General features: G+C 45.4%; 1 protein-coding gene across 3 annotated transcripts; it reads right to left on the bottom strand.

The window, feature by feature from the left end:
* Window positions 1-20,775: 20,775 nt before the first annotated feature.
* On the bottom strand, window positions 20,776-35,281 carry NR1D1 (nuclear receptor subfamily 1 group D member 1). Of its 3 annotated transcripts, none has more exons than XM_056548596.1 (8): window positions 34,795-35,281; window positions 27,512-27,793; window positions 27,317-27,405; window positions 26,133-26,277; window positions 24,902-25,317; window positions 24,600-24,785; window positions 23,550-23,760; window positions 20,776-21,982 (listed from the first exon to the last, which is right to left on the bottom strand). In XM_056548596.1, the coding sequence occupies exons 1-8, from the start codon at window positions 34,826-34,828 to the stop codon at window positions 21,783-21,785; spliced, it is 1,563 nt and encodes a 520-aa protein (XP_056404571.1). In that variant the 5' UTR covers window positions 34,829-35,281; the 3' UTR covers window positions 20,776-21,782. The 3 variants fall into 3 exon arrangements, with proteins under 3 accessions (XP_056404571.1, XP_056404572.1, XP_056404570.1); XM_056548597.1 differs by lacking the exon at window positions 34,795-35,281 and adding an exon at window positions 32,687-32,726; XM_056548595.1 differs by lacking the exon at window positions 34,795-35,281 and adding an exon at window positions 32,458-32,546.
* Window positions 35,282-72,089: the final 36,808 nt, after the last annotated feature.

The following is a 72,089-nucleotide window of genomic DNA, read 5'->3' as shown; positions in this document are numbered from 1 at the left end:
TAACATAAGAGTGTACATTAGGTCCAGAGAGATGCTGTTTTTTTTAGGCTGCATGCACACCACGTTTTTGCAATACAGTTCCCATATCAGGTTTTTGATGAAAAACTGATTCCTCAAAGCCTGACTAAACTGTATCAAAATGTGTACAAATGTTAACCCTTATAGTTAACAGTAAAAAAAAAAAACGTATACGGTTTAAAAAATGATGTCCGGTTGCATCCGTTTTTTAAGAAAAAAAAGTATACTTTTTTTAACTTTTCACTCCATTATGAATAAAGCAGGAAAAGAAAATTGTGCAAAGTCAAAAACCGTATGGTGAAAACTGGAAGGAACCGTATGCACATACAGTTCTGTACGGTCCCCATTGACTCCCATGTTTAAAAAAAAAAACGTATACGGTTTATTACAGTTTTTCACCTGGACCAAAAACCGTGGTAGGCTACGGTTAAGGGTACGGGAAAAAAACTGACAAAACCGTACAGGATGCAAAACGGACACAACCTGATGCATCTTTTGGCATACGGTTTTCAATACGGTTCCCTACGGTTTTCACATAGAAAACGTATACGGGAACTGTATTGCAAAAACGTGGGCACCCACTTACGTAGCCAACTTTACCTGTCCTCTTAGGAAATGAGTCTCTTCTGGTGTGTAGTACCATACTTTATCACTAGGTGGCACTATAGTTGTGTGCAGAGTGGCACTTGTCCACATATCACTAGAGCAGTGTTTCCCAATCAGTGCATCTCCAGCTGTTGCAAAACTAAAACACCCAGCATACCCGGACAGCCGAAGGCTTTCCGGGCATGCTGGGAGTTGTAGTTTTGCAACAGTTGGAGGCGCACTGGTTGGGAAACACTGCACTAGAGCCACTGCTCTTAAAAGGGTACTCCACACCAGACATCTTATCCCCTATACAAAGGATATGGAATAAGGTGTCTGATTGCGGGGGTCCCACCGCCATGCCCCCTCCCACAGACATGAATGGAGGGGGCGTGGCATGACGTCCAAACCCAGCGTTCTGAAAATAACAGCTGCAAGACTCCCGGGATCAGACATCTTACCCCCTATCCTTTGGCTAGGGGATAAGATATCTAGGGGTGGAGCGCCCCTTTAAAGGGGTACTCCGGTGAAAAACTTTTTTTTTTTTCTTTTTTTTTTTAAATCAACTGGTGCCAGAAAGTTAAACAGATTTGTAAATTACTTCTATTAAAAAATCTTAATCCTTCCTGTACTTATTAGCTGCTGAATACTACAGTGGAAATTCTTTTCCGTTTGAAACACAGAGCTCTCTGCTGACATCATGAGCACAGTCCTCTCTGCTGACATCTCTGTCCATTTTAGGAACTGCCAGCAAAAATGGAAATCCGCATAGCAAACATATGCTGTTCTGCGCAGTTCCTAAAATGGACAGAGATGTCAGCAGAGAGCACTGTGCTCATGATGTCAGCAGACAGCTCTGTGTTTCAAAAAGAATTTCCGCTGTAGTATTCAGCAGCTAATAAGTACAGGAAGGATTAAGATTTTTTAATAGAAGTAATTTACAAATCTGTTTAACTTTCTGGCACCAGTTGATTTAAAAAAAAAAAAAAAAAAAAGTTTTTCACCAGAGTACCCCTTCAAGCATTACTTTGTCTATTGAATTACTAGGCGTTGTCCATTTGCACCTAAGTTCAATGGGGGAGACTTATCAAAACATGTGCAGAGGAAGAGTGGTGCAGTTGCCCATAGCAACCAATCAGATCGCTTCTTTCATTTTTAAAGAGAAAAATGAAAGTAGCGACCTGATTGGTTGCTATGGACAACTGCGCCTCTCTTCCTCTACACAGATTTTGATAAGTCTCCCCCATGCAACCAAACCTTTTCCCAGCAATGAGTCTTTTATTTCTAGTGCTGACCTATGTCAGTCTTTTTACCATGTTTACACAGGACAGAAACACTGCGTTTTTTTTTTTGTTTTTTGCCCAGATTTTTCGTCAGTGACAAATATGTACTACATTGTGCAGACTTTCCTGAAAAGATTTTTTTTAAAAAAAAGAATTTTTTTTGTATAAATGGGTATACTGCAGAGTTATAATACTAAAATAATAATAATAATTATTATCTTCCCCATTCAGATTAATAGTGTATTCATTTTGCTGGTACTGAGATACACCAGCCCAAAAATCGGGATAAAAACACGGCAGTGTGAAATAATTCCACCAGAAATTCCGATGTAATTTATTGCCTATTGATTTCAATGGGATTCCGCAGTCCCATACAGTCAGCGGATCATGTTTGCGGAATTCCGAGGGAGAATCCTACTGAAGTCATTGGGCCTTGAATTTTTGCAGAATACTATGTTTTGAGAACACAGACATTCCTGCGCAAATTCTGCCAGAATTCCGGAAGGAATTTCACAATTTAGTTTAGAAAGCTTTTCTTAACGGAATTTGTGCGGAATTGCAGAAATTCCACTGTCTGAACATAGCCTTATACTAATTTAAAGGGGTACTCCGCTTCTCAGCGTGTGAAACTAAATGTTCCAAATGCTTATAGCCGGCGCTTGGAGCTCGTGATGTCATAGAACTGCTGCCGTCACGCCCCGCCCCGCCCCGTCCCCTCAATGCAAGTCTATGGGAGGGGGCATGATAGCCGTGACGCCCCCTCCCATAGACTTGCATTGAGGGGGCAGGGCGTGACATCATGAAGGGCAGGGCTATGACGTCACGAGCTCCCGGCGCCGGCTCTAAGCGTTCGGAACATTTTGTTCCAAACGCTGAGCAGCGGAGTACCTCTTTAATGCCTATTAATTTGAATGGGATTTAGCTTTCCCAATCCAAAGAAATTTAATATCAGTCTATTATTTTGCATCATTCCATGGCGGAATCCCATTGCAATCAAAGGGGCTTGAATTTCGGCTGAATTTTGTGTTCTGAGAACACAAATTGTGCCGGAATTCCATCATGTGACCATACTCTTACATGTAAGTGCAGAATGCCAGATTGCAGAGTAGCCCTATAAATAAATGATCCCGTCATCACTTTCAAGTAATCAGGTGGTCCCCACAGGTTCTCCCTGCCCCACCAGCCTTCCATCAAGGCCAGTAAGGTGGGGAGAAGCTGTCAGAGCCAACCTTGTTGACATGTTCGAGCAGCATTAAAGTGATGACATTGATGTAGTATTTTAAAGGAGTAATGTGGCAAAAAACTTTTAACTCTCACTCTACCGGTGATAGGCTTAGCTCCTTACATAACAGTGCACTCAGCCTATCACTGGCCGAGGCGGGACATCGCTGCGACCGGCGATACACTGACCGCAGTGTGATTATCCGAGGATAAGAAGCAGGGAGCCGAGCAGCACCAGAGGAATGGGACGCTGATACCGGGGGAATGTAGGGAGGTGAGTTAAAGTTTTTTTTTGTTTTTGCAGCCTGTAGTTAAAGTTTTTTGCTGCATTTCTCCTTTAACCCCTTAAGGACCAAGCGTTTTTCTGTTTTTGCACTTTGGTTTTTTCCTCCTTACCTTTTAAAAATCATAACCCTTTCAATTTCGCACCTAAAAATCCATATGAGGGCTTATTTTTTGTGCCACCAATTCTACTTTGTAATGACATCAGTCATTTTACCCAAAAGTTGACGGCAAAATGGAAAAAAAATCATTGTGCGACAAAATTGAAGCAAAAACACCATTTTGTAAATTTTGGGGGGCTTCTGTTTCTACCCCGTACATTTTTCGGTAAAAATTACACTTTATTCCGTAGGTCCATACGATTAAAATGATACCCTACTTATATAGGTTTGATTTTGTAATACTTTTGATTAAAAAAAAACATAACTACATGCACGAAAATTTATACATTTAAAATTGTCCTCTTCTGACCCCTATAACTTTTAAATTTTTCCGTATACAGGTGTCACAATCACACCCTATCGGTCCAGCCAAGACATTAGAGAGAGTGTGATGGTGCAAGGGTTAAAGCCGCCAGACCTCTGGGCATCCACTACTAGTCCCAGCAAGTCACCAAATTAACCCTTAGATAAACGTGTTTCCACCAGAGCTGCCTTCAGAAAGGTGAGCTCATATATCTAGAGATCAAAGACCAGAGCTGATAATTGAACATTTAATCTGATAAAAGGTATCACAGTGCTGACTATATAAAAATACTGAAACAAATGACTTACAGGTACAAAAATATATAAAAGAGTTTAGCAAGACAAGTTCAGAAAACAAAAGATGAAGTTCTTACAGCATAATGATATAGCAGTCCAGCTGTTCTTAGGATGGTCTTGTCAGCTTGTTGCACAGCATTGAACAACCTGAGTCTAGCATTGTTAAATATGATATATCTGCCTTTTTGGAGGGAGACTCCATTCCCCTCTCCCCTCTGATCCCACCAGGGGGGCATCTCTTTTCCTGGCCCTCTTATCTTGTTGATTATATGATGGGACCAGAGTGTCCCTTACATCCTGTTGCTTCAAAAGAGCCTCTGACTTCAAAGGAGATACAAACAAACAACCAGACCCCCAATAAAATGCAATACACAAAAGGACACACCGTCTGAATGACCTCTCACCCATGTCCTGGACAATCCATCACACACAGTCATAACTTATAATACACATATAGGATTTTAATAATCAGGCCTTGGGCCTGACACCGCCCCCTTAAGATGGAGACAGAGAGATCTCGCCGCTCCAGGCTGATAGATCTGTCTCCATTAACCGTCTATTTCTCCCTGACGCGATAATCCATCTGCATTTTGATGCAGGCTTCCTTTCCTGTGTTGGACAGTGAAATTATATTGTTGGAGGATAAGACTCCAGCGAAGCAGTTTGCCATTGTTACCTGACACTCTGTCCAACCAATGTAGAGGGTTGTGATCAGTTATGACAGTAAAATCCCTGCCGTACAGGTATGACTGTAATTTTTGCAAAGCCCAGACCGCAGCTAGACATTCCTTCTCTATGACCGCATAGGCCACTTCTCTAGGCAATAGCTTCCTACTCAGGTAGAGTATGGGGTGTTCTTCTCCATTGGAGTTTACTTGGCTAAGAACAGCCCCCAGACCAAAATTGGAAGCATCTGTATGTACCACAAACCTCCTACTGAAATCAGGGGCCTGGAGGACCGGTGAGTTGGACAATGCAGTCTTGAGGGCAATGAAGGACTTATCACAAACCTCAGTCCAGGTAATTTGCTTGGACACCTTCTTTTTTGTCAAGTCTGTGAGAGGTTTTGGCCAGGCCATAATAGACTTCACCTTACTGGGCTCAGGGCATAGGGACCCTCCTCCTACTCTATGCCCTCAGATACTGCACTTCTGTCATGCCAACTTGACACTTTTCTGGTTTTATGGTAAGCCCTGCCTCAGCTATTTGCTTCACCACCTTGCCCAGGTGACTCAGGTGCTCCTCCCAGGTCTTGATGAATATGGCAATATCATCTAAGTATGCCACAGCGTTTTCCCTGTGGCCCTCTAGCAGCTGATCAACCAGTCGTTGGAAAGTGGCTGGGGCATTTTTCATCCAAAAGGGCATGACACAGCACTCAAACAACCCAAAGGGAGTGAGAAAGGCTGACCGCCCCTGGGGTCATAGGGATCTGCCAGTACCCTCGGCTTAAATCCATGATAGTCACATATTGGGAACCTGCTAGCTGATCAAGTAGTTCATCTATTCTGGGCATGGGGTAAGCATCAAATGTAGTCACGGCATTTAACCTTCGGTAGTCCACACAGAACCTAGTGGATTTGTCTTTTTTGGGCACCAGCACTACTGGGGAGGCCCAAGGGCTTTTTGACTTCTTAATTACCCCTAACTTCAACATGTCCTCAATCTCCTTGTGTATATGGGACTTTACCTCTGGGGATACCCGGTAGGCTACCTGTCTTAGCGGTGGCTGGTCCCCCGTATCAACATGATGGGTGGCTAGAGTAGTTCGCCCTGGCTTCCCAGTAAAGGTGGCACTGAAGGGGCCTAGTACCTGACTTTGCCTCCTCCTTTCCTCTGAGAGCTGTAGATTGATCTCCACATCCTGAAGGGATCCCTGGCTCTTAGCTTCCTCCACTAAGTCCAGTAGGGGATCACTACCCAGCCCTTCCTCTGGTGCACTGCATACACTGAGTACCACCTCCTCAGGGTCGTAGTATGCCTTTAGCATATTAATGTGGTACTGTCTCTGCCTCTGACCTTTCTCATCAAGGGCAACTACATATGTGGTGGGTTCTTGGCGCTGCAGAATGGGGAAGGGACCCTCCCAGGCAGCCTGCAACTTATTCTGCCTGATGGGGTTCAGAACCATTACCTTCTGTCCCACTTCATAGACCCGGTCCCTTGCATTGCTATCATACCAGTACTTCTGCCTGGACTGTGCTGCTATGAGGTTGTCCTGTACCAGCCCAGTCAATGCCTGCACCCTGTCCCTGAATCTCAGAATATACTCCACCACAGAAGTCTCAGGGGCATGTAGCCCCCCTTCCCATTCTACCCTAACTAAATCTCGGGGCCCCGCACTTTGTGACCATATAATAACTCAAAGGGCGGGAAACCTGTAGACTCTTGGGGTACCTCCCTGTAAGCAAATAACAGATGGGGTAAATACTTCTCCCGGTCCCTGCCCTCCGATTCTACAAATGTTTTCAGCATTTGTTTCAAGGTGCCATTGAACCTCTCACAAAGACCATTTGTTTGGGGGGTGGTATGGGCTTGCTACCAAGTGCTGTACATTCACCTTCTTACAGAGACTTTGCATGAGATTGGACATGAACTGTGTGCCCTGATCAGTGAGCATTTCTCTGGGGAACCCTACCCTGCAGAAAATACTGATCAGAGCATCTGCCACCTTATCTGCTCGGACGGAGGATAAGGCAACAGCCGCAGGGTACCTGGTTGCATAATCTACAACAGTAAGAATAAACTGTTTCCCTGTGCTGCTGGGTATAGCCAGAGGCCCCACAATATCCACTGCCACTCGTTCAAAATGTACAGATATAACTGGTAGGGGCACTAGGGGAACACGAGTAACATCCCCAGGCTTACCCACCCTTTGGCAGACATGACAGGATCTACAGTAATTTGCAAGAGCAGTACCCATACCTGGCCAATAGAAATTGTGTGCCAACCTGGACTTTTTCTTGGCCACTCCCAAATGTCCTGCCAGGGGGGTTTCATGGGCTAACCTCAGAAGCTCTTTTCTGTACTGCCTAGGAACCACTAACTGCATTTCTCTCTCCTGGGCCCCTAGCATGCCTTTGGAAAGGGACTCCCAGTACAAGATATCATTTTCCCAATATACCCGATGCCCATCTGTGTCAACACCTGTATGTTCAGCACGTTGTCTCAGCCCTTCAAGGGAAGGGTTACTGCGCAGAGCTTCCCGGAAATGCGCATTTCCCTCCCCCATCTCGTGGTATCAGGGAGCACATTTCCCCCAGGTGAACTAGCATCTCCACCTTCCTCTGCTGTGGCTTGCATGTCACACAGCTTGCCCCTTGCATCACCATCCTCCATTCTTTTTAAAGCTGCAGCCCTGGCACGCTGCTGATGCGTTACCACTGCCACCATTGGTATGCCTCCCTGGGGTTTACCTTCCTCCCCCTCAGTTCCAGACATAACAATACAGGCATCATACACAGGGCTATCACTCCTTCCCTCCTCCTCCTTAGGCTCACAGAATTGGGACATATCACTCACTGCTGGTCCCTCATCCTTACATGTCACCAGGGGCACACCAACCCCCATTTTACAATACACCCCATTTCACTTTTGGAAAACATTACTGGTTCAGTCACAGGTAAACAATTATCCATCCCCTGCACTCCCTCCCAGTTACCACATTTCGCAGTATCTCCCAAAGTCTCGCACAGTACCTCATAATGAACAGGGCTCTCTCCTAGCCCATCCGGTGTGCAGGTAGTGTCCTCTGGAGCATAATGACAGAGCATCCGACCCAAATCCTTCCCCAGCAGAACATTAACAGGGATGTCCTCAGAGACCCCCACCTCCCGCAAACCTTTGCCTATACCCCAATCCAGGTACACACGGGCCATGGGCACAGCAGGCCGCACACCTCCAATTCCTTTTAAGGCCATGGTTCTTCCAGGGATGATGTCCTCTGTATCCACCACTTCAGGCCGCACCAAGGTAAATTATACAAAAAAAGAAGAACTCAAACGGAGAGCAATTGCTACTGAAAAATATACAAATTTTTATTTATATATCCAAAAGGTTAAAAAACGTCACACACTTGTGACAAAATACAATAAAGTTAAGATACCAGATGTGTATGTATAAAGCAATACAAAATGAGATGTATCAGATACAACCAAAAAACGTAGGTGGATCAGGTATAGCAATCATTGCAATCACAATAGATCTGTATATAGTGAGGTTAAAGAATGATATAATATGGCTCTTATTCAACAAGGAGTAAACAGGGGTCAAGAGGCCCCGATATATGTATGTGAGGGCCACCTGCTCTATCACATAACTAGTAGTATGAATATGCCCAAAGTAAATAATTGATGAATAAATGATCCTCACTTACCCATAATGGATACCTGTTGCCACCGTCCCAACGTACGTTTCGTCACCCGACTTTCTCAAGGTAAAGTAGGCTCCAGAATCTCGCAAACCCACTGTCACCCGGTCACCCACAGTTACACTTTGCAGGTTATCCGCTCCTTTCTCCACCGCTCCGGACACCAGAAGAACGGCTATGTGTCCTCCAACTACTGGTGGAGAATTCTTTTTGTTGGGGCAAGTGGCACTCAGGTGCCCAATATTGTTGCATCTGTAACATCGGCGGGTGTCCCCCTGACCCAATATGGCTCCTGTTGCTTTTGGGAATAATGGCAAGAATTTTCTGGCTGGCCTGGTTGTGCTTTGTGGTTGTGTGGCTCCCCTCCAGGTACTTGCTCCGGCTTGTGCAGATCTACGCTTTGCTGCTGGCACCCGGTTGTTGGCAAAGTGATCTCCTAGTTCTGCTGCTTCCATGGCTGTCTTGGGCTTGCGGTCCAAAATCCACTCTCTGGCTTCAAAGCTCCATGTTTGGAGAAACTGATCCAGGACCATCAAGTCCTCCAGGGCCTCATAGGTAGTGACTTGTAGGCCCCCAGTCCATTGCCTGAATGCAGTCCTTAGCTGACCTGCATGTTGAGTGCAGCTTTCTGTGGCGCTTTGTTGCAAAGTCCTAAATCTTTTCCGATAAGTCTCTGAAAACTTTTTAGCAGGGCAGATTTTATTGCCTCATAGTCCTGGTCACTCTCAGAGGAAAGAGAAGCAAACACATCCAGATCTTTCCCTCGCAACCGTGGGGTTAGATATCGTCCCCACTGTTCCTTATGTAGATGGAACTGCCAGCAAACCTTTTCAAATCCCCTCAGGAACACATCCAGATCACCATCTTTCTCCAACATGAGGAAATGTTCCAAGCGGGGTTTGTGGTCTCCTTGATCCTGCACATCACTCCTTGCGGAAGAAGCATCCCCTCTATTTCTGCGGCTCGTGCCTGGGCCTCTCTTTCTGCGGCTCGTGCCTGAGCCTCTCTCTCTGAAGTTTGGTACTGGAGAAGCAGTTGGAGTTTCATATTGGCATCCACATTCCCAAGGTGTTGTTAGGCAGTCCGCATATAAGAGTCCAAGGCCTCATGTGGAGTACTGTCCTGATGGGGAGTAATGTTGTATTCCCCAGGAGATATCAGTCCTTGGATGGCAGTTCCAGCTGTAGGACTTTGTCTCATGTCACTCAGCTCTTCTGCACGGGCATCATACTCCACAAGACCAACAATTAGTTGTTCCTTGTTCTTTCCTGCAGTAGGGATGTTCTTTTCTTGGCACATTAGCTCCAGTGCAGGCTTGGACTGCTTGCGATATGCCTCCCTATTTCCGAGATGAGACAGAGGAGGTAAAACAGGAGATGGGGAGGACAGAACTGTCTTGCACTCTTTTTATATATCATTTAAACCAGCACTGAGCTCTGTCTTTGGAATTTACACACAAGAATATGTATGCAATTTATTTTTAGTGCTAAGATTTCCCTACAGGTAAAATCCAGCAAGCACTAAAAATCTCTAAATATATCCCGACGCTGCCACCAGTTGTCACGATCACACCCTATTGGTCCAGCCAAGACATTAGAGAGAGTGTGATGGTGCAAGGGTTAAAGCCGCCAGACCTATGGGCATCCACTACTAGTCCCAGCAAGTCACCAAATTAACCCTTAGATAAACGTGTTTCCACCAGAGCTGCCTTCAGAAAGATGAGCTCATATATCTAGGGATCAAAGACCAGAGCTGATTAATTAAACATTTAACCTGATAAAAGGTATCACAGTGCTGACTATATAAAAATACAGAAACAAATGACATACATGTACAAAAATATATAAAAGAGTTTAGCAAGACAATTTCAGAAAACAAAAGATGAAGTTCTTACAGCATAATGATATAGCAGTCCATGAGAGTGAGTTCCAGCTGTTCTTAGGATGGTCTTGTCAGCTTGTTGCACAGCATTTAAAACCCTGAGTCTAGCATTGTTAAATATGATATACCTGCCTTTTTGGAGGCAGACTCCATTCCCCCCTCCCCTCTGATCCCACCAGGGGGGCATCTCTGTTCCTGGACCTCTTATCTGATTGATTATATGATGGGACCAGAGTGTCCCTTACATCCTGCTGCTTCAAAAGAGCCTCTGACTTCAAAAGAGATACAAGCAAATAGCCAGACCCCCAATAAAATGCAATACACAAAAGGACACACCGTCTGAATGACCTCTCACCCATGTCCTGGACAATCCATCACACACAGTCATAACTTATAATACACATATAGGATTTTAATAATCAGGCCTTGGGCCTGACAGCAGGGCAGTATGAGGGCAAATTTTTTGCGCCGTGATCTGAAGTTTTAATCGGTACCATTTTTGTTTTGATCGGACTTTTTGATCGCTTTTTATTCCTTTTTTATGGTATGAAAAGTGACCAAAAATACGCTATTTTGGACCTTGGAATTTTTTTACGCGTACGCCATTGACCGTGTGGTTTCATTTACGATATATTTTTATAATTTGTATATTATTATATGGAATTTTGGAAAAGGGGGATGATTTAAACTTTTTATAAGGAAGGGCTTAATGTGTGTGTTTTAACTTTTTTGAAACTTTTTTTTACACTTTTAGTCCCCTTAGGGGACTTTTAGGAGGAATCATTTGATTCCTCATGCAGATCAGTGGGATTACATACAATCCCATTGATCTGTGTGCCCTGCCAGGCTCTATCATTCTGAGCGCCGGAGCAGCCGCAGCAGGGGAGGTAAGCCCTCAGACTACCTCAGTAGTGGATCGCGCAACCCATCCCCCCACACCCCGCACGCTAGCGTGCTGCGGGGGGACGATCCACCCCACTGGACCATGAGGGACTGGATACAGGCACCTTTAGACACTGCTGTCAACTTTGACAGCGGCGTTCTAAAGGGTTAATAGCCGCCCGCGGCGATCGCGGCATATCAGCTATTAACGCCGGCCCCCAGTTACAGGAATCAGCTGGGGGCCGGCCAGTATGACGCGGGCCTGAGTCGGGAGCCCGCGTTATACCCCGTCAACCGCCATTGGATGAGCATAGACGTCCATGGTCGTTATCGGGTTAAACAGAGAAATACGCAGGGGGAACATGGCCTAAGTTACTCTCAGTGGACTTTGGGGGAGATTTATCAAAATGTGTGCAGAGGAAAAGTTGACCAGTTGCCCATAGCAACCAATCAGATCGCTTATCCATTTTTTTTAAAGGCCTCTGAAAAATGAAAGAAGCGATCTGATTGGTTGCTATGGGCAACTGGTGAACCTTTCCTCAGCACAGGTTTTGATGAATCTCTCCCATTGTGTACAAGAACAGGCAAATTCCTGGGTCTTTTTTAAGTCAGGTTTGGCTATATATTCTGATTGTACGATTACATCCTAAATGACTGACTTTCTGTTTTAGGGACTATTAACACATACAGTATCCTGTGCAGATTTTATGCTGTGTTCAGTCATTTAGTTTACATTACAATTTGCAGTATAAAATCTGCTGCTTCATATCCTGTGCATCAAATATGTGCAGGATACTGAACATGTGAATAAATCCATAGGGCAGGGACATACGGGCACATCCGCAGAGTATTTCACCCTGCAGAGAGACTGCAGAGCGAGGTCCTGGCTGAGGCCAGGTAGCTTTGTGTATCCATTCGTAGGGGCAGATTTCTTTGGTGGGAAATCCGCCAATACAATCGGACACAGCCGGTAGCTCGCTCTGCAGTCAGATAGTGACTCAGGTTGGCTCATTTTTGCACCGCATCAGTTTTATTGCCGGATTTAAACCAGTGGCATACCACGGTGTTCAGTCTGGCAAGAAAACCAGATACAGTGCACTTACCCCCACCTATTTTTGTTTTGGCAGGCAGCCATACCTGTTCCTACGTTTCTTAAAGGGGTACTTAAAGGGCTACAGATCTGTAATTTACTTCTATTCAATAATCTTAATCCTTCCAGTATTTATCAGCTGCTACATGCTCAATAGGAAGTTGTGTGGTTCTTTTCTGTCTGACCACAGTGCTCTCTGCTGACACCTCTGTTCATGTCAGAAACTGCTCAGAGAAGGAGCAGGAACCTCTCTTGCTCTTGACAGTTTCTGACATGGACAGAGGTGTCAACTTTATCCAAAAGCTTGTTCACTTAATACAAAAGTGCAGTATACAAGACATGAACATCATATTCACCCCCATGGAATAATATTGCAGATAGTATGCTCAGTGCGGCGTCTTCAGAACATTTTCATCCCTTTCTGGAGCAGTCCGTTCCTGGCCGCTGAGAGCCTTCCTGAGGGCTGAATAGAAGCGCTCGATGGCGTGCAAGCAGCAGTCGGGACGTTTCAGGAGTTGCCTCTCTTTCTCCCTTTCGGCTCCTCCCGCCCACTGGAAGTGAGGTAATCAGTTCTGTCACAAAGCAGTAGGAGAATCCAACAAAGAAATATGTCCGAAGGACCCTAGAAAAGAATCCCGGATAAAAACCCAATAATCAGAAAAGATTATCCGGACAAAAAAGAAGAAATGGGTAGGTGCGGTGTCCCCCAATGAAGGCTACGAGAAAGAGATTTTACGGTGAGTACAAAAAGATCTCCTTTTCTCGGTCGCTCTTCATTGAGGGACACCTTACAGATGGGACGTACCAAAGCAGTCCCCCTAGGGAGGGAAAAAACAACCAACAGCAAAAGGGGAATCAGCCCAGAGACTGAACCCACTCGACCGTAAGGCCTGCGGACGAGATTCCGGGCAGAGACAACCGAGGCCCACAAACTGAGCTCCCGGGAGAACCCCCGTCCATGGAGAAGGACTAGGAAGCCAAGGAAGAGACGGTCCTATGTAAAGACTCCAAAGCTACGGTCCAGAAATGGAGACAAGAAAAGGTCGACTAGGAGGCCAGATGGGCAGGAACCATCCCGGGAGGAGGTAGGAAACAACTCAAAGGAACATAGAACCAGTGAGGGCTAGTCTGGCTGGAAACAAAAATGGAAAAGGGCACAAACAAGAGAACCCCTGGTGGAAAAAACACCAGGAAAAGCAGCGTACTCCTTAACAGAAGGAGAGTACGGAAGGTGGAGACCAGAAAAACACTGGAAAGAAGGATGGAGACTGGCTGTGGAGAGGCCTGGTGCAGAAAATCGATGCCCAGAACAGCTGCAGACCAAAAAACCTCCATCCCAGGGGCCCGCCAAAAGCACCTGGGAGGCGAATAAGCTTGAGTAGAGTAATACTAATGACCAAAACTCCCATTGCCCCAGAAGTACATTGACCCACGAAGGAGGAGACGGAAGGAATAAGGCCAAAAAGGGAGTAGAATGCCCTGAAAAGGGGCATCCCAGAAAACACCAGAGCGTCCGACATGGGAACTGGAGGTACCCGGGTCCCCTGGAAGATGTACACCTGTAGAGTAAGTAAACCCAACGTCCACAAAAAGTGTGGTACAGGAAGACCGCCCCACAAACGGAACCGCGGAGAAGTTGGGGCAGGAGAGCTAACCTGCCCGAGACCACAACCATCACTAAGGCCCAAAGAACCAGAAGGGCCGACCTAGAAAAGAAGACAAGCCACAACATACTAGGATAGTGTCCAAGACACGGAGACTAACCAGACATGAACCCCAGCGGTCTGAGACGACCGAAGCAACATCCCGTCAGGATGGAAACGGAGGGGGAAACAAAAGGGAAGGTTATTCCAGATGACTGTAGTGTCAGTGTAACGCAACTGCAACCGACAAGAAAGGAGAAACAAACCCCTCAAGGGAGACTGCACTGAGGGAGGAGGAGAGCAATGGCAGGACCCAAACAACAGATGGTGCTAGACCGGCTGTCGCCAAGCCATACATGAATGCATAAACTCCTCCAACAGAGGAGAGTGCCAAGTCTGTATGAACAGCAGTAGATAACCAAGAAACAGGAAGAGAGCCAATCTGCAAAAGTGCGCAGCTAAGCTGTTGATCTCAGCAAAAAAAAAAAAAGGGCCCAGCCAGGTACCCACCTATATAGAGGAGGGGAAAACAAGGGGTGGATGCTATGAAACCCAAGCCCAGACCATGCCAAGCTCCCTGATCCCCGTACCCCCTGTGGAAGGGGGATGATCAAAATGCGCCAGGCACTATAGGAGCAGTGAAATGCCACGCGAAGGTAAGGGGGCAAAGGACTGGGTGGACGTAGTCCCCAGGAACCCTGCAACAACATATCAAGAAATGGAGGAGCTTATTTGAGTCCTGACTACGAATAGAAGGAAGAAGCACACCCACACCCAAAGCATTGAGAGGAACGCCTCAACGTGGTGTAACCCTGGACCAGAAGGGCGTCAATGGAGCCATTCTAGTAATTTCCTAAGGCAACCAAGCCGGTGTCTGAACCACCCTGTACAGGAACCCAGGACAGATACCTGGAGGCATGGGGGGCTGAGCCGACTGTGTCGCCCCATCATGCCCCATGCCAGAGCAGAGGAGTTCGACCACCTAAACCTGTGGAAACAAGATCACAGGAAGGCCCGAGGCACACCCCACAGGAGAAAAAGGGAAGGTGGACTCTACTAGGGATCGACCGATTATCGGTATGGTCGATATTATCGGCCGATAATCACGATTTTGGGCATTATCGATATTGGCAATTACCTTGCCGATAAGCCGATAATGCCCCGCCCTCCGCACCGTGGCCGGCCTCCCCGACCCGCCGCACAGCGACCGCCCCCCGACCCACGTTGCACCCCCCACCGCAACGCCCCGGCCCCATTGCCTCCCCCATCCCCAGTTTTATAATTACCTGTTCCCAGGGCCCAAGCTACTTTTTGCTCCTGCTGCGTCCGGTGTTACGCTGTGCGCAATGACGAGTGACGTGCGCGACATGACGTGACGTCACCGTCAGTGCACACAGTGACAGCTCAGGAGGACGCCACCGGAGCCAGATGTGGAGTGAACCCCGGGAACAGGTAATTATAAAACGGGGATGGGGGAGGCAATGGGGCCGGTGCGGTGCGGGGGGTCGGTCGCGGTGCGGGGGGTCGGTCGCAGTGCGGTGGTGGGGGGAGTGGTGGCGGTGGTGGGGGGAGTGGTGGCGGTGATAGGTCTCTGGACCCCCGGACAGGCAGGGGGAGAGAAGCGGGTGGCGGCGGCGGCCTATGGCACCGCAAAAGCCACTGCAGTGAATTGATTTAAAGCGCCCGCTTTAAATCAATGATCTGCAGCAGTGTCGCGGGGGGATAAATAGCCGATAACTTATACCGGAATATCGGTATATGTTATCGGCTATCAGCCCTAACCTCCACCGACGTGGTAACAGAGGGGTAACAAGACTGCAGAGGCAAAAGAAACCGCAGACATTCAAAAGCCCAGCAGCATGGTATCACAACCATGCCCCTAGCAGACCTACGGTGATCCTTAGAAAGGGGAACATAGAGTGCTGCTCTTTCTGTGAAAGCCATGGAACCTGCAGGAAACACCCACACCCCAGCTCCAAATTGCGCCACACACCAGGAATGCTGTCGCAGACGCAAGGGATGAAGGATGTATGTGGAGCAGGAAACATGCAGACAGTCTGACAGAGACGCTCTTTGGAACTTCACCTGGAAAATCAGTCATCAGACTTTAAGCACGGGAGCTGCAAGAATGGGGAAGGTGACCTGGCGGAGTAGAAAACCATGCAGACACAGTCTGGCTGTCTGGCATAGGGACCATGGCCACACCAGGTGCTGTAGACAGAATCACACACAGAAAGTGGGTTACCACCCTTCAGCCTAGAGAGCGGCAGGCATGTAGGGAGGAACCTGGTAAAGGAGGGAACCCCGGGAACCAGTATGTGGTGTATTGTATAGGGCCCCTGGTGCAACATGGGGAGACTCACTCATGACTACACCTTGGCAGTGGATAACCTGAACTACTGTCCACGGTGTGAGAAGTGTATGGTAGTGGACTCGACATAGTAGTAGAAGACAATGCAGACAATCGTCGGGCTGACTGGTATAGGATTCCTAAATGCTCAGGGACACTCCATCGAACCCCCCTACAGAAAATGGGGTATTGGAGTACGACGGAACTAACGAGTGACCTGGTGGGGTAAGAGACCCAGCAGACGAAAGTCTGGTTGACTCATCAGTCCCGAGTACCTGCAGGGACCCTCAACCAGAGTCCTTATATCAGCAGAGAGGTACGTGAGATCTGACCAAGCCTGCGGCAGCCGAGAGATGGGAGGCTGACAGCGATGGAGACCGTGCAGACAACAGTCTGGCTGAGCAAGTACATTTCCAGTCACTGTATAAAAGGTGACAGCCAGATAGGCAATCACTGTGCCCCACTGCCGCATGTGGAGGGGAGGCCTAGGAGCCATAGATAGCCTCCCCTGGTCTCCCCGGGGATACTAAGGAGCTGCAGAAAGGATCCCTGCCCCCGATTAGGGAGCATAGGACACGTCTTCGTACACCTCGCACAGCAGTGGTGTACTGGAACTCCAGCCTCAGATACATCAGCAGGCGGTGGAGGAAACCATGCAGACCACTGTCTGGCTTACTGGTATGGGTCCATAGTAGACAATGGGCCACTCTGTCGGACACCTTGCATCAGCAGTGAGGTACCGGAGTGCCAAACGTGAATGCGGGCCACCGTACAGGGTGACTGAAGGAATAAAGCGGCCCCCCGATTCCATCCCTAGAAAAGGGACCCTGCAGGTATTAAACTGATAAAAACAGATGTGACAGGCCAAGGCTGTAATAGCGCTTGGTTGACACAAGGGGGAGCTCAAGAAGCAATGAAAAATCCAGGGTGCAATACAATTGATGGCCACAAGAGGGCGTCAAAACACCACCAAATGGTCTGAGTGACCAGTGGTGACATTTATTTTTTACTTTTACAGACAGCACAGCCCACCGAGAAGGAAGGGCGTGCTGGAAGAACACTGCCCCCGGAGTCGGCCTCAGACTAGGAGAAGCACGGGGGGACTTGTGCACGATCTGCGAACATTACAAGAAGGGGGCTGGGGAACTGGCTGAAAGATGCGGACGGTTCCTCCCCCACCAGGGGCATGGGGAGCAGTAAGCATGCTGGTGTCTGAGGTTAGTCGGCCACGTGGGACCGGAGACCCGCTGCCTTCAGCTTTAAGTCTCCGGTCAGCCCGTAAAGAACGTGACCCGGACATTGCGCCTGGCCGCAGCAGATAGAAGTAAGCGGGCAGATGCGCCCGCATTGAGAAGGCGTACAGCTACGTGGGACCGGGGACCCGCTGCCTGCAGCTGTAGGTCTCCGATCAGCCTAAGAAATAACGTGGCCAGGACACTGTGCCGCACAAGGTGGTAAGTGGGCAGCCACAGGCTGTCCCAGAGACTGATACTGGGGTAGTGGCATAGAGTCTCCAGCCAGTAGTGAAGATAACGTGGCCAGGGCACTGTGCCTGGCCAAAATACATGTGGGCTGAAAATGTCTGGCCCGAAGAGGGGGGTGGGAAAGTTCACTGGACTGTACCCTCCAGAATGGCGAAAGAGGTCTGCCCCAACACAGCCACGTGTAATGGCGGCTGAGGAGCTGGGCACATGAGAGGAAGGGGACCCCTGGATGAGCAAGAGGGAGGGAGAGGGGAGGAAGGGGTTGTATTACATACACACCTTAAAGGCTTCAACTAGCTTATGGCCACGCTGCATCATACCAGGCTAAGATGGTGGGGTGAGCAGGGGGCAAGATGGCGGGGCGAGCAGGGGCAGACCCAGGGTACAACCTTCAGGCGCTGGCCATTGGCAATAAGGGGTTGACGGCCCATACTGTTATGTTCCGTGCCCCTTTGTCGCATATGGGGGAACAGGTAGCACCATGCTCCTGAACCCCAACCTGAAAAAGGTAAACAAAATGGAGATAAAAACCGAACTAAACAGCCCTTACTAGAAAATAAAAAAAAAGACCAGGTCTGGAGAGCACCAGACTTGTCTTGCCTCCTACTGACACTAGCTAAGGCTGGGTCCACACTACGTTTTGTCCCATACGGGAGCGCATACGGCAGGAGGGAGCTAAAAGCTCGCGCTCCCGTATGTAACCGTATGCGCTCCCGTATGCCATTCACTTCAATGAGCCGACCGGAGTGAAACGTTCGGTCCGGTCGGCTCATTTTTGCGCCGTATGCGCTTTTACAACCGGACCTAAAACTGTGGTCAACCACGGTTTTAGGTCCGGTTGTAAAAGCGCATACGGCGCAAAAATGAGCCGACCGGACCGAACGTTTCACTCCGGTCGGCTCATTGAAATGAATGACATACGGGAGCGCATACGGTTACATACGGGAGCGCGAGCTTTTAGCTCCCTCCTGCCGTATGCGCTCCCGTATGGGACAAAACGTAGTGTGGACCCAGCCTTAAACTGATTACCTTCCAGTGGGCGGGTATATCCTGCTAGGGAGGAGACTACTTTTTTTTTTTCCTAGTGTCAGCGCCTCCTAGAGGCAAGAGCATATACCCATCAGTATAGATGTCCCCCAATGAAGAGCGACCGAGAAACGTTTTTTTCCCCACCGGTGTACCCCGTTAAGAGTTTTAACAGAATCAATTTACAAATCTATAATCTGGCACCAGTTGGTAGAGATGAGCGAACTTACAGTAAATTCAATTCGTCACGAACTTCTCGGCTCGGCAGTTGATGACTTTTCCTGCATAAATTAGTTCAGCTTTCCGGTGAGCTGGAAAAGGTGGATACAGTCCTAGGAGACTCTTTCCTAGGAATGTATCCACCTTTTCCAGCCCAGTGGAGCACCTGAATGCTGAACTAATTTACGCAGGAAAAGTCATCAACTGCCGAGCCGAGAAGCTTGTGACAAATCGAATTTACTGTAAGTTCGCTCATCTCTACCAGTTGGATTGAAAACAGTGTTTCCCTCTGGAGTACCCATTAAAAGTGCTCTGTGTTCAGATAGGTCTTTGCAATTTAATGGTAGTCAATAATGACCCAAAGGTAGGTGCCTAACAGGGGGAAAGAAAATTGTCCCCGGAATGAATGGTGCAGCAAGTGCTCCTTTCATTTTCTCTGGGGAAAGAATAGAGCCCTGGCATTACCATTTATTCGGAGAAACCTGCAGATGAATCCTTAGTGATCAGTTTATTATGTCCTATCCTGTGGAGAAGGAATAACTTCTTTATAGGGAAATACCACTTTATGGTTCCTTTAAATGATGCAGCCAGCGGTTTTCATATCAGAGTTCCGTTACCGCATTGATTACAAAATATCCTGGATCATCATCAGTCAGCAAATCCAGAATACGAAGCTGTCAATTTGTATTTTAGATTAGGTCAGTCAGTGACATTTGGTCAAAACAACCAAAGTTGTGCAACCTCAGTTTCCCCTTTACAGGTTTGTCATAGGAAGCATGTACCGTATTTTTCGCCATATAAGACGCACTTATTTTTCCCAAAACTGAGGGGGGGAGTTAGTGCGTCTTATAAGGCGAATACACACCTATCGCGGCGGTCCCTGCGGCCATCAACGGCCGATCGGACCGCCGCGTCTGAAGCGAAAATAACACTAACCCGGCTGTTAAGTCGGGCTGTTCGGGACCGCCGCGGTGAAATCGCGGTGTCCCGAACAGCTTACAGGACACCGGGAAGGACCTTACCTGCCTCCTCTGTGCCGGGATCCCCTGCATTGCCGGCGCACTCCTTCGTCGTCATCATGTCGTCACGCACGCCGTCACGTCATCCAATAGGAGCGGCGTGCGGAGCAGCGTCATGGCGGCGACGGAGAGCGAGGATACCGGCAGCAGAGATGTTCCGGAGCGACGGGGACACCCCTGGGACGCGGCGACAGCGACTTAGGGCGACATCCAGGGCAGCCGTCCAGAGCGGCGGGGACACGTAAGTATTACCTCCTATACCAGTGGTCTTCAACCTGTGGACCTCCAGATGTTGCAAAACTACAACTCCCAGCATGCCCAGACAGCATGCTGGGAGTTGTAGTTTTGCAACATCTGAAGGTCCGCAGGTTGAAGATCACTGTCCTAAACTTTACATTGTATTTGGTTCAGAATCTTTATTTTCTAGATTTTTATCCTATAAAATTAGGTGTGTGTCTTATATGCCAGAGCGTCTTATATGACGAAAAATACGGTAACTTTTTTTGCCCCACAGAATCCAACGGATGGTGGTTGTGCAGTGATAACACTCTGCCGCCATCTTCATTACAATCTATTCAAGTGTCCGGATACATTCTCTGGTCTTCAGAAATTCCACATTATAGTGCAGGATCCCGCCTCGCAGAAACAGATTTACCCCGTAGACCGTTTAAACATTTTATTTACAGATCTATCTCTTCATATATAAATAGTTACAAAATATAAATACAACATATACTGTATGTACACAGACATTTTGCATATATGTACCGTACACTTAGACATGCAACAGGACAAACGCCGACGTGTTTCGGATCTCGCATGGCAAACATCCAAAACATGTCGGCGTTTGTCCCGTTACCTGTCTTGTGTCCTCTGATCCTTCAATAAAGCAACCTGATTTTACTGCACCTTGCGCTGGACATCCCTTTCTACATAGCCGTATCCGGTCCGGGGACGCTGCAGGCCAGTCCGGGCGCAGGTGTTTAGAGTACAGGAGAGAGAGCTGTTTGCAGTTTGTGTTTTGTACACGCACACAGAGCACTGCTCCAGTAAGGGTCACTGTAGACCATGTGATCGCGATGTACAGAGCGCTCCTATACACTTGAACCTTACAGGCGTACGCACAGCTGTATTGTTCGTCACATCCTTATATTTTGACTTGATAGGATTGACCCTCTTTGGGGCCCTAAAGCTGTGAGTACATCCTGACCTCTTGAACAGTACCATAGAGTTTATACCAGAGTTGTACACGGCATGTTCCTGTCTGATATCCATGATTGATAGAGGGTGCAACACACGGGTGAAGGGTGTCAAAATATTTATATTTTTCACAACTTCTGATATACACACAGATATTTACACAATGGTTGACACTGTATGACAGTTAACATATGTACATATGTATAAATATACATGGCACTGCAGGTCTCTCGTCTCTTAAGAAGTGCCTCATACCCAATTCTGGGCATGCCAGTGGTCATGCCTGTGACTATCCAATGCCATCAGTCAGTCACAGAGGTTGACATCATAGACAGTGGGTATTCCCACGACACCCATTGCTCCCTCAGCACGATGGATGTCATCAGTTCTTCTCCAGGAAGTGACTCTGTGATGGGAGTCCATAATGCAACCAGAAGAAGCTTTTTAGGTCGACGGCCATGCATCAAGTTCAGTGTGTGTCGACACGGAATGACAGAAGTTTTTCCGAGTGCATGCTGTTCAGGGTCCGCAGGTCTGGCAGCCTCAGTAGTAGTTTTGTGAATCGGGAAATGTCATTTGGACTGTTTTTTAAAATGAGAGAGCGAAGAGCGCGAATCAGGGTCTCCTGCAGCTGCTCAACCAGTGAAGCGTTCTCCATACCAGATCGATCTGCGACAGAAGAAAAAGTATTAAAAAAAGTGATCCAGAAAAGTGAAGTGAACAACGACAACAATAGTCTAATCGTGGGTAGAAAAGATCTTCCATATACAAGAATTCACCTCGGCACTGCTGGCACGCTATAGCTTGGACAATCTCTTCAACTCCTTAGGCTATAAATACCATGAAGACCATTCCGGTGCTCACATGGAGAACATCAGGCATAGATTCAACCATAAAGAAGCAAGAATGGAGCACTCACCCAGTCTGTAGATTGTTCTTTATTGACTGAATGCGGTAAACATGCAGGGGAGCGGAAAGGAGCGGTGGTGGGGGCGTTGGAGTGGATGGGCGATTGTCCGTATCGTGCATTGAGCGCTTTCTTCAAGGGGCCTGACGAAGTGCTCCGTGCGCGATACAGACTGCCCCCCCCCCCCCCCTCACCGCTCTTGTCCGCTTCCCTGCATGTTTACCACATTCATTTAATAAAGAAGACTCTTTGAAGCTACAGACCAGGTGAGTGCTCCATTCTTGCCACTTTACGGTTGAATGGATATAAAAGAGGTTCTGGCCTAATAGCAGAAGACAACTCTACACTAGAGGGGAGATTTATCAAAACCTGTCCAGAGGGAAAAGTTGCCCATAGCAACCAATCAGATTGATTCTTTCATTTTGTAGAGGCCTTGTTAAAAATGAATGAGACTCCAAAGAGATAATCTACACTGAAGAGAAATGAGTCATTAAAAGGGGTACTCCGGTGGAAAACTTTTTTTTATTTTTTTAAATCAACTGGTGCCAGAAAGTTAAACAGATTTGTAAATTACTTCTATTAAAAAATCTTAATCCTTCCAGTACTTATTAGCTGCTGAATACTACATAGGAAATTCTTTTTTCTTTATGGAACACAGACATCATGACCACAGTGCTCTCTGCTGACATCTCTGTCCATTTTAAGAACTGTTCAGAGTAGGAGAAAATCCCCATAGCAAACACTCTGGTCATGATGTCAGCAGAGAGCACAGTGTTCCAAAACGAAAATAATTTCGTTTTGGAACTGGAAAGTACTGGAAGGATTAAGATTTTTTTAATAGAAGTGAATTTACAAATCTGTTTAACTTTCTGGCACCAGTTGATTTAAAAAATAAATAAATAAAAATTTCCACCAGAGTACCCCTTTAAACTGCCACTCAATAACTAATAAAGACATTTATTACTAAGACTAAAATCCAAGAAAAAAAAAAAATACAATATACAGAACATATATAGATATATTGGCTCTGCTTCATTCCTATATATTTTCTGTATATTGTATTTTAGTCTTATTAATAAATCATGTTTTTATTGGTTATTGAGGGTCCGTTTCAGGACTAATTTCTCTTCATAATAGGACCACAAGTATTGACTGGACAGCTGGACCTATAGCCCAAACTGAATCATCCTGCATAATAGGATTTCCCCCGGGAACCAAACGTGCCATTATACGGAAAGGGATTTTATATAACAGTGTTCACACAAGGTGCTAGACATTTTTATTCTTGCACATTTATTTCATCCATCTGAGCCACTGTCTAGTACTGACCTGCAGACACGAGGACAAGTGCAGTGAAGATCCCCAGTTCCTCCTGGCTAAGGTTAAGAGATGCCAACTTTTCGCTGAAATCGAACATAGAGCTAAGAAGCTCGCCCATCCCCATCGCTTGGAGCTCCGGCAGAGAATAGGTTGCTCCACTAAGAAAACGCAGGGACCGTTCCCGCACATCAAACAAGGAGGCAAATCGTACCATGAGGACCTGCAAGAAGAACAGAGGTGGTCACAATGAGACAAAAAGGTGAAGCAAACAGGCTGACCAGCTAGAGCAGTGTTTCTTAACCAGGGTGCCTCCAGGTGTTGCAAAACTACAACTCCCAGCATGCCTGGACAGCCGAAGGCTGTCCAGGCATGCTGGGAGTTGTAGTTTTGCAACATCTGGAGTAGGGATCGACCAATATCGATTTTAGGGCAGATACCTTATACCGATATTCCAGCTATTTCTCTATCCGGCCCCGAAGAAGCGGCTGCAGATCATTGATTTAAAGCGGGCGCTTTAAATCAATGAACTGCAGCGGCTTTTGCGGGGCCAGAGACCGCCGCCACCTGCTTCTCTCCCCGTGCCTGTCCTGGGCTCTTCCTGAGTCCAACACCCCCCTATCCTCTGCCCAGAGACCGCCACCGCCCACTTTTCTCCCCCTGCCGGTCCTTAGTCCAACCACTGCCGCTGCCCCATTCCGGTTTTATAATTACCTGTTCCCCGGGTCCGCGCTACTACTGGCTCCAGCGGCGTCCTGAGCTGTCACTGTGCACAGCGTAACGCAGGAGCCAGAAGTAGCGCAGACCCCGGGAACAGGCAATTATAAAACCGGGGATGGGGGAGGCAATGGGACAGCAGCGGTCTCTGGCTGGGGCGGTGGGGGGGCTGGTTGGTGCATTATCGGCAAGGTAATTGCTGATACCGATAACGTCCAAAATCGTGAATCTTGGCCGATAATTGGTCGATCCCTAATCTGGAGGCACCCTGGTTGGGAAACACTGAGCTAGAGGTAGACAATAGTCAAGGAAGTACTGAAGGCAGCGCGCAACCACTTCACTCACCTCAAATGTACCTGCCTTTAGCAGGGTGACTTGATCCTGTTGAGGTAACTCTTGGAAGCCTGGGATATGACGAGCAAATTCAACTACCTCCCGCACTGCTGGGGTGAAGCTAAGAGAGAAGTCCTCCCAGACCTCCTGCACAGAGCGAGGCGGACCTCCAAGGGGCAGCGCACTCATAGGACATGCCTGGAGAGAAACAGAGACCATGAAATACCAACAATATTCTAACACGTTTTTACAGACAGTGTGATAAAGAGTAATTAAGACTCAACAACGCACAAGAAACAGAGAAAAAGTCTTACCAGGTGAACACTGCGGTTTCCTCTGGATTCTCCATTGCCCTGTAACCAGCAAATAGATGGTTTGGTTTCATTCTCCCAGGTGGACACCTTTCCACAAATTTTTTCGTGGGCGTAGACAAATATCTGTCGATGAGCTTGAGCCACTTGAATGATAACGTCATCAACACGTTCTGGACTGGGAGAGCGAGGAGGCGTCAGCTGCTGCGGGTAGTGGGAAAAGGGTTCAGCGAGCGAAGGAGGTGACGGGCAGGAAGCTGGGCACATGTGGGGTGGAGAAGAAGGCCGAAGTTGTTGTGGCTGAAGTGGAACAGGGCTCCTTCTCCCAAAGTGACCCCCAGCGATGTGACTCATTGCATTGTGCATCTCGGCCAACATCCGTTGTTTCTCTCTTTTCGGGATGCGACCAAACCTGACAGCTACAGAAAAAGAAAAATCAAGTGTTACTTAGTAAGTAGCCTTAAAGGGGTAACTCCAGTGGAAAACAAATAAAAAATAAAAATGGTGCCAGAAAGTTATACAGATTTGTAAAATTACTTCTATTAAAAAATCCTAATCCTTTCAGTACTTATCAGCTGCTGTTTACTTCAGAGGAAGTTCTTTTCTTTTTGAATTTCCTTTCTGTCTGACCACAGTGCTCTCTGCCGACACCTCTGTCCATGTCAGGAACTGTTCTGAGCAAGAGCAAATCCCCATAGCAAACCTATCCTGCTCTGGACAGGTCCTGAATAGTGTTGAGCATGAATATTCGTAATGCGAATTTATATCGCGAATATCGGCACTTCACGATTTAGCGAATATTTAGAATATAGTGCTATATATTCGTAATGATGAATATTTTTTTGTTTTTTTTTTCCCCCACTATTTTTATGCAAAGTGAATGAACATAGCGAATAGGCGAATTTCGCGAACATAGGACGAATAATCGTCAATATATTCGCGAAATATTGCAAATTCAAATATGGCCCCTGCCGCTCATCACTATTCCTGAGATGTCAGAAGAGAGCACTGTGGACAGACAGAAAGGAAATTCAAAAAGAAAGAACTTCCTCTGTAGTATACAGCAGCTGATAAGTACTGGAAGGATTAAGATTTAAAAGAAGTCATTTACAAATCTGTTTAATTTATTGGCACCTGTTGATTTAAAATAAATTGTTTTCCACCGGAGTACCTTTTTAAACATCGTTGACCTAAAAAGACATGCTTACTACTGATTCTGGAAGGAGGAACTCACCATCTCTAGACATGCCCACCGCGAGACACTTGCGGAAGCGGCACTGCTGGCATCGGTTTCTGTTAATCCGTACAATGGAGCAAGTCTCATTCTTCAAACATTTCTTGTACTGAATATTCTGCTGGATGCTGCGCCGGAAAAAACCCTTCAAGGGAAGGGAGACACATGATTAGATCACAGATCCCCTCGTGTACTAAGAGTATAGAAATACAAGGCCCCCAAAACATGCATCACCAGCTACACTCAGATATAGGGATTCATCAAGAGACTGTGGGACGGAACGGGTATGCATTAAAAGGGGTACTCCCGTGGAAATATTTATTTATTTTTTATTTTTTTTAAATCAACTGGTGCCAGAAAGTTACACAGATTTGTAAATTACTTCTATTTAAAAAATGTTAATCCTTCCAGTACTTTTTAGGGGCTGTATATTAAAGAGAAAGCCAAAAAGGTCATGACCACAGTGCTCTCTGCTGTCCATTTTAGGAACTGTCCAGAGGAGCATATGTTTACTATGGGGATTTTCTCCTGCTCTGAACAGTTCCTAAAATGGACAGCAGAGGTCAGCAGAGAGCACTGTGGTCATGACATCAGAGGAAATGCATTTCTTTTTTGGATTTCTCTTTAGTATACAGCCTCTAAAAAGTACTAGAAGGATTAAGATTTTTTTTTTTTAATAGAAGTGATTTACAAATCTGTTTAACTTTCTGGCACCAGTTGATATAAAATATAAAATAATATAAAATAATAATAAGTTTTCCATGGAAGTACCCCTTTAAGCGGCCGCTCACAGCCATTATATGAAAAAGGGATATATATAGCAACCACTTACTAGCTATCATATACCATAGTGATAAACATATCCCCCACTCACTGGCTATCCTATAACCGCAGTCACATCAAAACTGAGAATCCCGACTATATTTAGAATCTATTAGGGATTGATCATTCAGTTATCTGATAATTCTCTAGAACAGTGGTCTCCAACCTGCGGACCTCCAGATGTTGCAAAACTACAACTCCCAGCATGCCCGGACAGCCGTCGGCTGTCCGGGCATGCTGGGAGTTGTAGTTTTGCAACATCTGGAGGTCCGCAGGTTGGAGACCACCGACCTAGACTCTAACATAACCATATAATACCCTTCACCCTCAGCCGTTCAGTGTTATTCCTATTCTGTACTCACCTTGCAGCCTTCGCACGCGTGCACCCCATAATGGAATCCTGAGGCGACGTCCCCACAGACTTTACATAGCAAGACCATTCCATTCAACTCTGTTAAAAAAAAAAAGGAAGGGTGGTTAAGTTTAATAAGAATCCGGTGCTCGCTGCCATCATTTCACCCATGCACAATGCCAACGGGTACTTCTTTTTTCCTTACTTGTTATGTTGCTGGAAGTTTTGCTTGGAGATACCCGGCTGCCATCATCGAGGGCCACGTGGAGTCCTCCTGGGGACGAAGCCAGGCCATAGGATGATCGAGGGGAGGTATCACCCCCTGAGGAGCTGGCGCTGTAAGAGTGGGAAGGTGATGGCGGTAGGTAGGATGCGAATTGAGGGGCTCCACTTTGTGGGCTTCCTGTTGAGCATTCGCTGTACAGAGACACAGGGCTGGTCCGACTAGGGGAAGAGCCGCTGGAGCCAACATAACTTATCACTCCGCCTGGAAAGATAAAGAGAAAAGAACTAAGGAAAACAAATATAAAAAAGCAGACAAAGCACCAACAGCAACAACTTCAGAGTCACAAGTAGAGAAGAGCGAACTTACAGTAAATTCGATTCGTCACGAACTTCTCGGCTCAGCAGTTGATGACTTTTCCTGCATAAATTAGTTCAGCTTTCCGGTGCTCCGGTGGGCTGGAAAAGGTGGATACAGTCCTAGGAGACTCTTTCCTAGGACTGTATCCACCTTTTCCAGCCCACCGGAGCACCTGAAAGCCGAACTAATTTATGCAAGATAAGTCATCAACTGCCGAGCTGAGAAGTTCGTGATGAATCGAATTTACTGTAAATTCGCTCATCTCTAGTCACAAGTACAACATAAACTGATCCAGAAAACCTCATATCATCATATGGCAAAAGCTACGAGCACCCGAATACTGGAGGGGTACCATTACTGCCTAAGAAAGGTCTTAAAGGGGTACTCCGGTGGGGAAAAAAAAATAAAATACAATTTTAATCAACTGGTGCCAGAAAGTTAAACAGATTTGTAAATCCCTTCTATTAAAAAAAAAATCTTAATCCTTCCAGTACTTTTTAGAGGCTGTATACTAAAAAGAAATCCAAAAAAAAAAAGAAATGCATTTCCTCTGATGTCATGAGCACAGTGCTCTCTTGCTGACCTCTGCTGTCCATTTTAGGAACTGTCCAGAGCTGCATATGTTTGCTATGGGGATTTTCTCCTGCTCTGGACAGTTGCTAAAATGGACAGAGATGTCAGCAGAGAGCACTGTGGTCATGACATCAGAGGAAATTAATTTCTTTTTTGGGATTTCTCTTTAGTATACAGTCCCTAAAAAGTACTGGAAGGATTAAGATTTTTTTTTTTTTTTTTCTAAAGAAGTGATTTACAAATCTGTTTAACTTTCTGGCACCAGTTGATTTAAAAAAAATAAAATAATTCCACAGGAGTACCCCTTTAAAGGGGTACTCCGCTGCTCAGTGTTTGGAACAAACTGTTCCAAACGCTGACAGCTTGTGATATCATAGCCCTGCCCCCTCATTATGTCACGCCCTGCCCCCTCAATGCAAGTCTATGGGAGGGGGCGTGACTGCCGTCACGCCCCCTCCCATAGACTTGCATTGAGAGGGAGTGACATCATGAGGAGGCAGGGCTATGACGTCACAAGCTCCCGGCGCCAGTGTTCGGGACAGTTTGTTCTAAACACTGAGCAGCGGAGTACCCCTTTAAGACCTGGCCTCCTGGTCTGCTCTCCCCACCTTCTACAGCCTACAGCATTTTGTCCGCAGACACACAACATCCAAAAGCACTACTCTAGCGGTGGTTCTGGTACCTGCATTATAGAGTCTTGTAACGCGCTCGTTGTCACGGTGTTAAAAGCTCTAACGCCGTCTACTTTCTGCAAGATGCCAGAAGCATGGCTGACGAAGTCTGGCAAAAAGGTGGAGCGGCTGAGACTCTGCACTGCAGGCACCGCTTAGCATTTTGGGTAATACGTGCAGAGATGAAAACATCTGAGGAACCCCCACCCCCCCCTCCCTACACCCACTCTCCCAGAACTCGGGCGACAGCTGACATTTCTAAGCCGACACACATGAGCAGACAAAGGTGCCCTCAGTGGTCACAGCCCTCGGTGACTTTTCTTTGGACTCAAATTTATAAAAATTAACCTTGAAGAAATCAATAGTGACGTAATGAGGAATACACCAGATTATTATTTTCTATATTTATGACATTATCTACTATGTATGTGTGTGTGTTGACACCAGATTATTTTCTATATTTATGACATTATCTACTATGTACGTGTGTGTGTTGTTTTTTTCTCAGCTGCTCAGAAGCTGTAACTCCCTGCAGCTGTCAGGGGCATGCTGGGAGTTGTGGTTTCACAACACCCATGGGTGGAAGGTTCTCAGTCTAGCTTAAATTTTTTTAAGGGAAACTCTGGTTAAAGTTGAAGTTAAAGGGGTTAACCAGGGAAAAACTTTTTTATATATCAACTGGCTCCAGAAAGTTAAACAGATTTGTAAATTACTTCTATTAAAAAAAATCAGTACTTATGAGCTGCTGAAGTTGAGTTGTTCTTTTCTGTCTAAGTGCTCTGATGACACGTGTCTCGGGAACCGCCCAGTTTAGTAGCATATCCCCATAGCAAACCTCTTCTACTCTGCAATTCCTGAGACAAGCAGAGATGTCAGCAGAGAGCACTGTTGCCAGACAGAAAACAACAACAACTCAACTTCAGCAGCTGATAATTATTGGAAGGATTAAGATTTTTTTTTAATAGAAGTAATTTACAAATCTGTTTAACTTTCTGGAGCCAGTTGATATATAAATGGAAAAAAAAAAAAAAAAAAAAAAAAAGGGTTTTCCTGGAATACCCCTTTAAAGCCTCAATGACTAGGTTGGGCTTAGCAACCGGCATCACAAGAAGCAGTGACACGGTGGGGGTCTGCGCACTCCTGTGGGCTTCCAGCTGTGTCACTATCAGAAGGCTCGTATTGATCATGATTAGTCCCAGGGGGCGAGGTAGTCCCCAGTCATGAAACGTAGATTTGGGGATTTTCTATTACTGTAAAGGCAGTGTTCCCCAACCCCTGGTTCTCCAGTTGTGGCAAAACTACAACTCCCATTCTGCCTTTGGTTATAAGGACATGTTGGGAGTGGTAGTTTTTGCAACACCCCAAAAAAAAAAGCTGGTCTAAAGGCAAATTAGATACCCTGGATTGGTTTCAGTTACTCGGGTTGCGATCCCTCTTCACTTTTATACCATATACAGACCAACGACACTAAAGAACAGCACGGAGCTCTTCCTAACCGCGTTTCTATAGATTTCCTATAGGGATCGGTACGACAGCTGCTGCACTTGACTGCGCCACCGATTCGTACATGAAGTCCATAGGGAATCACTAGTATGTTGCCCCCGATGTCTTTCTTGTCGCTGACATCGTCTGTGTCCTATACATCCTAGGACAATCTCCAGGCAGCAGATCAGAGTTACAGGATCAGTAATGAGATCCCCCAGTAATGCTGTATGCTCCGATTTCTTGTCCACGTATGAGAAATACCCGTGTACGAGATAAACCCACGTTTCCTTGGAGTCTATTACATCAGCTATATTTAGCATTCACTGCCGACATAACATCCACGTGACCTCCGCAGTTGTTTACTCCTTGACTCCTACCTCGTCCGGATATCTCCCAATATATAAATGTGCCCCCATTTGTTCTGTGGCGGTTTCTGATTTTTTTTTGTCCCTTACACAGTCACATGTAAGTATGTATCATACGTAAAAAAGACAAAAAAGGTACCCGCACTCACCGCGAGGAAACAGCAGACCAACGTCTATGGCATCTCGGACAGATCCGACTACAGGCTGACAAGCAGAGTGGAGGAGACTGCCAACAAAGTTTTGCGCAGATCACGCTTCTTCCGGCCTCATACGAGGCCGGAAGAAGCGAGATCTGCGCGAAACTTTGCCGGCAGTCGCCTCCACTCTGAGCCCCCTGCTTGTCAGCCTGTAGTCGGATCTGTCCGAGATGCCATAGAAGTTGGTCTGCTGTTTCCTTGCGGTGAGTGCGGGTACCTTTTTTGTCTTTTTACGTATGCTATTGAGTGACTTTGGGTTTCTTGGTTCCCAGCACCTCCGGACCCACAGGCATCAGGACTCCGTGATTGTTACAGTGGCAGATCGCTAGCCTCCAATGTAGATGCTGACATAATTGGTCTGTCTCCACAGCAGTGCCCTCTAGCGCGCATATATATATATACACACATATATACATACACACATATATATATCTCCATTTGTTCTGTGTTGATCTCTGATTTATAATTTTTTGTCCCTTACACAGTCACACGTGTGTGTGTGTGTGTGTATATATATATATATATATATATATATATATATATATATATATATATATATATATATATATATTTATATTATATACACACACGTGACTGCGGAAGGGACAAAAAAAAAAATCAGAAATCACAGAACAAATGGGGATATGGAGAGATTATATATATATATATATATATATATATATATATATATATATATTCATATGTACTGAACACTCAGTCACTGACCTCAGGATACTCATCCGCTGTAGCCTCACGCACACCCTCCACGTGTTCCCAGTGCACATGGACTGCGGTGTCACGCCCACAAACGTGCCAGCAGCCAACCACAGCCTGCTAGAGTCAACGCTCTACCCCCGCCCTACCTAGCAGGCCAACCCACTTCTAGTTAACCTGTTCACTGCCTGAAGATATTTATTAGTCACTAAAAAAAAACAGGACACGTGCGAATGGCAGCAAATATTTTGCGCAACACATGACTCGGTAGTCATTTCCAGGGATTGAGTGAAAGCCGTCATCTAAGGAATTCACGTATGAGCAATGTGAACGCACTCTAGAGTACGGAACGCGTGTCTGTACTAAACCCTGCGCGGCACATCCATGGGCACTGAAATGACCCCTTCACATGCCAGTGTCTGGCAATAGTTTAAATAAAAAATACCATGCTAATTATATAACTACCGTCATTTTTATTTACATTTTTTTTTAACTCAGACCCCTCTCTCTCGGTGTGATCTACCGGGCAGGTACAGTTACCGAAACCTTTCCAAAAGGCCAACCTGCTTGTCCGGAAGAGATTTTACGGGACGAGTTTTCCCATCCACCAAACATTCTGCACAATGACCATTGTCTCCGAAAAGTCCACCCCGCTATTACATAGTTACATAGTTAGTACGGTCGAAAAAAGACATATGTCCATCAAGTTCAACCAGGGAATTAAGGGGTAGGGGTGTGGCGCGATATTGGGGAAACGCATCAGGGTGGGTTAAACAAACTGGAGACCAGGACCTGGTTCCAGTAGAGGGAGTGCCATGGGAACCAGTTACTTCATCTAAAGGGTGGGGAGGCGTGCCCATAAACCCGTCCAATCACTGGGCAGACGGGTGAAGCAGGAATGAAAACACTGTGCACATGGCTAGGGCGGGAGAACACGTGAAGCCGCTGGGAGGCTCTGGCTCACACACAGCACGGGTGACCTACTTTACCCAGTCCATGTGACTGCAAGCTCTGCAGGCCAGGATCCCCTCCCATTCATACTTTCCCACAGATAGGAGTAAAGGGATCGAACCGCCGTTACAATGTGAACGTTTACTTAAGATTTCCTACACTGTGTTATTTACAAAACACATTATATATATATATATATATATATATATATATATATATATATATATACACACACACATACACATATATATATACACACACACACATATAGATAGAGATATATCTATCTATCTTACACACACTTGCTGTGAAAAATGTTATATATATATATATATATATATATATATATATATATATATATATATATATATACACACACACACACACACACACACACACACACACACACATATATATACATACACACATATACACACACACACACACATACACACACACATATACATACACACATATATACATACACACATATTTACATACACACATATTTACATACACACATATATACATACACACATATATACATACACACATATATATATATATACACATATACATACACACGTCAATTTTTTCTCCAGATGAGAGATACAAACATACATAGATGATAGATACAGTTAATAGATCAGAGTTTCCCAATCATGGTGCCTCCAGCTGTTGCAAAACTACAACTCCCAGCATGCCCGGAATACCTTTGGCCATGTAGTTTTGCAACAGCTGGAGGGCACCCTGATTTGGAAACGCTGATATGGATGGAGATAGATAGGAGATGATATATGCTGGGAGTTGTAGTTTTGAAACAGCTGGAGGCACCTTAGTTGGCAAAACACAGATAGATATAGATGATATATTGATACAGTGCAAAATGTAATATCCCTCCATTCAATACATTGCATTATTAAGATCGCTGATCCCACATCTGCAGCAAAACTACAATTCCCAGCATGCCCAGACAGACAGTTGGGCAGCCCCAGGTTGCGGGATCAATGCTCACAGCATGCTGGAAGTTGTAGTTTTGCTCCCGGTTAGGAATAACTACTCAAGACATGTTGGGAGTTGTTGTTTTTTTTTTTTTTTTTTCCCCCATAGCATTGGAGGCACAGATTAAGGGGGCATTGCTCAATGCATGCTGGGAGTTATAACTGTGCAACAGCAGGAGATACCCAAGGTTAGGGAACACTGCTTAAGGCATGCTGGGAGTTGTAGTTTTGTAACAAGAAGGTGAAACCCAGATTAGGGAATACTGCTTAAAGCATGCTGGGAGTTGTAGTTTTATAATAGCAGGAGAATCCCAGATTAGGGATCACTGCTTAGAGCAGTGTTTCTCAACCAGGGTGTCTCCAGCTGTTGCAAAACTACAACTCCCAGCATGCCCGGACAGCCTTTGGCTGTCCGGGCATGCTGGGAATTGTAGTTTTGCAACAACTGGAGGCACCCTGGTTGGGAAAACACTGGGTTGGCGCATGTTGGGAATTGTAGTTTTGTAACAGCTGGAGGCACCCTGGTTGGGAAAACACTGGCTTAGGGCATGCTGGGAATTGTAGTTTTGCAACAGCAGGATAAACCCAGGATAGGAGACGCTGCTCAGGGCATGCTGGGAGTTGTAGTTTTGCAACAGCAGGATAAACCCAGTATAGGAGATGCTGCTCAGGGCATGCTGGGAATTGAAGTTTTGCAACAGCTGGAGGCACCCCGGTTGGCAAAACACTGGCTTAGGGCATGCTAGGAGTTGTAGTTTTGCAGCAGCTGGATAAACTCCGGATAGGAGATGCTGCTCAGGGCATGCTGGGAGTTGTAGTTGATTTGCAGCAATACTGACTTATAACTAAGAATCCACAACTGAAAACTCTTGCTACCCCCCCCCCACCCCATGATGGATGTTAGCATCCTACCCCCACCACCATGGCTGACACACTGTCACGACATACCTGTGCTGCTGTTGCTGCAGTCCTGGGTACTCATGGCTGAGGTTGTCAGCACGTCTGTATTCACACGGTGCGGTTCTGTGCTCTCTATATACCTCCTGGCTGTAGAGATCCGCTGTAATAAATCCTTTTACATAGAGAGGTTGTAGCCAATGTTGCCAGCAGCTGCTGCATTGGTGATGTCCTGCCCTCCTGTGTCTGTGGTTGGCAGTGAGGGGACTGGCACCCTGCAGTGCTGCAGACCTGCAATACTACTACGTGCAAGACAAGTGGCGAGGAGCCGGCACGGCGAGGGTTAAAGAAAATAACGCGTCCGGTGCTGCTCCAGATGCGGCTGAAGTCTCCTCACAATGCAAGGAACGGAGCTGCAGATGTGACCGTCTGTGACCGTAGAGGTGACCGGGAGCTGCTCAGCACACGTCCTCCCCCTCCGCCCTGCTGTTCTGCACTGCTCCAGCTCACAGCTCCCGCTCTGCTTTACCATAGCCCAGGCACTTCACACTGCAGTACTGCGCCTGCGCACTAGCGCCTTGTCCTCCCCGGGCACGGCACGTTGCACTGAAGCAAGGACCACGTGACCCCTGGGAGAGCCTCGTGCCCCAGTGACACACTTTCTTCAGCAGGCTGGCGGTGCGCAGGCGCGGACGGCTCTGCGGTCAGTGGGGGGAGGAGGAGGAGGAGGAGACGGAGGGGGCTGTTTTGGACTGATGTGTATTTTTGGGTGTGTGTGTGTTGTTTTTTTTCTTGTTTTTTTGTAAAAATGATCCGGTATTGAGGTCAGTGTCAGGCGGCTGCTGCTCTTTAGGGTAAAGCCTGTAGGAATATGCTTCACAGGCTTTCAGGATACACGTGACATCAGCAATTGCAAAACTATAACTCACATCATGCACTCACATCATGTAATCAGTATTCCCCCCAAACTATGACCTTACAGCAATTGTGACATCTGCAATAGCAAAACTACAACTCCCATCGTGCACTGACATGATGTAATCAGTGCTCCCCAATCTGTGGCTCTTCAGCGGTTCCAAAACTACAACTCCCATCGTGCACCGATATTATGTAATCAGTGCTCCTCAACCTGTGGCTCTTCAGCTGTTGCAGAACTACAACTCCCATCATGCCCCGACAGCACAGAATCAGTAGACCCCAATCTATGACTTTCCAGCAATTGCAGAACTACAACTCTCATCATGCCCTGACATCACAGAATCAGTGTTCAGCAACCTATGGTCTTTAATTGGTTGCAAAAACTACAACTCCCACAATTCCCTGACATCACAGAATGAGTTTTCTCCGATCCAACTTTTCAGCTATTGCAAAACTACAACTCCCATCATGTCCTAACATCACAGAATCAGCGTTCGCCAATTCATGACTTTCCAGCAAATGCAAAACTACAACTCCCATCATGTCCTAACATCACAGAATCAGTGTTCCCCAATTTATGACTTTCCAGCAAATGCAAAACTACAACTCCCACCATGTCCTAACATCACAGAATCTGTGTTCCCCAATCTATGACTTTCTAGCAGTTGCAAAACTACAACTCCCATCATGCCTCAACATCACAAAATCAGTGTTCCCCAACCTGCGGCTATCCAGCTGTTGCAAAATGACCACTCCTATCACGCTCCCATAATTGGAGTGGTAGTTTTGCTTCAGCCACAGAGCCCCAAGAGCGAGCAAGATAAGCAGCAGATAGGCTGGCACTGCTTATCTCTGGATAAAACAAGGATCTTACATTGTTTCCAAACCATTGTGCCTCTAGCTGTTTCGAAACTACAACTCCTAGCATGCCCAGACAGCCGAAGGCTGTCTGGGCATGCTGGGAGTTGTAGTTTTGCAACAGCTGGAGGAACACTGGTCAGAAAACACTCATTATCAGATAAAACTACAACCTGTAGGATCGTTCCCACTAAAAGACGAAATTGTCAGGTTCTGCAGACTGGAGCCTATGGGCAGGTTGGCACCTGTTCTGTATACAGAATCAGGATGGGTTTACACAAGCCGATTGTCACTATGATCTGACTGAGAATATAGGCTGGCACCGATTATCGCTATATGTTAAGTGGTAAGGGTGGTGTCACATGCAGCATTTTCTATTTATTTATTTATTTAATTTTTAAAGCCGGAGTCGACATGTTAAAGTCGCACATTTTCTGCCGATTAATTCCCTAATGTATCTTTACGGAGATCCGAGCTTTAATCTTCTAACAAGGAGCTTTCGATCTCCAGCATTAACATAAGAGTTCAATGATATAATTCTGTCTGTCTGCAGCCACCACTAGAGGGAGCTCAGGAAATCACTGCATACAGTCTTTAGTATTGCACTTAATGTACAGTATGTAACAAGCACCTTGCGGTGGCTGCTGGCAGTCGAAATTTTGTCATTGAGTTCTGTCTGTGCAGGGGATATGCAGCACATAGGTTGAAACTTATGCAGACAATAACAAGAAAAACACGATGGCGTTCGAGGGTGGAGTGAAGATATTTCTACCAAATGGCCAATATTAGGGTCTTTGACCTCTACAAGGGAACTGCATGTCAGCTCTGTTCATGTCAATGGGGCCAAGTGGTCATGGGCAGCAATGAAGGGTCTGCAGTACTGAATCGCCAATGGGGTCCTTTTTTTGGCAGAATCGGTTGGGGTCCAGGATGTCTGACCTAGGGATATGCCATCATTTGGTGACAGTCATGTTTGTGTTTCTCTGTAGAGACAAGGGGGTGACCCTACGGGGGCAACCAAGCATAGTCGTACTATAAAGCTGCCCACATGCTATTCCTACTAACTGTGTGTATAAATATATATATATATATATATGTGTGTGTGTGTGTGTGTGTGTGTGTGCTGCTGCAATCCTCTTTTTTTGTATACTCTATATATATATATATATATATATATATATATATATATATATATATATTCCAAAAAAGTAGTAGTTAGAGTGGCACTGTAAAAATGGCTTATTAGACGAAAGCGGGTTCTCAGCCAGCCGTAGCCTTGACCACAGGCGCTCAAAATCCAAGGAACCAAAAGTAAATCAAGAAGCGGCCCTCCAGCAATGCAGGATATAAAGTGATATTTATTCACCTATCCACAAGGTACAACGTTCCAACCCTCTCAATGGGGTACACTTTAAAAGCATACACTTTAAAAAGACCCCATTGAGAGGGTTGAAACGTTGCACCTTGTGGATAGGTGAATAAATATCATTTTATATCCTGGAGTTCTGCTTCTTGCCTTACTTTTGGTTTCTTGGATTTTGAGCGCCTGTGGTCGAGGCTACGGCTGGCTGAGAACCCGCTTTTGTCTAATAAGCCATTTTTACAGTGCCACTCTAACTACTACTCCATCAAAAAAAGTGAAAACAACAGCGACGTTTCAATCCTCTCCAGGAAAGATCCTGGAGAGGATCGAAACGTTGCTGCGGTCTTTAATTTATATATATATATATATATATATATATATATATATATCCCGTGTTTCTCCGAAAATAAGACCGGGTCTTACATTAATTTAAGTCACAAAAAACACACTAGGGCTTATTTTCAGGGTAGGGCTTATTATTTACGGTATGTACCTTGAACAACATGGGGGGGCTGTAGCAGTGTGGAGGATGGGGGGCTGTAGCAGTGTGGAGGATGGGGGGCTGTAGCAGTGTGGAGGATGCCGCACCCCCCCCATCTTCCACACTGCTACAGCCCCCCATCCTCCCAAAGCCCCCCCATCCTCCACACTCCTGCAGTCCCCCATCCTCCACACTCCTGCAGCCCCCCATCCTCCACACTCCCGCAGCCCCCATCCTCCACACTCCTGCAGCCCCCCATCCTCCACACTGCTACAGACCCCCATCCTCCCCTTCCCACCGTCGTCCTCCACACTCCTACAGTGCCCCCCACCTGGCAGTCTGCCAGTTGATTACCCCTGGTCTAGGTCTTATTTTCGGGGTAGGGCTTATATTGCAGCCCACCCTTATAATCCTGAAAGGGCTTACTTTCGGGGTAGGGTTTATTTTTGGGGAAACAGGGTACACATGTCTATTCTTTCTGCAGATTCTGCTTGGAAATGCATTGCTGCATTAAATTAAATTTTTGGGGGGGCTGGGTGAACATGGCCTTAGGCAGAGATCCTAAATCCTTCAGTGTGTATTTACCCTAACTTACACTGCTATCCTCTACTGGCACTGTTAGGGTTGGTTTACATCTATACCCCACACACATCCCTGTGTGGTATACCAAAACAAGGCCAATACGTTTTTGTTTGTGGTATACGTTTGTATCTGTCTGCATAGGCTTGAATATACTTTTTTTCTCATTATTATGTTATACTATGCATACTTTGCGGCATACTGCTGTGGTATAGATGTGAATGAGTTTTTAGGGGGGCTTCTTTATGGGGCTACTAAGGGGTTTCTGCTCTAGCTACATTCACACATGTATATTTTCTGATGCAGATCTGGTGCAGGTTTGCTGTAGCAGATTTTGCTACCCATTGAAGTCTATGGGCAGCAAAACATGCAAGAGCAAATCTGCAGCAAAAATATGCATGTGTGAATGTACCCTAAGGGCTCGTTCACATGAGCGGATTTTCTTTCAAACTCGCAGTATGTTTTCCCGCTGCTAGTTTGGGGGCAGGTTCTCCGCTGCAGATTAAAAGCAGTGGCTTTACGCTGTTTTGATATGATGCGCAGGATTTTATGCTGCAGATTTCAGTGTAAACCAATTGACTAAACACAGCATTAAATCTGCAGCTTCAAATCCTGCACATCAAATATGCGCAGGATACTGTACACGAGTAGACCCTTATTGTCCATGCGAAATCCACATCTGAGATCTATGCAGATTCCACACCTGAGATCTATGCAGATTCCACATCTGAGATCTATGCAGATTCCACATCTGAGATCTATGCAGATTCCACATCTGAGATCTATGCAGATTCCATGTCTGAGATCTATGCAGATTCCACATCTGAGATCTATGCGGAATCCATATCTGAGAGATCTATGCAGATTCCACATCTGAGATCTATGCAGATTCCACATCTGAGATCTATGAAGATTCCACATCTGAGATGTATGCAGAATCCACATCTGAGATCTATGCAGATTCCACACCTGAGATCTATGCAGATTCCACATCTGAGATCTATGCAGATTCCACATCTCAGATCTATGCAGAATCCACATCTCAGATCTATGCAGAATCCACATCTCAGATATATGCAGAATCCACATCTCAGATATATGCAGATTCCACATCTGAGATCTATGCGGAATCTACATCTGAGATCTATGCAGAATCCACATCTGAGATCTATGTAGAATCCACATCTGAGATCTATGCGGAATCTACATCTGAGATCTATGCAGAATCCACATCTGAGATCTATGTAGAATCCACATCTGAGATCTATGCGGAATCTACATCTGAGATCTATGCGGAATCTACATCTGAGATCTATGCGGAATCTACATCTGGGATCTATGTAAAATCCACATCTGAGATCTATGCAGAATCCACATCTGAGATCTATGCGGAATCCACATCTCAGATCTATGCAGAATCCACATCTGAGATCTATGCAGAATCCACATCTGAGATCTATGCGGAATCTACATCTGAGATCTATGCGGAATCTACATCTGAGATCTATGTGGAATCTACATCTGAGATCTATGTAAAATTCACATCTGAGATCTATGCAGAATCCACATCTGAGATCTATGCTCTGAGATCTGTGCAGAATCCACACTTGAGATCTATGCAGAATCGACATCTGAGATCCATTCAGATTCTGACCTGAATTTTAAATCTCTTATTGATTTCAACAGGAGAATCCGTGCAGAACCACACAGAGAAATGACGTCACTTTTTCTTCCCTTTCGCTGAAAAATCCGCAATGCCAATTTCTTAAAGCTGCACGGGTTTCTCAGTGTTGTCTGCAATCGCCTACTTTTTATGCAAAATGACGTCATGAGATGCATTATATGGACGTCCCAGAGAATAATGTCATCTGGGCTTCGTACCGCATTGTGAATGCCGAACGCTAAAGAAGAGTGACCATGTCCATTGGAGGAACGCGGTTGCACCTTCTAATCATTTTGGTAAAAGACGGTCTTATAATTGGAGGATTCATGTAAAGAAGAAAGCCCCCGCACATCTTATTTCTCTCACACTGACACAGTGTTCCCAAAGGGGCCGTGTGCAGCTGTCCTAATTTGTATGTGAGGCAGACAGCCCGTGTCTGAGAACATCCTCTGCACGTTTCTGTCTGCGCCAGCCCTCAGCGCTGCTACAGCCATGGCGTGTGTCCTCCCCGTCCCCGATTACATCATTTACAGTTTCTCTGCACCCGATTTCCTTCTATATATATATATATATATATATATATATATATATATATATATATATATGAAATCTATCCGTGTCATATATGTCTGCCTATCTAATATCTATCTGGGCAACACGGTTATACACACACGTGCATGGCGCGCAGCAGCCCGCAGGTCAGTAATCTGTCGCAGTGTGTTACCGATACAGAACGGGCTAAGCCGTCCACCTAAGAGAGCTCTGCTTGATGTTTTGCTATTTGACTGCAGCGCGGCTCAGCCGGGATTAGCGGAGACAGTCACGCGTGTTTTGTGACCGGCAGGCGGCGGGTGTCCTCGGCCATGTAACTGATTCACTGACAGCTCAGCACGTGTTCCCCGCAGAGTTAACGCTTTAGGCAACAGCCCTCACATGTCCAAAAACGCAGCTTCATGTGCGCAGGAGGATTCTGAAGGGCAGACGAAGACTTGTCTGTAGAAGCCCGGCATATAGGCGTAAGCACTGAGTCAGGAATAGCGCCAATGCCACCGTAGATCACACACAGAAAGTGGGTGTTATACACAGACTGCAGTCATAAAGGCGAAGGAAAATATATATATTAGAAGAAAAGCCTCATGCAAAACATAAACACTTTCGTCACGCACCAGTTCTTCCTCTCCCATGTGCGAGCTGGCACATAATCTGTGCCACAGAATCAGACCATGGCTCCATTGCTAATCTCTGGGTAACCGGAGCAGGCAGGATGCCAGTATGGGTGGCAGATAACCCGCCTGTACCACTGCACCCAGCCATGTGACATAAAGCAATGTCTGGCGAGGACCTTCCTCTGAAAACACATGCATTCCCCCCAAAAAATACTTCTCTACCCAAATAAAGTGCCCCCAGACTATAACCAGAGGAAAAGTTGCCCAGTTTCCCATAGCAACCAATCAGATCGCTGCTTTCATTTTGCAGAGGCCTTGTTAAAAATGAAAGAAGCGATCTGATTGGTTGCTATGGGCAACTGGGCAACTTTTCCTCTGGACAGGTTCGGATAAATCTCCCCCCTCTGTGTTCAAATAGTATCGTAGGGGGAGATTTATCAAAACCTTGTCCAGAGGAAAAGTTGCCCAGTTGCCCATAGCAACCGATCCGATTGCTTCTTTCATTTTGCAGAGGCCTTGTTAAAAATGAAAGAAGCGATCTGATTGGTTGCTATGGGCAACTCAGCAACTTTTCCTCTGGACAGGTTTAGATAAATCTGCCCCCATACTGTGCACCATAGCAGTGTGGGTATACCCTATAGCAGTGGTCTCCAAACTGCGAAGCTTCCGTTGCAAAACTACAACTCCCAGCATGCCCGGACAGCCGTTGGCTGTCCGGGCATGCTGGGAGTTGTAGTTTTGCAACATCCGGAGGTCCACAGTTCTAGAGCAATGAACCCTACCACCATGGGGAGGAACCCCCATAAAAGTGTTTTCACTTCTAGGAAAGCCCTAATGCTATTTCTTCTTGGTTTAGGGATAAGTAAATCATTGTAGAACTTGGGTGGGATATGTTTGCGTCATTGCACGGGCTAAAAAATCAGGTCGCCATCTGTTCTGTTAAAGTGACAGCTCTTCTTTTTTGCAGGGTTTTAGGGAACCCCAAGTGCCCTAGAGAAATGGCACCTGGGTTCTAGATCAGTTGAGCCAACACTATAACGTGACCAAGCCCTCTGCCTTCTTCTATGTAACAGATGCCATACATAGCACTATCATCCTGTTGAGTGGTAAAGAACACCGAGGGGTAGGTGTCACCGCAAGCTCTGCCGCTGCCAATAGCTCCATATTGGGGATGCCCTCTTAGTAATGTCCCATTTTAGTAGATGGAAGCAGGGCACCGAGAGGTAAGTGTCACCATAACCTCTGCCACTGCAAAGAACTCAATGTTGAGGATGCCCTCTCAGTAATGTCCCATTTTAGCAGATGGATGCAGGGCACTGAAGGGTAGGTGTCACTGCAACTTCTGCCGCTGCCAGAAGTTCTATATTGAGGATGCCCTCTTAGTAATGTCCCATTTTAGTAGATGGATGAAGGGCTCTGAGGGGTAGGTGTCACCACAATCTCTGCCACTGCAAAGAACTCAATGTTAAGGATGCCATATCTCAGTAATGTCCCATTTTAGTAGATGGATGCAGAGCACCGAGGGGTAGGTGTCACCACCACTTCTGCCATAAGCTACATATTGAGGATGCCCTCTTGGTAATGTCTCATTTTAGTAGATGGAAGCAGGGCACCGAGGGGTAGGTGTCACCGCCACTTCTGCCATAAGCTCGATATTGAGGATGCCCTCTTAATAATGTCCAATTTTAGTAGATGGATGCAGGGCACTGAAGGGTAGGTGTCACCACAACCTCTGCCGCTGCCAGGAGCTCCATATTGAGGATGCCCTCTTGGTAATGTCCCATTTTAGTAGATGGAAGCAGGGCACCGAGGGGTAGATGTCACCACCACTTCTGCCATAAGCTCGATATTGTGGATGCCCTCTTAGTAATGTCCCATTTTAGTAGATGGATGCAGGGCACCGAGAGGTAGGCGTCGCCACAATCTATGCCACTGCCAGGAGCTCCATATTGAGGATCCCCTCTTAGTAATGTCCCATTTTAGTAGATGGATGCAGGGCACCGAGGGGTAGGCGTCATCACAATGTCTGCCACTGCCAGGAGCTCCATATTGAGGATGCCCTCTTGGTAATGTCCCATTTTAGTAGATGGAAGCAGGGCACCGAGGGGTAGATGTCACCACCACTTCTGCCATAAGCTCGATATTGTGGATGCCCTCTTAGTAATGTCCCATTTTAGTAGATGGATGCAGGGCACCGAGAGGTAGGCGTCACCACAATCTATGCCACTGCCAGGAGCTCCATATTGAGGATCCCCTCTTAGTAATGTCCCATTTTAGTAGATGGATGCAGGGCACCGAGAGGTAGGCGTCATCACAATCTCTGCCACTGCCAGGAGCTCCATATTGAGGATGCCCTCTTCAGTAATGTTTTATTTAAGTAGATTCAGCAATGCAATGCTTGTCCATGGATGTCAGACGGGTTCAGTAGCAGGACGGATGAGCCCAATGGTTGTCGGGACACGGTTGTGAAGTGTACACTAGATTTTTTTTTTCTTATGACAATATAGGTCAGAAAAAAACAAAATGGCCGTTCATGTACCTTCACTGGTGGCCATTTATTTCTCAAAGTGAACACTAAAGGGATCTGTATACCTGCTCTACTCACTGCAAACTGTCTATAAACATAAGGAGTCAGTGTATCCTAGCAGTCTGAAGGGGATATGCTCACAATAGGGATAAGGGCAGCCCGACTTTACCTAAAGGTCTGCAATTGGGATAATCAGCGCCAGAGTGTCAAGTGGCCGCTTATCTTATCTCCCTATGATTATAAACACATCGCTCTAGGTTTGTTTCCTGTGGATCCACAGTGATTTACCTGCTTTGCTTACTAAGTGAATCTCATTGCTTACCTGTTTATAAGACTATAATTACACCATTGCTAGAAGTACAGTTGACTCTGTCATAGGAAGTGTGTGTGTGACTATACTGTATATCAGTCATTGTATTCTCTCTTACTCAGCATTATACAGCCACAATGGCCTTGGTTCAGCTTCCACATGAGGGATTTTTACCCAGCTTTCCTATTTTTACAAAGTAAACCCATGTAGTTTTTCCACCATATAAAGAAACATAGAATGTGAGGGCAGATAAGAACCATTTGGCCCATCTAGTCTGCCTAATATTCTGAATAATTCTGATCAATGGTCCCCTGTCTTATATAAAGGATAGCCTTATGCCTATCCCTATCTTATATGAATGATAGGCTTATGTCTATCCCTATCTTATATGAAGGATACCCTTATGTCTATCCCTATCTTATATGAAGGATACCCTTATGTCTGTCCCGATCTTATATGAAGGATAGCCTTATGCCTATCCCATGCATGCTGAAATTCCTTCACTGTACTTGCAGACACCACTTCTGCAGGAAGGCTATTCCATGCATCCACTACTCTCTCAGTAAAGTAATATTTCCTGATATTACTGCAGAAACCTTTGGCCCTCTAATATAAAACTATGCATCTTGTGATAGTTTTTCTTTTAAATATTATCTCCTCCTTTAACGCGTTGATTCCCTGTACATCCATGAGCACTTCCCTCTTTCTACTGCTAATACCTCTTCCTATACACCCATGAGCACTTCCCTCTACTGCTAATACCTCTTCCTATACACCCATGAGCACTTCCTTCTCTCCTGCTAAAACCTCTCCGTATACACACATGAGCACTTCCCTCTCTACTGCTAATGCCTCTCTCTCTATACACCCATGAGCACTTCCCTCATTCTACTGCTAATACCTCTTCCTATACACCCATGAGCACTTCCCTTTCTACTGCTAATACCTCTCCCTATACACCCATGAGCACTTCCTTCTCTACTGCTAATACCTCTCCCAATAGACCCATGAGCACTTTCCTTTTTCTACTGCTAATACCTCTTCCTATACACCCATGAGCACTTCCCTCTCTACTGCTACTACCTCTCCCTTTACACCCATGAGCACTTCCATCTTTCAACTGCTAATACCTCTCCCTATATACCCATGACCACTTCCTTATCTACTGCTTATATCTCCCTGTACACTTCCCTCTTTTAATGCTAATACCTCGTCTTATACACCAATGTGCACTTTCCTCTTTTTACTGCTAATACCTCGTCTTATACACCCATGAGCACTTCCCTCTCTACTGCTAAAACCTCTTCCTATACACCCATGAGCACTTCCCTCTCAACTGCTTATACCTCTCTCTATACACCCATGAGCACTTCCATTTTTTCTACTGCTAATACCTCTCCCTATACACCCAAGAGAACTTCCCTTTGTACTGCTACTACCTCTACCTATACACCCATGAGCACTTCACTCTTTCTAAATCCCTTTCCTCAGATACTGAGGTTAGGACTGTATCACATATTCTATATTCTCCCCTTGGGTTTTTACGCACAAGGTGCATGCATTGTCTTGCACTTATATATAGGTATATAGAAGTTTTGCTGCCAAAGACTCTAGAAAAACTAGTTAACAGCCTCAGCGGGTGCTCTTACAGGAGGGCACCCAGCTGTTCCAGAAACTGACCCTATATCGGTGTCACTATAACTTCTGACTATTTCTGCCCCTACTGGAAATGGGAACTATTTCTAAGCACTAATATGAGATGTCCTCTATAAAGCAGGTTGGCATAGGCCGTAATTCGCCAGTGTCGACCCACCTACTCCATACTTCAGTGTAAAACAGAAGGGGTCTGAAGCTCTGCCCTAACAGTGCACCATTTGCAATTACCCATGTCAAAAAAAAATGTTTTGGATCAATCTTGGTGGATGGTGATTCACGCCACGCTCATCGCATACATGTGCAGCAATGAACAACATATCTGAGACAGTAAGGATGCCTTGGCACATAGAAACAGCATTGTCATGAGTTCATATACCTGAACATGTGTATCCAGTGAAAGATATTTGCTTTATGTTTTCCTTGTGTTGTGTTTTTGTTGTTTGGATTTCCAATGCTATTCTTTTTACTAGGGCTACAGCAATAGATTCTGTTAGAACAAGTAGCGCTGAATGTCTTCTTCGGCATCTCCGTGGCTGATAGAGTTCATATCAATCACACACCCTCGAAATAATGTAGGTCAGTAGACTGCAGGTCTGCACATTCAGCCGCAACATCAACTAGTTCCTTTATGCTTAGGACAATGGAAATCATAGGAATCGTGTTCCTTAGCTCAGCTGCGTTCTCCTGGTGCCTTTCTCCTCCTACGGGATTTATGATAAAAGCTATAAGTATAGACATCTGGACTATACAGATAGCAGATATTTATGATATTAAAGGGGTACTCCACTGGAAAACATTTTTTTTTAAATCAATTGGCTCCAAAAAGATAAACAGATTTTTAATAGACTTCTATTAAAAAATCCTAATCCTTCCAGGACTTTTCAGCTGCTGTTATGATCCACAGGAAGTTCTTTCCTTTTTGAATTTCCTTTCTGCCTGACCACAATGCTCTATGCTGACACCTCTGTCCATTTTAGGAACACGGAAATCCCCATAGAAAAGCTATCCTGCTCTGGACAGTTTCCAAAATGGACAGAGGTCTCAGCAGAGAGCACTGGGGTCAGACTGGAAAGGAAATTCTAAAAGAAAAGAACTTCCTGTGGATCATAACAGCAGCTGATAAGTACTGGAAGGATTAAGATTTTTTTAATAGAAGTAATTTACAAATCTATTTAACTTTCTGGCACCAGTTGATTTAAAAAATTTTTTTCCCGGTGGAGTACCCCTTTAATATAGTATATATTGGCCCATTTGTAATACCAGCCTTCGGCTGCCCAGGCATGCTGGGAGTTGTAGTCTTGCAACAGCTGGAGGCACCCTGGTTGAGAAACACTGCCATACATGTTCAACCTTTGCTTGGCACTAGAGTGTGATAGTGTTCTAATGGCCTTCAGAAGTTATTTCCCAAAGGCACTTGAACCCTAGATTCATGTTACAATAGAATATAGTCTCCCCAAAATATCAACATGGGGGAGAGTCATCAAAAACTGTGCAGAGGAAAAATTGCCCAGTTGCCCATAGCAACCAATCGGATCACTTCTTTCATTTTACAGAGGTCCCTTTAAAAATTAAAGAAGCCATCTAATTGGTTGCTATGGGCAACTGGGCAACTTTTCTCTGCACAGGTTTGTATAAATCTCCCCCCAAGAGCCCAAATCGCAGCAATAAGCTTATTATTGAGAGGCTGTCTTCATTAAAGGGGTTCTCCGGTGCTTAGACATCTTATCCCCTATCCAAAGGATAGGGGATAAGATGCCTGATCGCGGGAGTCCCGCTGCTGGGGACCCCCGGGATCTTGCACGCGGCACCCTGTTTGTAATCAGTCCCCGGAGCGTGTTCGCTCCGGGACTGATTACCGACGACCACAGGGCCGGCGGCGTGTGACGTCACGCTTCCACCCCCGTGTGACATGACGCTCCGCCCCTCAATGCAAGCCTACGGGAGGGGGCGTGACAGCTATCACGCCCCCTCCTATAGGCTTGCATTGAAGGGCGGAGCGTCACGTCACACGGGGGCAAAGGCGTGACGTCAAACCCCGCAGGCCCTGTGGTCGCCGGTAATCAGACCCGGAGCGAACACGCTCCGGGGACTGATTACAAACAGGGTGCCGCGTGCAAGATCCCGGGGGTCCCCAGCAGCGGGACTCCCGCGATCAGGCATCTTATCCCCTATCCTTTGGATAGGGGATAAGATGTCTAAGCACCGGAGAACCCCTTTAAGGTCTTGTTTAGTCTCTGTTGATGGGTCTCATTCATTTATTTGGGCTTGAAACTTCTTCGTCCATCAGGATCCAATTTATACAAGACCCAAAACTCAACGCATTACTGGGTCAATTGGATCCGTATCTCACACTACAAACGTATCCATGTTCACTCCACAATTTTGGCCTCTGTTACTCAATCCTTTTGGATCTGTTTACGAAGGGGAAAAAACAACCCCTGCCTGTTTGCAAATGTGCGAAGCGCAGCGCAAAATCTAATCCCTGTATAGTGATTCCCTATTGTATAACCTGCGGCCTGTAGACAGCAATGACCTCACTGTACTCCACGAGATGAGCTGTCAGTCAATATGGAATTGAATTGCTCTAGGACTGTGATCTGTCAGATGTGTCTCATAGGGCAAAAAGGGCAGCGGCGGCCGAAGGCCTGGATAATGAACGGTTAAACTCTTGGCTCGGGAGAAATGCTGTCTATTATTTAACAGCAGTGTTGATTCACAGACACATGTGAGTCAAAAGGAGCGAACAAAACAATCCCAGGGCAGTAAAGAAGGGAGAGTGACTAGGAGGAGACACATGGCTGCTACATGTGACACGCTGAGACACAACCCGTCACACAGCAGAGCCTGCTGCAAAGACATGTGCAAGAGGAGGCGTCACGAGGCGGGGACGGTGACTGCTCAAAGTCACTTTGCAGGAAGCAAATCGCCGTCACGTTGGGAGGGGCATAAGCCAAATGTGATCTTTTAAAGACTTATACACAGGGGGTGAGAAAAAGGAAAAGGATGTGGATTTCCAAGTAGCTAAATCATGATATAGAACAAAAAAAAAAACATAAGAAGCGAACATGAGCGGGTATCATAAGGGTTAACACCGATTAGCAGTGAGACGGCGTCAATCAGAACTATAATAGAGAAGAATGAGGTGTGACATGAGGCAAATCCTCCACTGCTTGAACATTATAGCAATGTTCACACTGTACGGCGGGAGAGAAGTCAATGACAGACATGGAAGGTTTTGCGCTTAGGGTCTATTCAGTATTCTGCGCAGATTTGATGCATAGGGTTTCAAGCTGTGTTCAGTCATTCAGTTTACTTTGAAATCTGCAGCAGAAAATCCTGCACATCAAATCTGCACAGAATACTGTACGTGTGAATAGACCATTAAAGGGAATCTGTCACATTACAAATACAGTCCCGTCTGCAGGGATCATGTTATAGAGCAGGAGGAGCTGAGCAGATGATATATACAATACAGTACAATCTGCAGGTATCATGTTATAGAGCAGGAGGAGCTGAGCAGATGATATATACAATACAGTACAGTCTGCAGGTATCAAGTTATAGAGCAGGAGGAGCTGAGCAGATAATATATACAATACAGTACTATCTGCAGGTATCATGTTATAGAGCAGGAGGAGCTGAGCAGATGATATATACAATACAGTACAATCTGCAGGTATGTTATAGAGCAGGAGGAGCTGAGCAGATGATATATACAATACAGTACAATCTGCAGGCATCATGTTATAGAGCAGGAGGAGCTGAGCAGATGATATATACAATACAGTACAATCTGCAGACATCATGTTATAGAGCAGGAGGAGCTGAGCAGATGATATATACAATACAGTGCAATCTGCAGGTATCATGTTATAGAGCAGGAGGAGCTGAGCAGATGATAAATTCAATACAGTCCAATCTGCAGGTATCATGTTATAGAGCAGGAGGAGCTGAGCAGATGATATATATACAATACAGTACAATCTGTAGGTATCATGTTATAGAGACGGAGGAGCTGAGCAGATGATATATACAATACAGAACAATCTGCAGGTATCATGTTATAGAGCAGGAGGAGCTGAGCAGATGATATATACAATACAGTACAGTCTGCAGGTATCATGTTATAGAGCAGGAGGAGCTGAGCAGATAATATATACAATACAGTACTATCTGCAGGTATCATGTTATAGAGCAGGAGAAGCTGAGCAGATGATATATACAATCCAGTACAATCTGCAGGTATCATGTTATAGAGCAGGAGGAGCTGAGCAGATGATAAATACAATACAGTACAATCTGCAGACATCATGTTATAGAGCAGGAGGAGCTGAGCAGATGATAAATACAGTACAGTACAATCTGCAGACATCATGTTATAGAGCAGGAGGAGCTGAGCAGATGATATATACAATACAGTACAATCTGCAGGTATCATGTTATAGAGCAGGAGGAGCTGAGCAGATGATATGAACAATACAGTGCAATCTACAGGTATCATGTTATAGAGCAGAAGGAGCTGAGCAAATAATAAATACAATACAGTACAATCTGCAGGTATCATGTTATAGAGCAGGAGGAGCTGAGCAGATTATATGAACAATACAGTACAATCTGCAGGTATCATGTTATAGAGCAGGAGGAGCTGAGCAGATGATAAATACAACACAGTACAATCTGCAGACATCATGTTATAGAGCAGGAGGAGCTGAGCAGATGATATATACAATACAGTACAATCTGCAGGTATCATGTTATAGAGCAGGAGGAGCTGAGCAGATGATATGAACAATACAGTACAATCTGCAGGTATCTTGTTATAGAGCAGGAGGACCTGAGCAGATGATATGAACAATACAGTACAATCTACAGGTATCATGTTATAGAGCAGGAGGAGCTGAGCAGATAATAACTACAATACAGTACAATCTGCAGGTATCATGTTAAAGAGCAGGAGGAGCTGAGCAGATGATATGAACAATACAGTACAATCTGCAGAGATCATGTTATAGAGCAGGAGGAGCTGAGAAGATGATATATACAACACAGTACAATCTACAGGTATCATGTTATAGAGCAGGAGGAGCTGAGCACATGATATATACAATACAGTACAATCTACAGGTATCATGTTATAGAACAGGAGGAGCTGAGCAGATAAAAAATACAATACAGTACAATCTGCAGGTATCATGTTATAGAGCAGGAGGAGCTGAGCAGATGATATATACAATACAGTACAATCTGCAGGTATCATGTTATAGAGCAGGAGGAGCTGAGCAGATGATATATACAATACAGTACAGTGTGCAGGTATCATGTTATAGAGCAGGAGGAGCTGAGCAGATAATATATACAATACAGTACTATCTGCAGGTATCATGTTATAGAGCAGGAGAAGCTGAGCAGATGATATATACAATCCAGTACAATCTGCAGGTATCATGTTATAGAGCAGGAGGAGCTGAACAGATGATAAATACAGTACAGTACAATCTGCAGACATCATGTTATAGAGCAGGAGGAGCTGAGCAGATGATATATACAATACAGTACAATCTGCAGGTATCATGTTATAGAGCAGGAGGAGCTGAGCAGATGATATGAACAATACAGTACAATCTGCAGGTATCATGTTATAGAGCAGGAGGAGCTGAGCAGATGATATGAACAATACAGTGCAATCTACAGGTATCATGTTATAGAGCAGAAGGAGCTGAGCAAATAATAAATACAATACAGTACAATCTGCAGGTATCATGTTATAGAGCAGGAGGAGCTGAGCAGATGATATGAACAATACAGTACAATCTGCAGGTATCATGTTATAGAGCAGGAGGAGCTGAGCAGATGATAAATACAATACAGTACAATCTGCAGACATCATGTTATAGAGCAGGAGGAGCTGAGCAGATGATATATACAATACAGTACAATCTGCAGGTATCATGTTATAGAGCAGGAGGAGCTGAGCAGATGATATGAACAATACAGTACAATCTGCAGGTATCTTGTTATAGAGCAGGAGGACCTGAGCAGATGATATGAACAATACAGTACAATCTACAGGTATCATGTTATAGAGCAGGAGGAGCTGAGCAGATAATAACTACAATACAGTACAATCTGCAGGTATCATGTTAAAGAGCAGGAGGAGCTGAGCAGATGATATGAACAATACAGTACAATCTGCAGAGATCATGTTATAGAGCAGGAGGAGCTGAGAAGATGATATATACAACACAGTACAATCTACAGGTATCATGTTATAGAGCAGGAGGAGCTGAGCAGATAATATATACAATACAGTACAATCTGCAGGTATCATGTTATAGAGCAGGAGGAGCTGAGCAGATAATATATACAATACAGTACTATCTGCAGGTATCATGTTATAGAGCAGGAGGAGCTGAGCAGATGATATGAACAATACAGTACAATCTGCAGAGATCATGTTATAGAGCAGGAGGAGCTGAGAAGATGATATATACAACACAGTACAATCTACAGGTATCATGTTATAGAGCAGGAGGAGCTGAGCAGATAATATATACAATACAGTACTATCTGCAGGTATCATGTTATAGAGCAGGAGAAGCTGAGCAGATGATATATACAATACAGTACAATCTGCAGGTATCATGTTATAGAGCAGGAGGAGCTGAACAGATGATAAATACAGTACAGTACAATCTGCAGACATCATGTTATAGAGCAGGAGGAGCTGAGCAGATGATATATACAATACAGTACAATCTGCAGGTATCATGTTATAGAGCAGGAGGAGCTGAGCAGATGATATGAACAATACAGTACAATCTGCAGGTATCATGTTATAGAGCAGGAGGAGCTGAGCAGATGATATGAACAATACAGTGCAATCTACAGGTATCATGTTATAGAGCAGAAGGAGCTGAGCAAATAATAAATACAATACAGTACAATCTGCAGGTATCATGTTATAGAGCAGGAGGAGCTGAGCAGATGATATGAACAATACAGTACAATCTGCAGGTATCATGTTATAGAGCAGGAGGAGCTGAGCAGATGATAAATACAATACAGTACAATCTGCAGACATCATGTTATAGAGCAGGAGGAGCTGAGCAGATGATATATACAATACAGTACAATCTGCAGGTATCATGTTATAGAGCAGGAGGAGCTGAGCAGATGATATGAACAATACAGTACAATCTGCAGGTATCTTGTTATAGAGCAGGAGGACCTGAGCAGATGATATGAACAATACAGTACAATCTACAGGTATCATGTTATAGAGCAGGAGGAGCTGAGCAGATAATAACTACAATACAGTACAATCTGCAGGTATCATGTTAAAGAGCAGGAGGAGCTGAGCAGATGATATGAACAATACAGTACAATCTGCAGAGATCATGTTATAGAGCAGGAGGAGCTGAGAAGATGATATATACAACACAGTACAATCTACAGGTATCATGTTATAGAGCAGGAGGAGCTGAGCACATGATATATACAATACAGTACAATCTGCAGGTATCATGTTATAGAGCAGGAGGAGCTGAGCAGATGATATATGCAATACAGTACAATCTGCAGGTATCATGTTATAGAGCAGGAGGAGCTGAGCAGATATCATATACAATACAGTACAATCTGCAGGTGTCATGTTATAGAGCAGGAGGAGCTGAGCAGATTATATATACAATACAATCTGCAGGTATCATGTTATAGAGCAGGAGGAGCTGAGCAGATGATATAAACAATACAGTACAATCTGCAGGCATCATGTTATAGAGTAGGAGGAGCTGAGCAGATGATATATACAATACAGTACAATCTGCAGGTATCATGTTATAGAGCAGGAGGAGCTGAGCACATGATATATACAATACACTACAATCTGCAGGTAACATGTTATAGAGCAGGAGGAGCTGAACAGATGATATATACAATACAGTACAATCTGCAGGTAACATGTTATAGAGCAGGAGGAGCTGAGCAGATGATATATACAATACAGTACAATCTGCAGGTATCATGTTATAAAGCAGGAGGAGCTGAGCAGATGATATATACAGTACAATCTGCAGGTATATTTTAGAGCAGGAGGAGCTGAGCACATGATATATACAATACAGTACAATCTGCAGGTATCATGTTATAGAGCAGGAGGAGCTGAGCAGATGATATATACAATATAGTACAATCTGCAGGTATCATGTTGTAGAGCAGGAGGATCTGAGCAGATGATATATACAATACAGTACAATCTGTAGGTATCATATTTTAGAGCAGGAGGAGCTGAGCACATGATATATACAATACAGTACAATCTGGAGGTAACATGTTATAAAGTAGGAGGAGCTGAGCACATGATATATACAATACAGTAAAATCTGCAGGTATCATGTTAGAGAGCAGGAGGAGCTGAGCAGTTGACATATACAATACAGTACAATCTACAGGTATCATGTCATAGAGCAGGAGGAGCTGAGCAGATTATATTTATAATACAGTACAATCTGCAGGTATCATGTTATAGAGCAGGAGGAGCTGAGCAGATGATATATACAATACAGTACAATCTGCAGATATCATATTATAGAGCAGGAGGAGCTGAGCACATGATATATACAATGCAGTACAATCTGCAGGTATGTTATAGAGCAGGAGGAGCTGAGCAGAAGATATATACAATACAGTACAATCTGCAGGTATCATGTTATGGAGCATAAGGAGCTGAGCAGATAATATATACAATATAGTACAATCTGCAGGTATCATGTTATAGAGCAGGAGGAGCTGAGCAGATGATATATACAATACAGTACAATCTGCAGGTATCATGTTACAGAGCAGGAGGGGCTGAGCAGATGATACATACAATACAGTACAATCTGCAGGTATCATGTTTTAGAGCAGGAGGAGCTGAGCAGTTGATATATACAACACAGTACAATCTGCAGGTATCATTATATAGAGCAGGAGGAGCTGAGCAGATGATACATACAATACAGTACAATCTGCAGGTATCAGGTTATAGAGCAAGAGGAGCTGAGCAGATGATATATACAATACAGTACAATCTGCAGGTATCATGTTACAGAGCAGGAGGGGCTGAGCAGATGATATATATACAATACAATACAGTACAATCTGCAGGTATCATGTTATAGAGCAGAAGGAGCTGAGCAGATGATATATACAATACAGTACAATCTGCAGGTATCATGTTATAGAGCAGGAGGAGCTGAGCAGATAATGTATACAATACAGTACAATCTGCAGGTATGTTATAGAGCAGGAGGAGCTGAGCAGAAGATATATACAATACAGTACAATCTGCAGGTATCATGTTATAGAGTAGAAGGAGCTGAGCAGATAATATATACAATACAGTACAATCTGCAGGTATCATGTTATAGAGCAGGAGGAGCTGAGCAGATGATATATACAATACAGTACAATCTGCAGGTATCATGTTACAGAGCAGGAGGGGCTGAGCAGATGATATATATACAATACAATACAGTACAATCTGCAGGTATCATGTTATAGAGCAGAAGGAGCTGAGCAGATGATATATACAATATAGTACAATCTGCAGGTATCATGTTATAGAGCAGGAGGAGCTGAGCAGATGATATGAACAATACAGTACAATCTGCAGGTATCATGTTATAGAGCAGGAGGAGCTGAGCAGATGATATGAACAATACAGTGCAATCTACAGGTATCATGTTATAGAGCAGAAGGAGCTGAGCAAATAATAAATACAATACAGTACAATCTGCATGTATCATGTTATAGAGCAGGAGGAGCTGAGCAGATGATATATACAATACAGTACAATCTGCAGGTATCATGTTACAGAGTAGGAGGGGCTGAGCAGATGATATATACATAACAGTCCAATCTGCAGGTATCATGTTACAGAGCAGGAGGGGCTGAGCAGATGATATATACAATACAGTACAATCTGCAGGTATCATGTTATAGAACAGGAGGAGCTGAGCTGATGATATATACAATACAGTACAATCTGCAGGTATCATGTTATAGAGCAGGAGGAGCTGAGCAGATAATATATACAATACAGTGCAATCTGCAGGTATGTTATAGAGCAGGAGGAGCTGAGCAGAAGATATATACAATACAGTACAATCTGCAGGTATCATGTTATAGAGTAGAAGGAGCTGAGCAGATAATATATACAATACAGTACAATCTGCAGGTATCATGTTATAGAGCAGGAGGAGCTGAGCAGATGATATATACAATACAGTACAATCTGCAGGTATCATGTTACAGAGCAGGAGGGGCTGAGCAGATGATATATATACAATACAATACAGTACAATCTGCAGGTATCATGTTATAGAGCAGAAGGAGCTGAGCAGATGATATATACAATACAGTACAATCTGCAGGTATCATGTTATAGAGCAGGAGGAGCTGAGCAGATAATATATACAATACAGTACAGTCTGCAGGTATGTTATAGAGCAGGAGGAGCTGAGCAGAAGATATATACAATATAGTACAATCTGCAGGAATCATGTTATGGAGCAGAAGGAGCTGAGCAGATAATATATACAATACAGTACAATCTGCAGGTATCATGTTATAGAGCAGGAGGAGCTGAGCAGATGATATATACAATACAGTACAATCTGCAGGTATCATGTTACTGAGCAGGAGGAGCTGAGCAGATGATATATACAATACAGTACAATCTGCAGGTATGTTACAGAGCAGGAGGGGCTGAACAGATGATATATACATTACCGTACAATCGGCAGGTATTATGTTATAGAGCAGGAGGAGCTGAGCAGATGATATATACAATACAGTACAATCTGCAGGTATCATGTTATAGAGCAGAAGGAGCTGAGCTGATGATATATACAATACAGTACAATCTGCAGACATCATGTTATGGAGCTGGAGGAGCTGAGCAGATGATATATACAATACAGTACAATCTGCAGACATCATGTTATTGGAGGGACTCTGGCTGAGGGGACTTTAGACAAAGGGACAGGTTCTGTACCGGGACACCACAGAAGAAATGTGGGCGCTCATAGGCGAACAACCGGCAGTTTTCGCACAAACTAGCGCTTCTTATGGCAGCCGGTTGCCGGATGTTCGCTTCTGAGTGCCCACATTTCTGCAGTCCGGTGTCCCCGGTGTTTCCCGTTCGAGGAGCTTCGACTCGTGAGCTGAGCGGTGAGTGCAGGAGTTTTCTATATTCTTGTGTCTTGAACTGATTAAATATATTCAACAATGTTGTGGCTACCGTTGTTATGCGCGCTATACGGATGAGCCATAACGTTAAAACTTTAGATCTTCCTTGTGCCACCAAAATAGCTTTGATCTATTGAGGCCTGGACCCTACAAGACTTCTATAGGAGTCCTGTGTTATCTGCAAATCCTCTATGTCCTGTAAGATGTGAGGTGCGGCCTCCATGGATCGCACATCCAACAGATGATCAGTCACATTGGGATGGAGGAGATTTTGGAAGTCAGGTCACCACCTTGATGTCATATTCCTTATTTCTGAACGATTTCTGCAGTGTGCCCGGGGAATTATCCTGCTAAAAGAGGCGACTGCTCTTAGAGGATCCTGCTGCCATGAAGGGGTGTACTTGTGCTATACTATGTTTAGTTGTGTGGTACGTGTCACAGTAATATCCACCGGAACATCCATAAATCATGTTTTCATTTACATCATATGGATGGCCGGGGAGGAGATGGCACCAGGATGTAGTATGGTACGAAGTCAAGCCGGTGTAGGCAGTGTGATGCTCTAGATATGCTCTTATGGGAAACCTTGGGTCCTGGCATGATGGTTTCCCATAAGAGCATATCTACAGCATCACACTGCCTACACCGGCTTGACTTCGTACCATACTACATCCTGGTGCCATCTCCTCCCCGGCCATCCATATGATGTAAATGAAGACATGATTTATGAAACCAGCCGTCTTCCCTTGCTCCATGGTTCGGTTCTTAGGCTCACGTGTCCGGTGTAGGTGCTTTTGCTAATGGACAGGGATCGAGATGGGCCAGTGGCATAACGATAGGGGTCATAGTGGCATAGGACATTCTTACTACACTAACGCGGTCTATAACTCTCCAAAATCACTCTGCCCGATCATAGAACTGTGTGGTCATAGAGCTACAGCTGCACAATGTTCTCCGCACCCTCTCTGCACCATCTGTATGATCTAAAAAACAGGATGTTACAGGCAGGACATCACTGAAACCTGGAAAGATGAGTAAACACTGACACCAAGTATGAAAGAATAACCCTTGTACTGCCCCTCCACCATTCACATTAAACCCTTCACTGTCTAGAGCCACCAAGGATTCGGAACATTAACCCATTTATAGTCCTAGAACGCCAGGAACACTGATGTTAGCTCATTCACTGCCCTAGACCACCATGGATCCTTATATTAACCGCTACACAACCAGTATATTGACCCCTTCACTGCTCCAGATCACCAGGAATATTTACATTAACCCGTTCATTGCCCTAGATCACCAGATCTGGCTTGATCACTCTAAAGGTGCCCATACACGTTAGACAAGAGTCGTCCAAACCTACCAACTTTGATGGCTCCAGCCAATTCTCCAGTAAAAAAAAATGTTTACATATCAACTGGCTCCAGAAAGTTAAACAGATTTGTAAATGACTTCTATTAAAAAAATCTTAATCCTTCTGATAATTATCAGCTGCTGAAGTTAAGTTGTTCTTTTCTGTCTGGCAACAGTGCTCTCTGCTGACATCTCTGCTTGTCTCGGGAACTGTATAGAGTAGAAGAGGTTTGCTATGGGGATTTGCTTCTACTCTGGACAGTTCCCGAGACAGGTGTCATCAGAGAGCACTTAGACAGAAAAGAATAACTCAACTTCAGCAGCTTATAAGTACTGAAAGGATTAAGATTTTTTTTTAACAGAAGTAATTTACAAATCTGTTTAACTTTCTGGAGCCAGTTGATATATAAAAAAAAGTTTTTTTCCTGGCTAACCCTTTAAGTGTATGGTGGCCACTCAGATGCTGTCAGGGAGAGAAGGGTTAGACATGTTGGATTCAAACTGCCTGTCCCTATTGTTTGGGGAGAGATAAACTACTGCCAGAGCTGTCTGGCAGAGGCCTACCCTTCCTCTTTCCATAGACAACACATGAACTTTTGGCCAATGCAAACATTAAAAGGATTACTCCGCTCCCCAGCGTCCGGAACATTGAGTCCCTAATGTTGTGTGCGGGCTTCCGTGTTCACGCCCGCCCCCTCGTGGCGTCATGCCCCATCATGTGATGTCACATCCTGCCCCCTCAATGCAAGTCTATGGGAGGGGGCGTGACGGCCGTCACGCCCCCTCCCTCAGACTTGCATTGAGGGGGCGGGACGTGACATCACATGACGGGGCGTGACGTCACGAGGGGGCAGGTGTGAACACGGAAGCCCGCACACAGCGTTAGGGACTCAATGTTCCGGACGCTGGGTAGCGGAGTAACCCTTTAAGTGCATGGGGAAATCAGGAGAGATGGCTGCCAGCCAAGCCTTCGGCCGATATATATTGACCGTGTATGGCCACCTTAACACCTTTACTACCATAGACCACCAAGCATACACACATTAACCCCTTTACTGCCTTTTACCACGAGGAATGAAAACAATAACATTCATCCTGCTAGATGCGGATGCTGCTTAACACTATTTGCCTTCAAGGACTGACTGATCACTTAATAGGCGCCATGTGTACATCACCATGGAAACTACGTACAAATAAACCTGTGTGTAGTCTGACCTACAGTCACATGTTACTCTCCCCCTTCTTTTACCAGTAAGATAGCCGTGTCTAGTATTATTACATCATTGTGCTGAACTATTATACATATATACCACCCTGCTGTTATCCACTACTGTATATAAAGAGGAGAAAAGGAAAAAACAGGACACGCGCCCCTAGTGAAGTATAGTTAAACAATGGTTATAGAGGAAAAAACATATGACAAAAAAAATAAAAAAAAACAAGGAAAAACAAGTGACTGGACGGACGCGTGAGAGCACCTTGTCCTGATGAAGGGCCCATTCTGGGCCAGAAACGCGTTGATGTGCTTTCAATAAACACTACTCTTTGATAACCATAAGAGTTTGGTCTCTTCTAATTCCATTGGTCGAGCGCTGCAAGAAAAATATCAGTTTTTTTTATCTACCTCATCCACTACTCTATGGCATATAACTTCTCATGCTTCACTCATAATATAGCATCTATATACTTTTAATGTATCTTGCATTCGGATATTGTGATGGGTAAAATTACAGTTTTACTGGTGGGTATATACAGGCAATATGCAAGGTATCCTGTGCCACGTTGGGTCCAATTTGGAACCTAATGATCTGGAATGCCACCATAAGCCATATTTTATTCATTTAGGAAGGAAGGTGGACGGCTACGCAATAGAGAGGAGTGATATGGTGGTGAATGGGGAGGGTGAGCAGTCAGAAAAGGAGACACTAAGGCTGGGTTAACACTGCAGAATTTCTGGGCAGAATTTCTGCTGGAGATCGAGCCGGCGACGCTAGGACCGAGCAGACTGCATTGCTGCCCCCCATAGACTGCAATGCATTTCTGGGTGGATCTTTTGGGAGATTTGCTCATAAATGCATTGCCATCTATGGGGACGGCAATGTAGTCCACGCGATCCTAGTGCCACCGGCTCGATCTCCGGCAGAAATTCTGCCCAGAAATTCCATAGTGTGAACATAGCCTAATGGTCTATTCAAATGGAAGAATTTCTGCCTCAAATTAAAGCCCATAGACTTCTATGGGATTCTGCACTCCCATTCACACTTCTGAATTTCCGCTTGCGGAAATTCAGACGTGTGAATGGGATTGCGGAATCCTATAGAAGTCTGCGGGCTTTAATTTGAGGCGGAATTCCGCAAGCAGAAGTTCTGCCGTGTGAATAGACCCTAAGGCTGGGTTCACACTGAAGAATTTCTGGGCAGAATTTCTGCCGGAGATCAAGCTGGCGGCGCTAGGACCGAGCAGACTGCATTGCTTCCCCCATAGACTGCAATGCATTTCTGGGTGGATTTTTTGGGAGATCTGCTCAGAAATGCATTGCCATCTATGGGGATGGCAATGTAGTCCACGCAGTCCTAGTGCCGCCGGCCCGATCTCCGGCAGAAATTCTGCCCAGAAATTCCACAGTGTGAACCTAGCCTAAGAGAAAGCAAAGCAGAGGCTAAAACATAAACAACACTGGGAGGCAGAAAATGTGGTCTATGAATCTGCCTAATCCTCATGTAAGGTGGGAAGCAGGGGTGTAGCTATAGAGGTAGCAGTCGCATCGGGGCCCTGGTGCATAAGGGGGCCCCATAGCACATCTGCCCCATAAGAGACCAGTATTATAATTGGCATATGGGACCCTGCTGCAGATTTTGCATCGGGCCCAGAAGCTACAAGCTACACCTCTGGTGGGAAGAGTTAAATCCTGGATATTTCCCTGAAAATAGGCTTTGGCAAAGGTGCCATCAACTCCTCATCTTCAATATCCACATATAGTTATCTTGGAAGTGTGATTGAACCTAAGATATAGGAGTTGTCAATAAGGACCCTCTAGGGGTCATCTGACATTGCCGTGGGGACGCTACAGACAATGCTGCACATTTCTCCAGGATGAGTGACGCCCTTGGCAGCAGCTCTTTGGTGCCCAGCAGGAATCACTCCATCAAGGACAACTATAGGCCCTAGTTATAGACTGACTGCAGTTCTCCATTTTATGACTACACGTCAGAGAAAAGTCAACAGAACCAGATAACTTGGATTAGACGAGTCAACTATATCACATGTAAGGTGGCCTCCTGACTCTCCAACGATGGATGATGTTGGGGAAGAGAAGGGTCCAGCATATTGAATTTTCACTCCTGAGCTTTTTGTTTTCACTCGAGGTATTCTGATTTCTCTCATCTCCCCACTAAAAACTAAGGATCGACCGATATCGATTTTTTAGGGCCGATACCTATAATCTGGGGAGGTTAGGGCCGATAGCCGATAACTTATACCGATATTCCGGTATAAGTTATTGGCTATTTATCCCCCCCCACCCCCGCCGACACCGCTGCAGATCATTGATTCCAAGCGGGCGCTTTAAATCAATGAACTGCAGCGGCTTTTGCGGTGCCAGAGACCGCCGCCGTCGCCCGCTTCTCTCGCCCCTGCCTGTCCTGGGGTCCTCCTGAGTCCTACCACCACCGCCACCACTGCACCGCACCCCCCACCCTGGCCAGAGACCACCGCCGCTGCTGCCCCATTGCCTCCCCCATTCCCGGTTTTATAATTACCTGTTCCCGGGGTCCACGCTACTTCTGGCTCCGGCGTCCTCCTGAGCTGTCACTGTGCGCACTGATGGTGACGTCGCGTTGAGGACGTCACTCGTCATTGCGCAGCGCACAGCGTAACACAGGAGCCCGAAGTAGCCCGGGCCCCGGGAACAGGTAATTAAACCGGGGATGGGGGAGGCAATGGGGCAGCGGCGGTCTTTGGCCGGGGTGGTGCGGTGGGGGGGGTGCGGCGCGGTGGTAGGGGGTGCGGTGCGGGGGGCAGGGCATTATCGGATTATCAGCAAGGTAATTGACGATACCGATAACGTCCAAAATCGTGAATATCGTCCGATAATATCGGCCAAACCGATAATCGGTCAATCCCTACTGAAAACATATGAATGCTCGGCTGAGTATTAATGTGTATAGGGGAATCAGGATGAGTAGCTGTCAGCCAAACTATCATGACTCTAAAAATAAAGAGTAGAAATGGTGAAATGTTGTATTTGGATGCTGAAGTTACTGTAAATTATATCCAGGGATAGAATAATCTGCAAATGTATTTCTGGCCATGATTTTCAGTGCCAATGAAGCTGATCTGCTTTGGCAAAGCCACCACTATGGGTGGTGCAATGGGCAGAACTGCAGATGCTCAGACTTTGTTATTTAGAAGTACATGAAAATCAAGAGGTCAACACCCAGGGGAACAGCCAGATTATGGTTGGTGAAGGCGCATTAGCAAAAACTTTGGAGGAGTCCCCGTCCCTGAAGTCTAGACTTAAAGGGGTACTCCGCGCCTGGCAACTTATCCCCTATCCAAAGGATAGGGGATAAGATGTCATATTGCCGCGGTCCCGCTGCTGGGGACCCCGGGGATCGCCGCTGCGGCACCCCGCCATCATTCGCTTTGTGCGTAATGACGGGCGATACAGGGGCCGGAGCAGCGTGACATCATGGCTCCGCCCCTCATGACATCACGGCCTGTCCCCTTAATGCAAGTCTATGGCAGGGGGCGTGACGACCGCCACACCCCCTTCCATAGACTTGTATCGACGGGGGCGGGCCGTGACGTCACGAGGGGCGGGGCCGTGACGTAACGATGCTCCGGCCCCTGTGTTGCCCGTCATTCCGTGCAGGGCGATCTCGCTCTGCGCAGAAATGATAGCGGGGTGCTGCAGCAGCGATCCCCGGGGTCCCCAGCAGCGGGACCCTGGCAATCTGACATCTTATCCCCTATCCTTTGGATAGGGGATAAGATGTCTAGGGGCGGAGTACCCCTTTAAAGGGATACTCCACTGCCCCAGCGTCCAGAACATTTTGTTCCGAATGCTGGGTGCAGGCTGCGGGGGCGTGGCGTCATGGCCAAGCCCCTCGTGATGTCACGCAACGCCCCCTCAGTGCAAGTCTATGGGAGGGGGCGTGGCAGCCGCCACGCCCCCTCCCATAGACTTGCACTGAGGGGGCGTTACGTGACATCACGAGGTGCGTTGCCGTGATGTCACGACCCCCGAAGCCCGCACCCAGCCTTCGGAACCAAACGTTCTGGACGCTGGGGCAGTGGAGTATCCCTTTAAAGTAGTTATGTGGTGCAAGACAACTTTAAAGGATAGGGGCGGGCCCCCCACAATCAGACATCATATCCCCTATCCTTTGGATAGGGGATAAGATGTCTAGGAGCGGAGTATCCCTTTAATGACAAAGTAGCAAAATCCCATTTATGACAAAATGATTCCCCTATAAAATAAAGGCAAACAGCTGTACTTGTTGTGGGATCACATTTGCATAGTCGTTTGAATAGTACACCACTTGTGTAGCCTTTGGCGTGAAGCCAGCAAGGAACCTGCTGCCGTACATGCCCGGGTCAATGTTATGAGTGTAAATATAAACACCGTAAAATGCTGGCAGGTATAGTACAGTTGGCGCTATTACTGTACTGTGTGATACAGTGCGCTTGCCAACAGGTTCCCTTCCCCTCCCTGTTACCTCATCTCTCAGGCTATTTCCACACCTCTTAGTAATACACACTCACGTGTTCACATACACTCACAATGTGAGGTCTGGGTCAAGGTGCAGCAACGGATAACACATTTATAATAGACAGATCTGTAACACAAACCATGTGCGGGCGGCTGCCATTACTTCACTCCAGTGTATCAGTAGTTTTTCTCGGTTAGTAAACAAATATACCCAATACAACCGAGACCCAATATTCCTCTTATTTCCCAGTACAGTGTTCCCTCAACATACAATGGTAATCCATTCCAAATGGACCATCGTTTGTTGAAACCATCGTATCTTGAGGGATCCGTGCAATGTAAAGTATAGGAGATTATACTCACGTGTCCCCGCCGCTCCGGACCCGTCAACGCTCGTCACCGCTGCCCTGGATGTCGCCCTTCATCGCTGTAGCCGCGTCCCCGTCGCTCCGGAACATCTCTGCTGCCCGGGATCCTCACTCTCCGTCGCCGCCATCCCGTTGCTACGCATGCCGCTCCTATTGGATCCTATATTGCAGCGACGTGATGACGACGAAGGAGAGCGCCGGCCATGAAGGGGATCCCGAAGAGGACGCTCTGGAGCCCCGCGGACATGTAAGTGATCGTCAGCGGACCACACGTGGCACAGTAAACGGCTATCCGGCGGCAGCTGAAGCAGACTGTGCTGCCGGATAGCCGTTTATGTGATGGCCCTCGTAGGTCGGGGGGGGGGGGGGGGAGTCACTGTATAGTGTCTGCTAAATGTGGTGCACCAAGGGGTTGCGATATGAGGTATAAGGGGCAGATGTTGTAGCCCAGGGGCAGATGGTGTTAACCTCTAAATGTTCGTGACGCCAGGGCGTGGATTTAACCGAGAACCACCCGAACGATAGCACCGCTAGTCCTAGTTTAGGCAGGGCAAATAATAGTCCAAGGCCAGGTTAGGGTTAATGGTATCTTTACTGAGGTAGACAGATGGTAACAGTCTTTACAACTAGGCCCTTATCCCAGAGAGAAGACCAGTAACACAAGGGACCTTGCAGCTTACTGGGACTTGCAGTGACTTTGACAGACTTTAGGACAGCCACGCTGACTATAATAGACTTGAGTTGACTGAAGATAGTGACAGCAGACAGAGATGACTTGTCTTACTGACTTGTGGCTGTAATTTAGACTTGAGGCCTCCAGATGTGCTGGACACTGGCTCTGAGACATCTGGACTGGACTTGACCTCAGCAGAAAGTGTGGTGGACTAGAGAGATTGTAGCCATAGGCTAGCTGCGGGTCATCTGGTCACCTGGTGCTCTCTGGGTAACAAAACATGTGACAACCATTATCATGTGATCAATAACCATGTGACCATATCAAAGGTCCTTTACACATAATATACAATTATACAGATTATAGGGGTACAATGCAGGTGAGCCCTGGGGACGTGCAGGGACTCAAGCTGATAGGACTGTGAGATGCATATCCCGTATTGGGGCATCACATAAAGTTCAGTTCTCAATGTCTCAGTTCTCAATGTAAAGCTGGGTTCACACCATGTTTATGTCATATGGAGGACCGGATCTGGCTGAGAAATGTGCAAACCGGGCGCTCCCGGGAGCGCCCGGTTTGCACATTTCTCAGCCGGATCCGGTCCTTGTATGACATAAACGTAGTCGAATGGCCCCTTATGGAAAGGATTACTTTTTTTTTTTTTTTAAATCTGAACAGGATTTTCACAAAGTTTCTGTATGTTGAATTTTTAGAGGCCTAACATAGAGACAAACCAAAAGTTTTGATCGGAAGCGGTCTGAGTGTTTAAACCCAACTAATAGCTAGATAGAGAGGGAAAAAGTGTGCACTAAACAGGTTCTTTCCCAGCTTTTTACCACGTGACCAAGACAGTCTCACAATGCAAGTCTATGGTCCGGTCTTGGTCCTATAGACAAAGATTGGGGAGAGAGGAGCTAAGCCACGTGCTTCTCTTTCCATTGGTTCTAGCGATTCGGGTCTGAACACTCAGATCCAACTGATCAAAACTTCTGACATGTCTCTAGGACTTGTGAACATTTTTTAAAGTGACAGGTGCACTTAATTGGGAATGTAATTTGCTAAAACTTTACGTTTTAATATAAAGTATATATATTAATATTATATGTATATTTGTAATACACATCGGTTAAAATACATTTATTTTTTTTTGGCTGAAAAAATGCTTCATACTTCTTACCACTAGGAGGCCCTCCAATGTCCAAAAGTTCTCACATGATCTGAGGTCAAGTGTCATGCTTGCTCAAGAGAACTCCTCCTCCTTCTCAGTGAACTGCATGCAGCGTGAGCAGCATAACAAAAGGGAACCATAAAAGAATGAAAATTAGGATTTTTTGTAAACAGACTAGGTCAGTACCAGTTAAAAAGTGAGCATGGAGCATATTTTTTTCTATCCTGTAAAAAAATTAAAGCTACTGGTCCAACATGTTGTCAGGATGTGGATAAGCTTCACCAAATAGGTATTACCCACGTCAAAACAACGGCAACGGAAAGTGAAACGTGCAGCACAAATTCTAGGTTATGCCAAACCTAAGTATAGTTTTTTTTTTTTTTTTTTTTTGGGTTAAATATAGTGTTTTTAGAATAATAATACAATTCAGAATACCTCTTTAAATTGTTGTTTTTAATATGTTGCCGTCATAGTGATTAGAGTGGCTGCTAAGACAGAGTATAAAGCCAGGTAATGCCGCTGTGATTTGCAAAGGAATGGGTTACATTCACCATATTGAAGACTGCATGTAAGCTGTTTTTATAGCCTCAATTTACACGCTGTAAATGTAACTACACCCTTAGGCTAAGTTTCCACTTGTTTTTTTTTTGGCAGTTTTTGGAAAACTGCCACTGTAGTTTTTAAGCCAAATTCAGAAGTGGATCCATAAGGGAGGAGAAGTGTAAGTCCTTCCTTTATATGTCCTATTCCTTTTGAATACACTTCTGGCTTTGGCTCAAAAACTGCAGTGGCAGAAATCCAAAAACTGCCAGAAAAAAAAACAAGTGGAAACTTAGCCTTAGGGTAGGGTCACATGTGCCGCAGTTTGCTGCGTATTTGCTGCTGCGAATTTTCCTACCCATTGAAGTCAATGGGTAGGAAAATATGGAGCAGCAAATACGCAGCAAAATGCAGCACGTGTGACCCTACCCTAAGGATGTATTCACATTTACAGTATCTTTGAAGCGCAGGATTTGAAGCTGTGTTCAGTCAGTCAGTTTACATTGAACTCTGCGGCTTCAAATGCTGCGCATCAAATATGCGCAAGATACTGTACGTGTGAACAGACACCAAAAAAATCTATGATATGACATTAGCGTAGAGCAGCCCGCTGCAGTAGCAACATGTGGACAAAATCGGGACCACATGTGTAGCCAGTGGTCACAAAACTTAGTGGCAATACTGTGCAGCCATTGGCCACCGCATGTGGCTGCCACAACCTTGCGTACACACGTACATAATCCACTGTTTTGGTCCAGGATTTGGTCCAAAACACAGAAAAAATGTAAAAATTTGACTCTGTCTGTGCTGGTCCATATTTTCAGACATTTTTTGTTGTTGCTTTTGCTCCATTTTTCAGCCATTCACAGCCCCCCCAAAATTTTGTATGGGAACCCAGCTTTATTCTGACCATTGACAATTTTTTTTTTTTTACCTCTAATAAAACTTTTGGGTAATATACCGTACTCTAGATATACCTAGGGGAGATTTCTCAAAACCTGTGCACAGGAACAGAGGAGCAGTTGTCCATAGTACCCAATCAGATCGCTGCTTTCATTTTTAAAAAGTTATACATTTTTTAGTCAGGATGCCGATGTATACTGTAACGGAGAGCAGGATTCCTTTCAATGGCCTTACAGGGCTCAAAGTTCAGGCCACATGGTTTATTTTCAACTGACCTAAGAACGGTCTGCTGAAAACAGTGCATACGGCGCAAAGTCAACTCAGACCATTGAATGAATGCTGCTCGAACGTTACCGTATACGTTGACATGTAATTTTCAGCAGACTGAATCATTAACACAGTGTGAACCTAGCCTAAGGCTTAACGAACATGGCCATATGCTATACAGAGCGTAAAGGGGTACTCCGGTGCCCCAGCCATCTGAACATCCGGTTCAGAAGGCTTGCAGCAGAGGCCACGGTGTCATGGCCACGTCACGCCACACCCCCTCCATTGATGTCTATGGGAGGGGGTGTGACTGTCGTCACGCCCCCTCCCATAGACATCAATGGAGGGAGTGTGGCTGTGGCATCGCGACAGCGGCCGCTGCTCCAAGCCTTCTGAACTGGATGTTCAGAAGGCTGGGGCACGGGAGTACCCCTTTAAATAGGGCACCTATTTTTTTTATATTTCTTAGTAGCCGAAGCTACTAAGGGGCCGCAAATGCACTTGGCTTCAACCTAGGTGTTAACCAAGGTATCAGCCAAGGAGCCGTATACTGATGGCATCTTGACAGAAGCAAAGATGCCCAGGGGTTGCAGGGAGATGAAAACCAAATGGCCCCACACACCTCCCCTAGACCGCTAGGAGGGACACCCAGAAGAGCTACCGCATCCTGACAAATCCTGTGTACAAACAAAACACGTAAAGTGGCACAGTGACATACAAAAAAGAATAAATAAGTTGATGAGTGCAGATATACTGCCCGGTCATCTGGACGGATCTATAAAAACTTTCCCTGATCCTAGCCAGAAGGCCGGGATACCAAGGGTCAGTGCCAAAGATGAAGAGTGTGTAATGCAGTGCGTTCACTCAATGAGTTATAACACCCAGTGAGTTTCGACACCTCGGGGTCACCAATCCCCGAGGCACAAAAGTACCTCGGCTCTAGACCCTCCCAGCCTCATGGCGAGACCCGGAGGAAGCACGTCACATCAGGGCAGCCATTGAGCTGGTGTTGGGGCACCAGCCCCAGAATGCCCAGGTACACCTGCTCCTCCATGCAGCATCCATCCTACATCAATGGCAGAGACTAGACCACTGATAAGAACAGATACTACACTCGATCTTAGCCAAAATGCCGATAGGGCACCTATAGAAGTGTATGGGGCCCGCCCTACAATGGCTGGCTGCACAGAAGAGAATCACCGGATGCTGTATTACAGGGGTATTCTACCCTAGCTGAATCTCTTCTCGGGAAGACTTTACCAACATATGCACCCATACAGCATAAAGAACCCTTGCACGATGTACTACGGAGTTAAAATAGACTGTGATACTGTACAACCCCTGATTTGTATATAGTGCCTTATACAGACTATTCAACAGTAAACATTAATAGGTTTACAATCTACCCATCTACGTAATGGCCAGAAGCATGTTGACATCAATTCTAATGAGTGGGTTGGGCCATTTCAGCTACACCCAACAGGTGTATATATTCAAGTATACAGCCCTGCAATGTCTATAAACAAACATGAGAAAAGAACGGGAAGTACTAAAGGAATCAGAGGCAGCCCACATGGATGTATGGCGCCATCTTTTCAGCAGGTCACTGTGCCACCTAGTTAACTGTAATTGCTCTTGCCTCACAATAACAACACCACTATAAACCAGTAGGACAAACATGGCATCTGAGCACTAATGTCTAACGTATAAGAAACATGGGGGACATTTATCATTGGCTTTACATCACTCTAAAGGGGTACTCCGCCCCTAGACATCTTATCCACTATCCACGGGGGTCCCCAGCGGTGGCATGGGGGTCTTGGCTGTGGCACCCCAGACATCCGGTGCACGGAGTGAACTTCGCTTTGTGCCGGATGACTGGCAACGCGAAACGGAGGCTCGTGACGTCACGGTCATGCCCCCTCAATGCAAGTCTATGGGAGGGGGCGTGACGGAAGGGGGCGTGGCCATGATATCACGAGTCTACGACGATGCACCCGACGCTCTAAACAAACGCCGGGTGCAGCAGAGATTGCGGGGGTCCCCTGTGGCGGGACCCCCACGATCAGACATCTTAGCCCCTATCCTTTGGATAGGGGATAAGATGTCTAGGGGCGGAGTATCCCTTTAATGTTCTTAATGTCCTTGCAAATTTTGTGCAATTGGATTTTCTTTTGCTGAATTTTTTTGCACAATTTTTGGTAGAGCCTCTTTCAAAGTATTCTACTGTTTGGTGCACCATACACCACTTTTTTGCAGTGGAGCTGTATTTATTATTTATGCAAAATAAGTTTTTTTATTTTTGCGGAAATCTGCTTTTTTTTTAGGCGCAGGTGTACGACAGCTAACATGACACGTACAAAAGTTTCAGATGTCAGAGCACAAAGCTTTTAAGAGTACCTGTCATTAAAGGGGTACTCCGGTGAAAACCTTTTTTCTTTTAAATCAACTGGTGGCAGAAAGTTAAACATATTTGTAAATTACTTCTATTAAAAAATCTTAATCCTTCCAGTACTTATTAGCTGCTGAATGCTACAGAGGAAATTCCTTTCTTTTTGGAACACTGATGACATCACGAGCACAGTGCTCTCTGCTGACATCTCTGTCCATTTTAGAAACCGTGCATAGCAGATGTATGCTAAGGGCAGCATGGTGGCTCAGTGGTTAGTACTGCTGCCTTGCAGTGCTGGGGATATGGGTTCAAATCCCAACAATAAATAAAGCGTTATTATTATAATAACGTCAGCAGAGAGAACTGTGCTCGTGATGTCATCAGAGAGCATTCCAAAAAGAAAAGAATTTCCTCTGTAGTATTCAGCAGCTAATAAGTACAGGAAGGATTAAGATTTTTTAATAGAAGTAATTTACAAATATGTTTAACTTTCTGCCACCAGTTGATTTAAAAGTAAAAAGGTTTTCACCGGAGTACCCCTTTAACCCCTTAAGGACCAATGCAAATAAACCTGTACGCCCCTGAAAGACCAGGCCTGTTTTTTCAAATCGGGGATGTCTGTCTTTATTAGAGAATAACTCTGGTAACGTTTTGCCAATCACATAATTCTGACAGTGTTTTTTTGTCACAAGTTGTCCTTCATGTACATAGTAAAAGTAAGCCGATATCATTTGTAGTTTTTTTTACAATGCAAAAAATCATGAAATTTTTACAAAAAATTACGATTTTTTGCTATTTTAACACTAATAGGTTGCATATATTTATACATACTGACCAAATAGTTTATGAAACTTATACTTTCAGATGTCTACTTTATTTTGACGTCATTTTTTAGTTTTTAATTGACATTTTAAATTAGTTAGAAGCCTAACAATTTAACTTGAAATTTTGAAAATTTTGAAAATTTGAAAAGTACATCTTTTTTTATGAGCTATGCAAGGTTTGCAGAAATTAAAAGGTAGTAGAACATAGGAACACCCCCCCAAATGACCCCATTTTAAAAACTAGACCCCTCAAGGTATTCGCTAGGGGTACAGTGAGTATTTTAACACCATAGTTTTTTTGGCAGGAATTATTACAAAGTCAGTGTTAAAAATTTGAAATTTGCAATTTTCACAAATGCATCATTTGGGGGGCATATTTTTTGTACATC

This window comes from Hyla sarda, chromosome 12 (genome assembly GCF_029499605.1).
Source record: "Hyla sarda isolate aHylSar1 chromosome 12, aHylSar1.hap1, whole genome shotgun sequence".
Classification (NCBI taxonomy): domain Eukaryota; kingdom Metazoa; phylum Chordata; class Amphibia; order Anura; family Hylidae; genus Hyla; species Hyla sarda.
The sequence above is the reverse complement of the archived record's forward strand: the minus strand, read 5'-3'. Positions and strand labels throughout refer to the sequence as shown.

Bases quoted from the DNA above. Each gene is read 5' to 3' on its own strand.
- NR1D1 (XM_056548595.1), bottom strand. From the start codon at position 32,509: ATGTTTGGTGGATGGGAAAACTCGTCCCGTAAAATCTCTTCCGGACAA. The intron at 27,794-32,457 runs GTTGGCCTTTTG...TTATCTTTCCAG, and splicing joins AATCTCTTCCGGACAAGCAG to GCGGAGTGATAAGTTATGTT. The intron at 24,786-24,901 runs GTAAGACTTTTT...GTTTCTCTCCAG, and splicing joins GAAACCGCAGTGTTCACCTG to GCATGTCCTATGAGTGCGCT.